We start from the raw sequence: 62,459 nt of genomic DNA on the forward strand, positions 1-62,459 counted from the left end.
CACACAGAGACACTCAGAGACACTCACACAGAGACACTCACACAGAGACACTCACACAGAGACACTCAGAGACACACAGAGACACACAGAGAGACACTCACACAGAGACACTCAGAGACACTCACAGAGACACTCACACAGAGACACTCAGAGACACACAGAGACACACAGAGACACTCACACAGAGACACTCAGAGACACACAGAGACACACAGAGAGACACTCACACAGAGACACTCAGAGACACTCACAGAGACACTCACACAGAGACACTCAGAGACACACAGAGACACACACAGACAGAGACACACACACACAGAGACACTCACACAGAGACACTGACACACAGAGACACACACAGACACACATACACAAAGGCAAACACACACAGAGACATAGACACACACACAGAGACACAGAGACACTCACATACAGACACTCTACACACAGACATATACACACACAGAGACAGAGACACACAGACACACACACAGACACACACACACAGACACACACACACACAGACACACATACACACAGACAGAGACACACAGAGACACTCACACAGAGACACTCACACAGAGACACACACACACATAGAGACACATAAAGAGACACTCACACACAGAGACACTCACAGACACACAGAGACACACAGAGACACACTCACACAGAGACACTCACACACAGACACATACACACAGAGACACACACAGAGAGACACACAAAGAGACACTCACACATAGAGACACACAGACACACAGAGACACACACAGACATACACACAAAGAGACTCTCCCACAGAGACAATACACAGAGACATTCACACACAGAGACACTCACACAGAGACACGCACAGAGACACTCACACAGAGACACTCACACACAGAGACACACTCACACAGAGACACTCACACACAGACACATACACACAGGCAGACACACACAGAGACATAGACACACACACAGAGACACAGAGACACTCACATACAGACACTCTACACACAGACATACACACACAGAGACACTCGCACAGAGAGACTCATACACACAGACATACAGAGACAGACACACAGACACACACACAGACACACCCACACACAGACACACACACACAGACACACACACACAGACACACACACACAGACACACAGACAGACACACACAGAGACACTCGCACAGAGAGACTCATACACACAGACATACAGAGACAGACACACAGACAAATACACAGACATACACACAGACACACACACAGAAACACACAGAGACACACACACACAGACACACATACACACAGACAGAGACACTCACACAGAGACACTCACACAGAGACACACACACACATAGAGACACACAAAGAGACACTCACACACAGAGACACTCACAGACACACAGAGACACACTCACACAGAGACACTCACACACAGACACATACACACAGAGACACACACAGAGAGACACACAAAGAGACACTCACACATAGAGACACACATAGACACACAGAGACACACACAGACACACACACAGAGACTCTCCCACAGAGACAATACACAGAGACATTCACACACAGAGACACTCACACAGAGACACGCACAGAGACACTCACACAGAGACACTCACACACAGAGACACACTCACACAGAGACACTCACACACAGACACATACACACATACACACAGGCAGACACACACAGAGACATAGACACACACACAGAGACACAGAGACACTCACATACAGACACTTTACACACAGACATACACACAGAGACACTCGCACAGAGAGACTCATACACACAGACATACAGAGACAGACACACAGACAAATACACAGACATACACACAGACAGAGACAGACACACAGACACACACAAACACACAGACACACACACACAGACACACACACACACACATAGACAAAGCCACTGACTTGTCTTCAAGGGTAAGACCTCAACCATGACCCAGGGCAAGGAGATTGGTGAGGCCACCGGTGATGACGATGAAACGGTGGCTCTGACGCGCAGGTGATAGCGGTCACCGGGATGCCGCAGAGCTGAGGAGACATCGCACCGAGTCTCTGTTGTGGCAGCGCAGACGGTCCGCCAGTGGGCTCGTCCATAGCTGCACAGACAGAGACACGGGGAGGAGGTAGTGAGGAGTGGGTGAGTGAGTGGGTGGGTGAGTGAGTGAGAGAGTGGGCGAGTGAGAGAGTGGGTGAGTAAGTGGATGCGTGAGTGGGTGAGTGGGCGAGTGAGTCAGTGAGTGAGTGGGTGGATGAGTGAGTGAGTTGGTGAGTGAGTGGCTGGGTGAGTGAGTGAGTCAGTGAGTGAGTGGGTGAGTGAGTAGGTGGGTGAGTGAGTGGGTGAGTCAGTGAGTGAGTGGGTGGTTGAGTGTGTGAGTGAGTGAGTGGGTGGTTGAGTGTGTGAGTGAGTGAGTGGGTGAGTGACTGAGTGAGTGGGTGAGTGGGTGAGTGAGTGGGTGAGTGAGTGAGCGAGCATCTCACCGTTTGCTCTCCACTCTGTAGGTGACGCTGCTGGTGGCGGGGTTCACGTTAGCTGGTTCCCAGCGGAGTTGTGTCAGCAGGTCTCGAGACTCCACGCGCACATTCAGTGGGGAAGCCGGGGCTGGGGAGATGGGCAAACGGCACTCAGTGTGCGCTAACCACTGCACCACCGCTCCCCACACTCACACACAGTGCGCTAACCACTGCACCACCGCTCCCCATACACTCACAGTGCGCTAACCACTGCACCACCGCTCCCCACACTCACATACAGTGCGCTAACCACTGCACCACCGCTCCCCACACAAACACAGTGCGCTAACCACTGCACCACCGCTCCCCACACTCACACACAGTGCGCTAACCACTGCACCACCGCTCCCCACACAAACACAGTGTGCTAACCACTGCACCACCGCTCCCCACACTCACACACAGTGCGCTAACCACTGTACCACCGCTCCCCACACTCACTCACACAGTGCGCTAACCACTGCACCACCGCTCCCCACACACACACAGCGCGTTAACCACTGCACCACCGCTCCCCACACACTCACACAGTGCGCTAACCACTGCACCACCGCTCCCCACACTCACTCACACAGTGCGCTAACCACTGCACCACCGCTCCCCACACACACAGTGCGCTAACCACTGCACCACCGCTCCCCACACACACACAGTGCACTAACCACTGCACCACCGCTCCCCACACACACAGTGCGCTAACCACTGCACCACCGCTTCCCACTCACTCACACAGTGCGCTAACCACTGCACCACCGCTCCCCACACACTCACTCACACAGTGCGCTAACCACTGCACCACCGCTCCCCACGTCCACCACAACCTGGCACCCGATGTATCGACCGGCCCGGCTCACCGTGGCTGCTGCACCACGTGACGAGGTGGAGGAGGAGCAGAAGGAAGAGGAAGAGTAGGCCAAGTCTAGAGACGAGTTGACGCATCGCCATGGAGCGATATTTAGTCACGTGCAGAGAAATTCGATTCCCGGTTCGATTAACTATACTCGCATCGATTCTTAATGGGATAACATTAGGAATCGATTATTGTAGAGTAATGGATGTATAGAGTCGATTTTTATTGGGATAACATGGGAATCGATATACAGTTGATTAAGCTAATTAAATCGATTTCCGTTCGGATAACATGAGAATTAAGTGGTCGAAAATGAATCTTAATGAATCGATTCCTACTTGTATTACATGAGAATTGAACATGATCGACTATCGTGTGTGGGTGTGATGCTCACCTGTATGTGTACGTGTGTGTGTACCTGTGTGTGTGTACCTGTTTGTGTGTGTACCTGTGTGTGTGTGCCTGTGTGTGTACCTGTGTGTGTACCTGTGTGTGTGTCTACCTGTGTGTGGGCCTGTGTGTGTGTGTACCTGTGTGTGTACCTGTGTGTGTGTACCTGTGTGTGTACCTGTGTGTGTACCTGTGTATGTGTGTACCTGTGTGTGTGTGTACCTGTGTGTGTGTACCTGTGTGTGTGTACCTGTGTGTGTACCTGTGTATGTGTGTACCTGTGTGTGTGTGTACCTGTGTGTGTGTACCTGTGTGTGTACACTATGTGTGTGTGTGTTGTGGGGGCTACCGTCCCCCGCTTTACCCACCGACTCCCCCGTTTCACTCACACCGCTACCCCCCCGGCTGCTGTCAGGTCCAGACTACCGACCCCTAATGCCTCGCCCCCCTGTACCTCTGCCTGGGATGTCGACCGCGTTTGCGTAGCTTAATTAGCGGCTCGTATGCTTTGCGCTCGCGATGCGCTACCCTGTTCAACGGCGGCGTGTCGCGGTGAGCGCGCTCGCAAAGTAAAACCCCGTCCTGCACGGGAATAAACAGGCGCGGCGCGCCCCCGTGGGATTCCCTCCCACCCACGCTCCACGCGCTTAAGCCAAAACAAACACGCCGCGATTACTTTGCTCCGATTTAACGGGCTGTTTACACAGCTGCGTATTCGCACACGCCAGGCGCTTAATTCGCTATTAGACAATTGCGCGAGTGCGCGCCCGCCACCCCGTCACACAGGCGCGCAAGCGTAAAGCGCTACTGTAGGCTATTGCGCAGGTACACGAGCGCTGGGCACCGCCGAAGATATTCGTGTAGGTACGCGCGCGCTGAACAATACTGTAAACGATCGTACAGGTACGGACACTAAGCACGTTCTACTCCCTTATTCGCTGCAAACAGCCGCGTATGCGCGCGAACACACAACACTCTGTACACACTCGTACCGATATGCGAACACCAAACACTTCGTCTCCCTCCTCGCACTCACAGTGACCACGAAACAGCTTTATCCTATTAGTGGTTTTATTCCCCACGAGTATCGAACTAGACTGTGTGTGTCAGTACGGACCAGCAGGACCGGTCTAACCTATTTCGCTACTCCCTGATACTTAATGGACCTGTCTGCCCTCTATTTTCTCTCCGAATTTCGTCCCTTTGTCTTACCTCTCTCCCTCGTACTTACGGTCCGACCTCGCAGCGATGGAGGTCGCGGATAGATGATGCTGTAAACAGAATCTGGCTGTTCTCTGCCCCGTCTCACGGACGTGCGAGTAACAGTCAGGTGACGGCTCCCCGATCCCTCCCTCCTGTTGATCTCCAGTCAAATAAAAATGGCCCCGTGCCTCCCCAAAGCGTCCCTTTTTATGCTCCTTTCAAAGCCCTCGCACCGTCCATCCGCGGTGCATCGCGGGTCAGGCCGTTAATCCGCGGTGCATCATGGGTAGGGCCATTATTCCGTGGTGCATCATGGGTAGGGCCGTTAATCCGCGGTGCATCATGGGTAGAGACGCTAGCCCGCGGTGCACCATGGGTAGAGACGCTTAACCCACGCTGCCCCGCTCCCCACCTGTCTGCTGGTCCGTGTGTGTCTTGGGCATCTCCTCACTGCAGTTCTCAGTGGGTTCGCCGTGGTCATTTAATTCTAAGTTAAGCCACGGCGCCAAGTGCCATTTGGCCTGGGGGGGGGGGGTGCCTGCCAATTCCCTGATCCTGAGAAACCGTGGAGCACCCCCACGAGGGGGCCTCTCGGGTAAAAACTCAGGGCAGGTGCCCCCCTCCCCTCCCCATGAGGCCCTACTTGAGTGTGTGTGTGTTTAGGTGGGGGGGGGGGGAGGGTGGCAGGGGAAGTGCTGTGATGGGAGCCGGGTGGCTTCTCGTCGCAGCAGCACAGCGACGGGCCCGGTTTCGACGGAGCGGCTTCGCTGTTGTGGCACCACATAGCCCCCCGAGGTGCCAGTCCCCGTCCCGGGTTGACTGGAGCACCTCGCCTGGGTTGCTCCCACGAGGTAGCGCCGCGGGGTCCGCGGGACTCGTCCAGTCCTCGTGGCCGGCCTCGGGGGTGGTGGCTCCGTCTCCCGGAGTTCGGGCGGCGGTCTCCTCCTCCGCTCCAGCGGTTTTCCTTGGTCCTTGGCACCTGCGGGCTGGGAGACAAACTCGGGGGCGGTAGGGTTTAGGGGCCGTCGTCCCCGTCCTCCCTGGCCCGGGTCAGGACCCCCCGGGGCCCGGGGCTCCGTGGGGCCCATATACCGTGCGAGGCCCCCGGGTATGGGGGGTGTGGGGACCCAGGGGTTTCGGGGTACTCGAGTGGCGGGGTTCTCCTTCGCAGGGGACGCCCTCCATGGTTTTAGTTGCCGGACGTTGACCACCATCTCCCGGCCTCTCTCCCCCCCCTGAATCAGTACCGTCCAGGGGGAGATCTGTCGTCCCACGGTCCAGGGTCCCCGCCAGTAGGTGGTTAGCTTCCCCGCCTGCCCGGCCCCGACGCGAGGGGTGTGCAGCCATACCTTAGAGCCCGCCGAGTAGAAAGGGGGCTCCATTCGGGGTCGGGTCCCCTGCTCCTGCCTCTGGTGTGCGGCCTCGCCTTGCGGGTAGGCCCGGCCCCTCGCTCCTCGTAGGGTCTCCATCAGATGCTCCACGGGGCGGCTCCCTTCCTCCCATTGCGGTGGAGGGACACCGAACAGCAGATCTGTGGGTAGGCGAGACTGACGACCAAACATCATTAGGAACGGGGTCTGTCCCGTAGATGTGTGTACCGTGGTGGTGTAGGCGAACAGAGCATAGGGGAGGTGTTCGTCCCAGTCCCGTTGATTCGCGGCCGCCATGCGTTTAAGCTTCCTGGCTAGAGTCTGGTTCATCCTCTCTACCATCCCATTTGCATGGGGGTGGTACGCCGTAGTTCGGTCCTTCTGGATCCCGAACTCCCGGCACAGCGCCTGGAATAGCTCTGCCTCGAACTCACTACCCTGGTCGGTAATGACTCGTTCGGGGATCCCGTGCTTCAGTACGCAGTGTTCCACGAACGCTCGGGCCACTACGAGGTCTGTCTCATCGGGGATGGCCACCGCTATGGGATAGCGTGTGAAGTACTCCACCGCTACGAGAATATATCGGTTGCCCCGGTGGGATCGCGGGAATGGCCCTTGCAGGTCAATCCCAACCAGTTGATCGTTCGACTGATGCGGAACGATCTCAGGGGTACCTGGTATCGCGCTGGTTTCGGCCCGCATTGCTGGCACGCGCGGCAGCCCTGTACCCAGGCGGCCACGTCTTGTGCTAACTTGGGCCAGAGATACTGGCGACGCAGGGTTTCACGAGTGCGCCGTTCCCCGTCATGGCCCCCGAGCGGGTGGTCGTGCACCAGTCTTAGCAGCTGGGGTCGCACCTGGGCGGAAACACAGTTGCACCCCGGCTGGCCGGCCTCGGTTAACTCCCGTACCACCCCGTTCTGCACACACAACCGGGCATACAAACCGCTCCAGGGCCCTGGTAGGGTGCTCTTCTCCTCCCGCAGGGCCGCTTCCACCGCCGCCAGATCCGGATCCGGCTGCTGGGTCTGCCTCAGCTGCTCGTCGTTCAGGCTCGGGAAGGCGCAGCCGACGTCCTCCTGGATCCGTCCGATCGGGGCGGATAGGTCCGCTGGGTCTTGAGTCGTGGGCCCTGCGCTTGCCGGGCGGTCGACTGGGTCCGCGCCTCCACCTGTGGGGGTCTGTGGCGCATACCGCACTCTCTCTCGCCGGGGGGGGGTTAGGCTCAGCGGGTTCCCGGGGGTCCGTTGCCTGTCGGCAACGTCCCCCCGTGAAGCACGGGCAGGCCTCCTCCGCCCTCGTCTCGGCACACACCGCGGGTCGCCGTGATAAGTCGTCCGCGTTTGCATGCATCCGTCCCGCCCGGTACTCGATTTGCAGGTTGTACTCCTGCAGCTGCGCCAGCCATCGGGCCATCTGCCCCCGCGGTTCCTTGAAGGTGAGGAGGAACTGCAGAGCATAATGGTCCGTGTGCACCCGACATTTCCTGCCGTACAAATACGGCCGAAACTGTTTACACGCGAAGATCACAGCGTACAATTCCTGACGGGTCACACAGTAGTTCAGCTCGGCCCCGCTCAGGGTCTGGCTGGCGTACGCAATAACCCATTCCATCCCTTCGTGCACCTGCGACAACACCGCACCCAGCCCGCTGCTGCAGGTGTCAGTGTCCAAAATAAAGTCGGTGGTAAAATCGGGGAAAGCCAGGGTGGGGGTGTGGGTGAGGTGGTCTTTGAGGGTGGTGAAGGCCGTCTGGCAGGCCTCCGTCCACTGATAGGGGTTCTTAGGGGAAGTGAGTTGGGTGAGGGGGCGTGCAATCTCGCTGAATCCCTTTACAAATCGACGATAATAGGTGGCGAGCCCCAAAAATGATCTTATCTCTGTCAGGTTCCTTGGCTGTGGCCAATCCACTACGGCGCGTACCTTGTCCGGATCGGTGCGCACCCCTGCCTCGCTGACGCGATGTCCGAGGTACCCCACCTCGCGCTGTGCGATGTAGCACTTACGGGGCTTGAGCTTGAGATGAGCCGCTCGCAGTCGCTGGAACACCTCCCGTAACCTGGACCAGTGCTCAGACAGAGATCTACTGAAAACGATCACATCATCCAGGTAAATCAGGCATTGTTCCCACTGCAAGCCCCGCATCACCAACTCCATCAGCTACTGGAACATCGCGGGCGCGTTGGTGAGCCCGAACAGGAGTACTCGAAACTCGAATAGTCCCATCGGGGTGGTGAATGCGGTTTTCGGCCGATCCTCCTCCGTCATCTCCACCTGCCAGTACCCGGACGCGAGATCGAGGGTGGAAAAATACCGCGCTCCGGCGAGGCTGTCAAAGGTGTCGTCGATGCGCGGTATGGGAAAGGCGTCGCCGAGGGTGACTGCGTTTAATTTGCGGTAATCGACGCAAAACCGGGTTGACCCGTCCTTTTTCATTACTAGTACCACCGGGGCAGACCAGGGGCTCGCCGAGGGCTGAATTATGTTATCGCGGAGCATGTCCCCGACCGCCTCTTTGATCTGGGTGCGTTCGGGTGCGCCCACGCGGTACGCGGGGAGTTTTATGGGTCGGGCGGCACCGGTGTCGATTTGGTGCTTAACGAGATCTGTGCGACCCACGTCCGAATCGTGTTCGCTGAACACGTCGGCGTACTCCCGCAGTAACCCGCGTAGCTGATCGGCCTCTCCCTTAGGTAAATCTGCCCAAGGTACGTGTAACGCGTCAAGCAGGGGAACGACCTCGGCGTGGGGAGTCGGGCCGACTCGCCAGGCCAGGTCCTGGTGGTCTTCGGGGCGACCGGGGTCCTCCGCCCAGAGTGCGAATACCGAGTCGCTGGAGTGGCGCGCGTGTAGGGGGTGCACGGTGGCTACTGTGGTGCGCCATCGCAGTATTGCCGGGGTGCCGTGGGGGTTAAACACACGCAATCGGCCCCCATCGGCGTTTACCAACGTGGCTGATCCCACAACCCCATATCGTTTTGCCAACTCCGGGTGAGGAGTTAGCATTACCTCCCCCGATGGTCGGTGCGCGGGGTCGGTGGAGGGTGTCGCCACAGGCACCAGCATCTCGGCGAGCGGCCCGATGGTGACGGCCGTCGTCAGGGTAGCGGCCACGGGTGTGAAGCGGGGGCGATTCGGCTCCCGTCCCAGGCATGGAATCTGTTCCCTGCTGCCTTCCACGGTGGCGCATCGCTGGCGGGGCTGCACGTTGAGCCCCAGCTTTTCCAGGAGGTCGGTACCTGCGATACACTTGTGCCACAGCACACTCGAGACGTAGAACTCCTGGGTGCACACCTGGTGGCCTATGCGGACCTCCAGGGTGGCCCTCCCCAGGAGCCCCATTCCGGCTCCGCTCGCCGTGTGCAGTGCGCGGTCCGGGGCCTGCAGGTGGCTCACGTCGACCCCGATCGCGCTGCAGTGTGCCGCGCTCACAAGCGAGGCCACCACCCCCGTGTCCAGCAGGATCCGGGTACACATTCCGTTGACCTGCCCTTCCACCAGCGACGTGGCCCCCGTGATTCCTGCCACCAGCTCCCGTAGCCAGTCGCCAGGAGTCACCGCGTCCACGGGCGTTGTCGCTGGAACCTGTGTGAAGATCACTCGCTCGCCATTATTCCCATTGTCGTCGATATGTGTTGGGACCGCGTCGATTGCACCCCTAGGTGGTCCATTCTCTAGGGGGGCGTTGGCGTTTAACCCTTCGGCATATCTAGCGCGGGCGATCTGAGGGCAGTCTCTCACGAGATGCCCCTGACGGCCGCACATATAACATGCCCGGGGGGGGGGGGGGTGGTGGCTCCGTAGTGGGCACCCTGCCCGCTCCCTCTACCCCCAGTGCGCCGCTGCCCAGACTCTGCTTCTAGTCGGGATACCCTCCCAGCTAGCCCCCCCACCGTGGAGCGCAGCTCCCCCATCTCGAACTGGATGGTCTCGACGGAGGCCTGCAGCTTGGTCTCAACGGAGGACTGCAGCTTGGTCATATCTCGGCCCATTTTGTGCTCCATCCCCCCGATGCTGGCCTGTATATCCCATCCGGGTACTGTCTCCCGGGGTCTCGGGGGCTCCCTTGCCCATCCCCTTGTCGCGATGGCGAGCTCCTCCTCCTCCTCGTCGGAGAGTAAGCTCGCCACGGCGCACTCCCGTCCCCGCCCTCGGGGCTGCGTGCGCTCACCGGAGAGCTTCTCACATTTACGCGTGCGCTCGACAAGGGTGTCGAAGGGGAGGTGCGCCCCGTCTACATTTGGTTTCCACCATGGGGTACGCACCAAATATCGCTGTACTTTCCCGGCGGCGAGGTCATCAATTATTTTCGCCTCATACTCCGGGTGCGCGATCTGGGTTAGCGCGCGCACGTCCTCGGCATAATCTCGCAAATCCTCACCGGGTTGGCGGCGGCGCGCCTCTAAGGCCGCCTGCGCCTCCTCCTCATCATACGTGCCGAAGCGTAGTTCAAGCCGGCGCATTAATTCCCCCCACTGGGTTTGTGCGCTTGCGGGCAAAGCCTCTACAAAGTCGGCTGCCAGCCCATCCAAGTGCATCTCCAGCTGCTGCAACGCCTCCGCGTCCGTCCAGCCATTAAAATTATTTGCACCTCTGATGCTGCGGGAAAACAATTTCCATGACGGAATCCCCTTGCCCGTGAACGTGCATTTTATCTTAGCCTGGGGTGGGGCGCCTCTCTCCCTTGGAGGTGCGGGGGATCGTATCACCTCTGACACCATAATGTGGGGGTCGTCGGCCCCCGGGATCTCCCCTGCCTGCGACCCTGCCCGCGAAGTACCGACGCCCCCAGACTCTCCACTAGTGTGGGAGCTGCCGCCGCTGCGCTCCTCACCGGGCGGGGAAGGGTCGCCGAGCTCCTGTTCCCCTCCCTGGGCTGTCCCCTCCCCGAGTCCGGGTTTCCTGCCGGTAAGGCATCACTCTTGACCGCCCTGAGACCTGCTAGCGCTTCGCCGGCACTCGACGCTCCCCACCCGCGCAGTCCCACGCACCAATCACACGTGGGTAACAGGGGGTTAGAGGTCGGAGGGCAAGTGACGTCACTCGTACCCACGCCGCCGATTGGGGGGATTGGATTAAATTGATTTAAAGGGGCTACGCGATGGGCACACGTGCGGGATGGGTATCCGCTCGCAACGTGGGAGTCCGCAGCCGAGGGTTTTTAGCGCACACACCCCACGCGGCGCCGCTCCACACACGCGGCGACCACCGCTAACAGCAAGCGCACCCACGCTTCCACTCTCTTTCCACACACTCGCGAGACCCATACTAGGCTCATATTCACTCGCGGGCCCCAACCATACACGACACTGCAAGCGGACACACGCTCCCACGCTCTTCCCACACACCCGCAAAAACCACACCAGTCCGTTATTGAATCGCCGACGATTTATTCCACCGGGTCAGCCAGCCCTTATTTAACTGAGTCAGTCGGGATTAGCGGGGCAGGACCAATCTATCTCTCGATAGTTGGCACTATACTCTACATATCCTTCTCCACTTAACCCTCTCAGGCTTTTTAAGCTAAGACCCAACTCCCTCTTTCTCTCTCACTCTTACTCACGGTTCGTCACTACTGTCGGCTGGTCCTCGCTGCACGTCGATACGTCTCACGGACGTTCGAGTGGCTGGACTGGGGAGTTGACGGGCCGGGAGTTGACTCGAGCAGCAAGAGACCTCTTTCCCTCGCCCTGACCCGCTTTATTCTTTCTACATCAAAGGGGCTACCTGGTGCCGACTCGCTGGCCAATCAGCTCGCTGGGATCCCTCGCCAATCGGTACGCCCACCTGTATTCCAGCATCCCCGGGCCGCTGCTTTCAGCGACGTCCGCATCTAAATTTACCTGCTCAGCGGCCATCCAACCAGAGGGCGACCCTGCTTTCCCGCCGCTCGTGGCTCCGCCCTCCAGCCCTCCCCCTACCTGCCCTGCCGACCCGTGTGCGTGAGGTGCGCACTAACCGCGGTGGCGGGGCAGCCCCGCCGTGAACATGTCATTTCCACTCAAGTCACGGCGCCACGGTGTGTGTTAGCGTCGGAGGAGACCGTCTAATTCCCTGGCCGCAGGAAACCGTGAAGATTATCCCTTTACGAGGGCTTCTGGGTGAAAACCTGTCAGCCAGGGTGTCTCCCCAAGCGCTCTAATTGTGGGGGGAATGCGTGCGTGTGTGTTCCGGTGGGGGGGGGGGGGTGAGGTGGAAGCAGCGTCGGCCTCGCTGCTGGGGGGCGGCGAGATCGCAGGTGGGCCACCCGCCGATCGGCTCCGTGGCGGCGGTATCACATACACACACAGAGACCCTACACACACTCAGTGTACACACACACAGTGTATACACACACAGTGTACACACACACAGTGTACACACACACATAGTGTACACACAGACACAGTGTACACACACAGTGTACACACAGTGTACACACACACACAGTGTACACACACACAGTGTACACACACACACAGTGTACACACACACACAGAGTGTACACACACACAGTGTATACACACACATTGTGTACACACACACAGTGTACACACACACACAGTGTACACACACACACAGTGTACACACACAGTGTACACACACACACATTGTGTACACACACACAGTGTACACACACACACAGTGTACACACACAAACACAGTGTACACACACACAGTCTACACACACACAGTGTACACACACAAACACACAGTGTACACACACAGTGTACACACACCCACACACAGTGTACACACACACAGTGTACACACACACAGTGTACACACAGTGTACACACACACAGTGTACACACACACAGTGTATACACACACAGTGTATACACAGTATACACAATAATGTCCACGTTGTTGTTGTAGCTGAGCCCACACACCCAAGGGAGGGAGCAATGGAAAATGAATCTAAATCAACTTAAACTCCAATCCCGCTCTGTGACGTCACCTCGCAGCAATACTTCATTGGGTGAAACACAAGGGGGAGGTGTACCTCGCTAGTGATGTCATGTCACCAAGGTATTCACCCGCCCACCGCGCTCTTGAGCGTGACGTCACCTCCGTTTGGGTCACTGCCGATATCGTTCCAGTGCCAATCCTTATTTGGGCAAAGCTACGCCCAGTGACTGGCGGCTCATTAACATAATGTATTCGTTAAAGCCGTCGCGAGTTTATTGCGACGGGTTCAGCACTCAGACGTAACGGACGGCACATTAACATAATTTATTCACTCTCTAGTTTATTTAGTTAAGGAGCCGCTCATTGTGGGAGGAGCGTGTCTCGTACCACGGAAGTGATGTCATGTCACCTGCTACCGCGTGACATCACGATGTAACAGGAAGTTATCGCTTCCTGCACTGAAATCCGAGGTGAGAAATTCTCATTGCGATTGTGGTTGTTGTGGTGGTGGTTGTGGTGGTTGTTGTTGTTGTTTACCAAGGTAGAGCCTCGCTCTCTCTCCCGTAGGGATGTCAGTTGAGTAGCAGCGAGCATGGGAATCGATGTCCAGGTTGGAACTTTACAACGCGGGGCCTAGCCACGCGGGGCCTTGCCTCCTGCCCTCGCCTGATTGCGTTTACTTTAATTATCTCGCTTAAGTTTAATTTGTCTTCACCCGACTCGCCACTTTGTAACTTTGTTTTATTGTAAATATTCACGCAGTTTTTATTATTTTCACCAGGCCAAGCCCGCTTGAGCTGCTATACCGCTCTTGTTATCAGAAGCGACCTGCCCACAACAACACAAGGTGAGGCTTTGTCAACGTGTGTGAATGTTTTGACTTAAAACTTTGGTGACTGCAGGAATTAATATTATTGGTTCTTTTGGTAAAGTCACGTAGATAGAAAATACAATTAAAATGAAAGTAAAATAAAAAATTGAAAATAAGCAAAAAACCCACGACGTTTCGATCGCAACACAAGTGGTCTTTATCTTATTGAATTTAATCTGTTGTTTTTATTTTCTATCTACGTGACTTTACCGAAAGAACCAACAATACGTGCGTCAATGTCTATCGGTCAAAGATGCTAAGCGCGTGCCGCTGTTGACTCTGAATGTGTGGAGGGGAACACCTTCACCACGGGGAGAGACAGAGACATGGATAGCCTCGGCTATGTTGATTGATCCTCGATTCACAAAACAGATAATACTTTGCAGCGGTTATCCGGAGCGAAACATTTCATTTTATTTTAGGCCACTGAATAGCAGTGGCAAGCTAGGGTGTACAACTCCTCTAGAGCAGTTTTGAGTGAAGATCTCATTGGTAGCGATTCAAGTTGCAGTTTATTGGCAGTAGCATTCCAGACCCTGGGGGCATCAATAGCAAAGGCCCTTCCTCCGGTTTTTGTACGGCAATAGGGAATGTGAAGCCGGTAGATGAGCAAAGACCCGAGGTCAAAATTTGTTCAAATGTGTTCTTTTAAACAGAGAGGAGATCCAGCAGCAGGTAGTCTGCGGATAGTTTTGGGTTCTCCAGCTCATGGTGCGAACCCCTCGCCCACAACAGGGGGGGAAGGGAGGGGAATGAGGAGGGAGGAGCCGGAAGTGAGGGGGGGCGGGGTCTGAAGTGAGGGGCGAGGGGGGGGGGCGGAGGTGAGGGAGGTGACGGGGGGGAGAGGAGGGCCGGAAGCGAGGGGGGAGGGGCATAAGTGAGGGGAGGGGCCGGGGGGAGGGTCCAAAGTGAGGACGAAGGAGGGGCCGGATGTGGAGGGGGGGGCCGGATGTGGGGGAGGGGCGGATGTGGAGGGGGTGAAGTGAGGTGGAGGGGCTAGAAGTGAGGGGGAGGGGCTGGAAGGTGACGTCCTAGCCAGGTGCTGCCCCTGTCTCTCATCTCTCTGCGTCATCTCCCAGCTGCTCGGGACGTCTCCTGCGCTCCCGGGCGCTCCAACAGTGGTCTGACTCCACCACCCTTCCCTCTCTCTCTGCGCTGTCTCCCACGCAGCCGCTGCCGTCTTTGTCTCCCCTTTGCTGCTGTGGCCCCGGCCCCGAGATCTGTGTTTGTGTGCGTGCGAGCGGACGCCTAAACAGCTAGAGAAGAGATGGAGCGCTGTAGATGTAGATGCCACTGGTTCTTCATATTCTACAGATCTGGATGCCACTGGCTCTACACGTTCTGTAGATGTAGACGCCACTGGTTCTTCGTGTTCTGCAGATGTAGATGCCACTGGTTCTTCACGTTGTACAGATGTAGATGCCACTAGTTCTTCACGTTCTACAGATGTAGATGCCACTGGTTCTTCATGTTCTGCAGATCTAGATGCCACTGGTTCTTCATGTTCTGCAGATGTAGATGCCACTGGTTCTTCATGTTCTGCACATGTAGATGTCACTAATTCTTCACGTTCTGCAGATGTAGATGCCACTGGTTCTTCACGTTCAGTAGACGTAGATGCCACTCGTTCTTCACGTTCTGTAGATGTAGATGCCACTGGTTGTTCACATTCTGTAGATGTAAATGCCACTGTTTCGTCATGTTCTGCAGATGTAGATGCAACTGGTTCGTCATGTTCTGCAGATGTAGATGCCACTGGTTCTTCACGTTCTGCAGATGTAGATTCCACTGGCTCTTCACGTTCTGTAGATGTAGATGCAACTGGTTCTTCACGTGCTGCAGATGTAGATGCAACTGGTTTTTCACGTTCTGCAGATCTAGATGCCACTGGTTCTTCATGTTCTGCAGATCTAGATGCCACTGGTTCTACAGGTTCTGCATATCTAGATGCCACTGGTTCTTCGTGTTCTGCAGATGTAGATGCCACTAGTTTCACGTTCTGCAGATGTAGATGCCACTGGTTCTTCATGTTCTACAGATGTAGATGCCACTGGTTCTTCATTTTCTGCAGATCTAAATGCTACTGGTTCTTCATGTTCTGCAGATCTAGATGCCACTGGTTCTTCATGTTCTGTAGATGTAGTTGCCACTGGTTCTTCACGTTCTGCAGATGTAGATGTCACTAGTTCTTCACGTTCTGCAGATGTAGATGCCACTGGTTCTTCACGTTCAGTAGACGTAGATGCCACTCGTTCTTCACGTTCTGTAGATGTAGATGCCACTAGTTGTTCACATTCTGTAGATGTAAATGCCACTGTTTCTTCATGTTCTGCAGATGTATATGCAACTGGTTCGTCATGTTCTGCAGATGTAGATTCCACTGGCTCTTCACGTCCTGTAGATGTAGATGCAACTGGTTCTTCACATGCTGCAGATGTAGATGCCACTGATTCTTCATGTTCTGCAGATCTAGATGCTACTGGTTCTTCATGTTCTGCAGATCTAGGTGCCACTGGTTCTACACGTTCTGCAGATGTAGATGCCACTAGTTCTTTACGTTCTGCAGATGTAGATGCCACTGGTTCTTCACGTTCTACAGATGTAGATGCCACTGGTTCTTCATTTTCTGCAAATCTAAATGCTACTGGTTCTTCATGTTCTGCAGTTCTAGAAGCCACTGGCTCTTCATGTTCTGTAGATGTAGATGCCACTGGTTCTTCACGTTCTGCAGATGTAGATGCCACTAGTTCTTCACGTTCTGCAGATGTAGATGCCACTGGTTCTTCACGTTCAGTAGATGTAGATGCCACTGGTTCTTCACGTTCTGCAGATGTAGATGCAACTGGTTCTTCACGTTCTGCAGATGTAGATTCCACTGGCTCTTCATGTTCTGTAGATGTAGATGCAACTGGTTCTTCACGTGCTGCAGATGTAGATGCCATTGATTCTTCATGTTCTGCAGATCTAGATGCTACTGGTTCTTCATGTTCTGCAGATCTAGATGCCACTGGTTCTACACGTTCTGCAGATGTAGATGCCACTAGTTCTTCACGTTCTGCAGATGTAGATGCCACTGGTTCTTCACGTTCTACAGATGTAGATGCAACTGGCTCTTCATGTTCTGTAGATGTAGATGCCACTGGTTCTTCACGTTCTGCAGATGTAGATGCAACTGGTTATTCACGTTCTGCAGATGTAGATGCCACTGGTTCTTCACGTTCAGTAGATGTAGATGCCACTGGTTCTTCACGTTCTGCAGATGTAGATGCAACTGGTTCTTCACGTTCTGCAGATGTAGATTCCACTGGCTCTTCATGTTCTGTAGATGTAGATGCAACTGGTTCTTCACGTGCTGCAGATGTAGATGCCATTGATTCTTCATGTTCTGCAGATCTAGATGCTACTGGTTCTTCATGTTCTGCAGATCTAGATGCCACTGGTTCTTCACGTTCTGCAGATGTAGATGCCGCTGATTACTCATGTTCTGCAGATCTAAATGCTGCTGGTTCTTCATGTTCTGCAGATCTAGATGTCACTGGTTCTTCACGTTCTGCAGATGTAGATGCAACTGGTTCTTCACGTTCTGCAGATGCAGATGCCACTGGTTCTTCACATTTTGTAGACGTAGATGCCACTGGTTCTTCACATTCAGTAGATGTAGATGCCACTGGTTCTTCGCGTTCTGTAGATGTAAATGTCACTGGTTCTTCACATTCTGCAGATGTAGATGCAACTGGTTCTTCACGTTCTGCAGATGTAGATGCCACTGGCTCTTCACGTTCTCTAGATATAGATGCAACTGGTTCTTTACGTTCTGCAGATGGAGATGCCACTGATTCTTCACGTTCTGTAGATGTAGATGCCACTGGTTCTTTACGTTCTGCAGATGTAGATGCCACTGGTTCTTCGCATTCTGCAGATGTAGATGCAACTGGTTCTTCACGTTCTGTAGATGTAGATGCCACTGGTTCTTCACATTCTGCAGATGTAGATGCCACTGGTTTTTCAAGTTCGCAGATGTAGATGCCACTGATTGATAATTGTTTTTTTACCCTTTTATCTGGCAACAAAACTGACACCTTTTTTACAAGGAGTCATGTTTACATTGACCACAATACCTGCCGTCGGAACGCAAACAAAAAACAACTCTGATAATGTATGCACTGTCCTTGAAATTGATTGGTCCACACCTGAGACAGCTTTCTTTAGAGCCTCGTCTCACATGGTGTTGGACCAGAAGACGCCAAAAGGCACACAACTCAAAGACAATGCACCATCAGAGTATTTGAGCTCGGGGTAAGCATTTACACCATTGGAAACCTCATTTGCCAGTAACAAAATATGATAATTGGTTTTTTACCCTTTATTCTGGCAACAAAACTGACACCTTTTTTACAAGGAGTCATGTTTACATTGACCACAATGCCTTGCGGTCGGAACGCAAACAAAAAACAACAACTCTGATAATGTATTGGTCCAACACCATGTGAGACGAGGCTATAAAGAAACCTGTCTCAGGTGTGGACCAATCAATTTCAAGGACAGTGCATAGATTATCAGAGTTGTTTTTTGTTTGCGTTCCGACCGCAGGCATTGTGGTCAATGTAAACATGACTGCTTGTAAAAAAGGTGTCAGTTTTGTTGTCAGATAAAAGGGTAAAAACACAATTATCATATTTTGTTACTGGCAAATGAGGTTTCCATTGATGCCACTGATTCTTCACGTTCTGTAGATGTAGATGCCACTGGTTCTCCACGTTCTGCAGATGTAGATGCCACTGGTTTTTCACGTTCTGCAGATGTAGATGCCACTGGTTCTTCACGTTCTTCAGATGTAGATGCCACTGGTTCTTCACGTTCTGCAGATGTATATGCAACTGGTTCTTTACGTTTTGCAGATGTAGATGCCACTAGTTCATCATGTTCTGCAGATGTAGATGCCACTGGTTCTTTGTGTTCTGCAGATGTAGATGTAACTGGTTCTTCACGTTCTGCAGATGTAGATGCCACTGGTTCTTCACGTTCAGTAGACGTAGATACCACTGGTTCTTTGCGTTCTGCAGATGTAGATGCCACTGGTTCTTCACGTTCTGCATATGTAGATGTCACTGGTTCTTCGCATTCTGCAGGCGATGATGCCACTGGTTCTTCACATTCTGCAGATGTAGATGCCATTGGTTCTTCACGTTCTACAGATGTAGATGCCACTGGTTCTTCACGTTCTGCAGATGTAGATGCCACTGGTTCTTCATGTTCTGTAGATGTAGATGCAACTGGTTCTTCACGTTCTGCAGGTGTAGATGCCACTGGTTCTTCACGTTCTGTAGATGTAGATGCAACTGGTTCTTCACGTTCTGCAGATGTAGATGCAACTGGTTCTTCACGTTCTGCAGATGTAGACGCCACTGGTTCATCATGTTCTGCAGATGTAGATGCCACTGGTTCTTCGTGTTCTGCAGATTTAGATGCCACTGGTTCTTCATGTTCTGCAGATGTAGATGCAACTGGTTCTTCACGTTCTGCAGATGCAGATGCAACTGGTTCTTCACGTTCTGCAGATGTAGATGCCACTGGTTCTACATGTTCTGTAGATGTAGATGCCACTGGTTCTTCACGTTCTGTAGATGTAGATGCAACAGGTTCTTTACGTTCTGTAGATGTAGATGCAACAGGTTCTTCACGTTCTGCAGATGTAGATGCCATTCTGCAGATGTAGATCCCACTGGTTCTTCGTGTTCTGTAGATGTAGATGCAACTGGTTATTCACGTTCTGCAGATGTCACTGATTCTTCGCGTTCTGCAGACGCAGATGCCACTGGTTCTTTGCGTTCTGTAGATGTAGATGCCAATGGTTATTCACTTTTTGTAGATGTAGATGCCACTGGTTCTTCACGTTCTGTAGATGTAGATGCCACTGGTTCTTCACATTCTGCAGATGTAGATGCCACTGGTTTTTCAAGTTCGCAGATGTAGATGCCACTGATTGATAATTGTTTTTTTACCCTTTTATCTGGCAACAAAACTGACACCTTTTTTACAAGGAGTCATGTTTACATTGACCACAATACCTGCCGTCGGAACGCAAACAAAAAACAACTCTGATAATGTATGCACTGTCCTTGAAATTGATTGGTCCACACCTGAGACAGCTTTCTTTAGAGCCTCGTCTCACATGGTGTTGGACCAGAAGACGCCAAAAGGCACACAACTCAAAGACAATGCACCATCAGAGTATTTGAGCTCGGGGTAAGCATTTACACCATTGGAAACCTCATTTGCCAGTAACAAAATATGATAATTGGTTTTTTACCCTTTATTCTGGCAACAAAACTGACACCTTTTTTACAAGGAGTCATGTTTACATTGACCACAATGCCTTGCGGTCGGAACGCAAACAAAAAACAACAACTCTGATAATGTATTGGTCCAACACCATGTGAGACGAGGCTATAAAGAAACCTGTCTCAGGTGTGGACCAATCAATTTCAAGGACAGTGCATAGATTATCAGAGTTGTTTTTTGTTTGCGTTCCGACCGCAGGCATTGTGGTCAATGTAAACATGACTGCTTGTAAAAAAGGTGTCAGTTTTGTTGTCAGATAAAAGGGTAAAAACACAATTATCATATTTTGTTACTGGCAAATGAGGTTTCCATTGATGCCACTGATTCTTCACGTTCTGTAGATGTAGATGCCACTGGTTCTCCACGTTCTGCAGATGTAGATGCCACTGGTTTTTCACGTTCTGCAGATGTAGATGCCACTGGTTCTTCACGTTCTTCAGATGTAGATGCCACTGGTTCTTCACGTTCTGCAGATGTATATGCAACTGGTTCTTTACGTTTTGCAGATGTAGATGCCACTAGTTCATCATGTTCTGCAGATGTAGATGCCACTGGTTCTTCGTGTTCTGCAGATGTAGATGTAACTGGTTCTTCACGTTCTGCAGATGTAGATGCCACTGGTTCTTCACGTTCAGTAGACGTAGATACCACTGGTTCTTTGCGTTCTGCAGATGTAGATGCCACTGGTTCTTCACGTTCTGCATATGTAGATGTCACTGGTTCTTCGCATTCTGCAGGCGATGATGCCACTGGTTCTTCACATTCTGCAGATGTAGATGCCATTGGTTCTTCACGTTCTACAGATGTAGATGCCACTGGTTCTTCACGTTCTGCAGATGTAGATGCCACTGGTTCTTCATGTTCTGTAGATGTAGATGCAACTGGTTCTTCACGTTCTGCAGGTGTAGATGCCACTGGTTCTTCACGTTCTGTAGATGTAGATGCAACTGGTTCTTCACGTTCTGCAGATGTAGATGCAACTGGTTCTTCACGTTCTGCAGATGTAGACGCCACTGGTTCATCATGTTCTGCAGATGTAGATGCCACTGGTTCTTCGTGTTCTGCAGATTTAGATGCCACTGGTTCTTCATGTTCTGCAGATGTAGATGCAACTGGTTCTTCACGTTCTGCAGATGCAGATGCAACTGGTTCTTCACGTTCTGCAGATGTAGATGCCACTGGTTCTACATGTTCTGTAGATGTAGATGCCACTGGTTCTTCACGTTCTGTAGATGTAGATGCAACAGGTTCTTTACGTTCTGTAGATGTAGATGCAACAGGTTCTTCACGTTCTGCAGATGTAGATGCCATTCTGCAGATGTAGATCCCACTGGTTCTTCGTGTTCTGTAGATGTAGATGCAACTGGTTATTCACGTTCTGCAGATGTCACTGATTCTTCGCGTTCTGCAGACGCAGATGCCACTGGTTCTTTGCGTTCTGTAGATGCCAATGGTTATTCACTTTTTGTAGATGTAGATGCCACTGGTTCTTCACATTCTGCAGATGTAGATGCCATTGGTTCTTCACGTTCTACAGATGTAGATGCCACGGGTTCTTCACGTTCTGCAGATGTAGATGCCACTGGTTCTTCACGTTCTGGAGATGTAGATGCCATTGGTGCTTCACGTTCTGCAGATGTTGATGCCACTGGTTCTTCACGTTCTGTTGATGTAGATGCCACTGGTTCTTCCCGTTCTGCAGATGTTGATGCCACTGGTTCTTCGCATTCTGCAGATGTAGATGCCACTGGTTCTACATGTTCTGTAGATGTAGATGCCACTGGTTCTTCACGTTCTATAGATGTAGATGCAACAGGTTCTTTACGTTCTGTAGATGTAGATGCAACAGGTTCTTCACGTTCTGCAGATGTAGATGCCATTCTGCAGATGTAGATCCCACTGGTTCTTCGTGTTCTGTAGATGTAGATGCAACTGGTTATTCACGTTCTGCAGATGTAGATGTCACTGGTTCTTCGCGTTCTGCAGACGCAGATGCTACTGGTTCTTTGCGTTCTGTAGATGTAGATGCCAATGGTTATTCACTTTTTGTAGATGTAGATGCCACTGGTTCTTCACATTCTGCAGATGTAGATGCCATTGGTTCTTCACGTTCTACAGATGTAGATGCCACTGGTTCTTCACGTTCTGCAGATGTAGATGCCACTGGTTCTTCACGTTCTGGAGATGTAGATGCCATTGGTGCTTCACGTTCTGCAGATGTTGATGCCTCTGGTTCTTCACGTTCTGTTGATGTAGATGCCACTGGTTCTTCCCGTTCTGCAGATGTAGATGCCACTGTTCATCACGTTCTGCAGATGTAGATGCCACTGGTTCTTCACGTTCTGCAGATGTAGATGCCATTGGTTCTTCACGTTCAGTAGACGTAGATGCCACTGGTTTTTCACGTTCTGCAGATGTACATGCCACTGGTTCTTTACGTTCTGTAGATGTAGATTCAACTGGTTCTTCACGTTCTGCAGATGTAGATGCCACTGGATCTTCACGTTCTGCAGATGTAGATGCCACTGGTTCTTCCCGATCTGCAGATGTAGATGCCACTGGTTCTTCACGTTCTGTAGATGTCGATGCAACTGGTTATTCACGTTCTGCAGATGTAGATGCAACTGGTTCTTCACGTTCTGCAGATGTAGATGCCACTGGTTCTTCATCTTCTGCAGATGTAGATGCCACTGCTTCTTCGTTTTCTGCAGGTGTATATGCCACTGGTTCTTTTCGTTCTGCAGATGTAGATGCCACTGGTTCTTCACGTTCTGTAGATGTAGATGCAACTGGTTCTTCACGTTCTGCAGATGTAGATGCAACTGGTTCTTCACGTTCTGCAGATGTAGATGCCACTGGTTCATCATGTTCTGCAGATGTAGATGCCACTGCTTCTTCGTGTTCTGCAGATTTAGATGCCATTGGTTCTTCATGTTCTGCAGATGTAGATGCAACTGGTTCTTCACGTTCTGCAGATGTAGATGAAACTGGTTCTTCACGTTCTGCAGATGTAGATGCCACTGGTTCTACATGTTCTGTAGATGTAGATGCAACTGTTTTTTCACGTTCTGTAGATATAGATGCCACTGGTTCTTCACGTTCTGTAGATGTAGATGCAACAGGTTCTTTACATTCTGTAGATGTAGATGCAACAGGTTCTTCACGTTCTGCAGATGAAGATGCCATTCTGCAGATGTAGATCCCACTGGTTCTTCGTGTTCTGTAGATGTAGATGCAACTGGTTATTCACGTTCTGCAGATGTAGATGCCACTGGTTCTTCACGTTCTGTAGATGTAGATGCCACTGGTTCTTCGCGTTCTGCAGATGTAGATGCCACTGGTTCATCGCGTTCTGCAGATTATTATGCCACTGGTTCTTCACGTTCTGCAGATGTACATGCCACTGGTTCTTCACATTCTGTAGATGTAGATGCCACTGGTTCTTCGCGTTCTGCAGATGTAGATGCCACTGGTTCTTCGCATTCTGCAGATTATGATGCCACTGGTTCTTCACGTTCTGTAGATGTAGATGCAACTGGTTCTTCACGTTCTGCAGATGTAGATGCCACTGGTTCTTCGCATTCTGCAGATGTAGATGCCACTGGTTCTTCACATTCTGTAGATGTAGATGCCACTGGTTCTTCACATTCTGTAGATGTAGATGCAACTGATTCTTCACGTTCTGTAGATGCCACTGGTTCTTCACGTTCTGTAGATGCCACTGGTTCTTCACGTTCTGTAGATGTAGATGCCACTGGTTCTTCATGTTCTGTAGATGTAAATGCAATTGGTTATTCACGTTCTGCAGATGTAGATGCCGTTGGTTCTTCGTGTTCTGTAGATGTAGATGCCACTGCTTCTTCACGTTCTGTAGATGTAGATGCCACTGGTTCTTCACGTTCTGTAGATGTAGATGGCACTGGTTCTTCACGTTCTGCAGATGTAGATGCCACTGGTTCTTCACGTTCTGCAGATGTAGATGCCACTGGTTCTTCGCGTTCTGCAGATGTAGATACCACTGGTTCTTCGCGTTCTGCAGTTGTAGATGCCACTGGTTCTTCGCGTTCTGCAGATTATGATGCCACTGGTTCTTCACGTTCTGTAGATGTAGATGCAACTGGTTCTTCACGTTCTGCAGATGTAGATGCCACTGGTTCTTCGCATTCTGCAGATGTAGATGCCACTGGTTCATCGCGTTCTGCAGATTATTATGCCACTGGTTCTTCACGTTCTGCAGATGTACATGCCACTGGTTCTTCACATTCTGTAGATGTAGATGCCACTGGTTCTTCGCGTTCTGCAGATGTAGATGCCACTGGTTCTTCGCATTCTGCAGATTATGATGCCACTGGTTCTTCACGTTCTGTAGATGTAGATGCAACTGGTTCTTCACGTTCTGCAGATGTAGATGCCACTGGTTCTTCGCATTCTGCAGATGTAGATGCCACTGGTTCTTCACATTCTGTAGATGTAGACGCCACTGGTTCTTCACATTCTGTAGATGTAGATGCAACTGATTCTTCACGTTCTGTAGATGCCACTGGTTCTTCACGTTCTGTAGATGCCACTGGTTCTTCACGTTCTGTAGATGTAGATGCCACTGGTTCTTCATGTTCTGTAGATGTAAATGCAATTGGTTATTCACGTTCTGCAGATGTAGATGCCGTTGGTTCTTCGTGTTCTGTAGATGTAGATGCCACTGCTTCTTCACGTTCTGTAGATGTAGATGCCACTGGTTCTTCACGTTCTGTAGATGTAGATGGCACTGGTTCTTCACGTTCTGCAGATGTAGATGCCACTGGTTCTTCACGTTCTGCAGATGTAGATGCCACTGGTTCTTCGCGTTCTGCAGATGTAGATACCACTGGTTCTTCGCGTTCTGCAGTTGTAGATGCCACTGGTTCTTCGCGTTCTGCAGATTATGATGCCACTGGTTCTTCACGTTCTGTAGATGTAGATGCAACTGGTTCTTCACGTTCTGCAGATGTAGATGCCACTGGTTCTTCGCATTCTGCAGATGTAGATGCCACTGGTTCTTCACATTCTGTAGATGCCACTGGTTCTTCACATTCTGTAGATGTAGATGCAACTGGTTCTTCATGTTTTGTAGATGTAGATGCCACTGGTTCTTCACGTTCTGTAGATGTAGATGCCACTGGTTCTTCACGTTCTGTCGATGTAGATGCCACTGGTTCTTCACGTTCTGTAGATGTAGATGCCACTGGTTCTTCATGTTCTGTAGATGTAGATGCCACTGGTTCTTCACATTCTGTAGATGTAGATGCAACTGGTTCTTCATGTTCTGCAGATGTAGATGCCACTGATTCTTCACGTTCTGTAGATGTAAATGCAACTGGTTCTTCACGTTCTGCAGATGTAGATGCAACTGGTTCTTCACGTTCTGCAGATGTAGATTCCACTGGTTCATCATGTTCTGCAGATGTAGATGCCACTGGTTCTTCATGTTTTGCAGATTTAAATGCCACTGGTTCTTCATGTTCTGCAGATGTAGATGTAACTGGTTCTTCACGTTCTGTAGATGTAGATGCAACAGGTTCTTCACGTTCTGCAGATGTAGATGCCATTGGTTCTTCGTGTTCTGTAGATTTAGATGCCACTGGTTCTTCACGTTCTGTAGATGTAGATGCAACTGCTTCATCACGTTCTGCAGATGTAGATGCCACTGGTTCATCATGTTCTGGTTCTTCATGTTCTGCAGATGTTGATCCCACTGGTTCTTCGTGTTCTGTAGATGTAGATGCAACTGGTTATTGACGTTCTGCAGATGTAGATGCCACTGGTTCTTCACGTTCTGTAGATGTAGATGCCACTGGTTCTTCGCGTTCTGCAGATGTAGATGCCACTGGTTCATCGCGTTCTGCAGATTGTTATGCCACTGGTTCTTCCCGTTCTGCAGATGTAGATGCCACTGGTTCTTCACGTTCTGCAGATGTAGATGCCACTGGTTCTTCGCATTCTCTAGATTTCACTGGTTCTTGACGTTCTGTAGATGTAGATGCCACTGGTTCTTCGCATTCTGCAGATGTAGATGCCACTGGTTCTTCACATTCTGTAGATGTAGATGCCACTGGTTCTTCGCGTTCTGCAGATGTAGATGCCACTGGTTCTTCGCGTTCTGCAGATGTAGATGCCACTGGTTCTTCGCATTCTGCAGATTATGATGCCACTGGTTCTTCACGTTCTGTAGATGTAGATGCAACTGGTTCTTCACGTTCTGCAGATGTTGATGCCACTGGTTCTTCGCATTCTGCAGATGTAGATGCCACTGGTTCTTCACATTCTGTAGATGTAGATGCCACTGGTTCTTCACATTCTGTAGATGTAGATGCAACTGGTTCTTCACGTTCTGCAGATGTAGATTCCACTGGTTCATCATGTTCTGCAGATGTAGATGCCACTGGTTCTTCATTTTTTGCAGATTTAAATGCCACTGGTTCTTCATGTTCTGCAGATGTAGATGCAACTGGTTCTTCACGTTCTTTAGATGTAGATGCAACAGGTTCTTCACGTTCTGCAGATGTAGATGCCACTGGTTCTTCGCGTTCTGCAGATGTAGATGCCACTGGTTCTTCGCATTCTGCAGATTATGATGCCACTGGTTCTTCACGTTCTGTAGATGTAGATGCAACTGGTTCTTCACGTTCTGCAGATGTTGATGCCACTGGTTCTTCGCATTCTGCAGATGTAGATGCCACTGGTTCTTCACATTCTGTAGATGTAGATGCCACTGGTTCTTCACATTCTGTAGATGTAGATGCAACTGGTTCTTCACGTTCTGCAGATGTAGATTCCACTGGTTCATCATGTTCTGCAGATGTAGATGCCACTGGTTCTTCATGTTTTGCAGATTTAAATGCCACTGGTTCTTCATGTTCTGCAGATGTAGATGCAACTGGTTCTTCACGTTCTGTAGATGTAGATGCAACAGGTTCTTCACGTTCTGCGGATGTAGATGCCATTGGTTCTTCGTGTTCTGTAGATTTAGATGCCACTGGTTCTTCACGTTCTGTAGATGTAGATGCAACTGCTTCATCACGTTCTGCAGATGTAGATGCCACTGGTTCATCATGTTCTGGTTCTTCATGTTCTGCAGATGTTGATCCCACTGGTTCTTCGTGTTCTGTAGATGTAGATGCAACTGGTTATTGACGTTCTGCAGATGTAGATGCCACTGGTTCTTCACGTTCTGTAGATGTAGATGCCACTGGTTCTTCGCGTTCTGCAGATGTAGATGCCACTGGTTCTTCGCATTCTGCAGATTATGATGCCACTGGTTCTTCACGTTCTGTAGATGTAGATGCAACTGGTTCTTCACGTTCTGCAGATGTTGATGCCACTGGTTCTTCGCATTCTGCAGATGTAGATGCCACTGGTTCTTCACATTCTGTAGATGTAGATGCCACTGGTTCTTCACATTCTGTAGATGTAGATGCAACTGGTTCTTCACGTTCTGCAGATGTAGATTCCACTGGTTCATCATGTTCTGCAGATGTAGATGCCACTGGTTCTTCATTTTTTGCAGATTTAAATGCCACTGGTTCTTCATGTTCTGCAGATGTAGATGCAACTGGTTCTTCACGTTCTTTAGATGTAGATGCAACAGGTTCTTCACGTTCTGCAGATGTAGATGCCACTGGTTCTTCGCGTTCTGCAGATGTAGATGCCACTGGTTCTTCGCATTCTGCAGATTATGATGCCACTGGTTCTTCACGTTCTGTAGATGTAGATGCAACTGGTTCTTCACGTTCTGCAGATGTTGATGCCACTGGTTCTTCGCATTCTGCAGATGTAGATGCCACTGGTTCTTCACATTCTGTAGATGTAGATGCCACTGGTTCTTCACATTCTGTAGATGTAGATGCAACTGGTTCTTCACGTTCTGCAGATGTAGATTCCACTGGTTCATCATGTTCTGCAGATGTAGATGCCACTGGTTCTTCATGTTTTGCAGATTTAAATGCCACTGGTTCTTCATGTTCTGCAGATGTAGATGCAACTGGTTCTTCACGTTCTGTAGATGTAGATGCAACAGGTTCTTCACGTTCTGCGGATGTAGATGCCATTGGTTCTTCGTGTTCTGTAGATTTAGATGCCACTGGTTCTTCACGTTCTGTAGATGTAGATGCAACTGCTTCATCACGTTCTGCAGATGTAGATGCCACTGGTTCATCATGTTCTGGTTCTTCATGTTCTGCAGATGTTGATCCCACTGGTTCTTCGTGTTCTGTAGATGTAGATGCAACTGGTTATTGACGTTCTGCAGATGTAGATGCCACTGGTTCTTCACGTTCTGTAGATGTAGATGCCACTGGTTCTTCGCGTTCTGCAGATGTAGATGCCACTGGTTCTTCACGTTCTGCAGATGTAGATGCCACTGGTTCTTCGCATTCTGCAGATGTAGATGCCACTGGTTCTTCACATTCTGTAGATGTAGATGCCACTGGTTCTTCACATTCTGTAGATGTAGATGCAACTGATTCTTCACGTTCTGTAGATGCCACTGGTTCTTCACGTTCTGTAGATGCCACTGGTTCTTCACGTTCTGTAGATGTAGATGCCACTGGTTCTTCATGTTCTGTAGATGTAAATGCAATTGGTTATTCACGTTCTGCAGATGTAGATGCCGTTGGTTCTTCGTGTTCTGTAGATGTAGATGCCACTGCTTCTTCACGTTCTGTAGATGTAGATGCCACTGGTTCTTCACGTTCTGTAGATGTAGATGGCACTGGTTCTTCACGTTCTGCAGATGTAGATGCCACTGGTTCTTCACGTTCTGCAGATGTAGATGCCACTGGTTCTTCGCGTTCTGCAGATGTAGATACCACTGGTTCTTCGCGTTCTGCAGTTGTAGATGCCACTGGTTCTTCGCGTTCTGCAGATTATGATGCCACTGGTTCTTCACGTTCTGTAGATGTAGATGCAACTGGTTCTTCACGTTCTGCAGATGTAGATGCCACTGGTTCTTCGCATTCTGCAGATGTAGATGCCACTGGTTCATCGCGTTCTGCAGATTATTATGCCACTGGTTCTTCACGTTCTGCAGATGTACATGCCACTGGTTCTTCACATTCTGTAGATGTAGATGCCACTGGTTCTTCGCGTTCTGCAGATGTAGATGCCACTGGTTCTTCGCATTCTGCAGATTATGATGCCACTGGTTCTTCACGTTCTGTAGATGTAGATGCAACTGGTTCTTCACGTTCTGCAGATGTAGATGCCACTGGTTCTTCGCATTCTGCAGATGTAGATGCCACTGGTTCTTCACATTCTGTAGATGTAGACGCCACTGGTTCTTCACATTCTGTAGATGTAGATGCAACTGATTCTTCACGTTCTGTAGATGCCACTGGTTCTTCACGTTCTGTAGATGCCACTGGTTCTTCACGTTCTGTAGATGTAGATGCCACTGGTTCTTCATGTTCTGTAGATGTAAATGCAATTGGTTATTCACGTTCTGCAGATGTAGATGCCGTTGGTTCTTCGTGTTCTGTAGATGTAGATGCCACTGCTTCTTCACGTTCTGTAGATGTAGATGCCACTGGTTCTTCACGTTCTGTAGATGTAGATGGCACTGGTTCTTCACGTTCTGCAGATGTAGATGCCACTGGTTCTTCACGTTCTGCAGATGTAGATGCCACTGGTTCTTCGCGTTCTGCAGATGTAGATACCACTGGTTCTTCGCGTTCTGCAGTTGTAGATGCCACTGGTTCTTCGCGTTCTGCAGATTATGATGCCACTGGTTCTTCACGTTCTGTAGATGTAGATGCAACTGGTTCTTCACGTTCTGCAGATGTAGATGCCACTGGTTCTTCGCATTCTGCAGATGTAGATGCCACTGGTTCTTCACATTCTGTAGATGCCACTGGTTCTTCACATTCTGTAGATGTAGATGCAACTGGTTCTTCATGTTTTGTAGATGTAGATGCCACTGGTTCTTCACGTTCTGTAGATGTAGATGCCACTGGTTCTTCACGTTCTGTCGATGTAGATGCCACTGGTTCTTCACGTTCTGTAGATGTAGATGCCACTGGTTCTTCATGTTCTGTAGATGTAGATGCCACTGGTTCTTCACATTCTGTAGATGTAGATGCAACTGGTTCTTCATGTTCTGCAGATGTAGATGCCACTGATTCTTCACGTTCTGTAGATGTAAATGCAACTGGTTCTTCACGTTCTGCAGATGTAGATGCAACTGGTTCTTCACGTTCTGCAGATGTAGATTCCACTGGTTCATCATGTTCTGCAGATGTAGATGCCACTGGTTCTTCATGTTTTGCAGATTTAAATGCCACTGGTTCTTCATGTTCTGCAGATGTAGATGTAACTGGTTCTTCACGTTCTGTAGATGTAGATGCAACAGGTTCTTCACGTTCTGCAGATGTAGATGCCATTGGTTCTTCGTGTTCTGTAGATTTAGATGCCACTGGTTCTTCACGTTCTGTAGATGTAGATGCAACTGCTTCATCACGTTCTGCAGATGTAGATGCCACTGGTTCATCATGTTCTGGTTCTTCATGTTCTGCAGATGTTGATCCCACTGGTTCTTCGTGTTCTGTAGATGTAGATGCAACTGGTTATTGACGTTCTGCAGATGTAGATGCCACTGGTTCTTCACGTTCTGTAGATGTAGATGCCACTGGTTCTTCGCGTTCTGCAGATGTAGATGCCACTGGTTCATCGCGTTCTGCAGATTGTTATGCCACTGGTTCTTCCCGTTCTGCAGATGTAGATGCCACTGGTTCTTCACGTTCTGCAGATGTAGATGCCACTGGTTCTTCGCATTCTCTAGATTTCACTGGTTCTTGACGTTCTGTAGATGTAGATGCCACTGGTTCTTCGCATTCTGCAGATGTAGATGCCACTGGTTCTTCACATTCTGTAGATGTAGATGCCACTGGTTCTTCGCGTTCTGCAGATGTAGATGCCACTGGTTCTTCGCGTTCTGCAGATGTAGATGCCACTGGTTCTTCGCATTCTGCAGATTATGATGCCACTGGTTCTTCACGTTCTGTAGATGTAGATGCAACTGGTTCTTCACGTTCTGCAGATGTTGATGCCACTGGTTCTTCGCATTCTGCAGATGTAGATGCCACTGGTTCTTCACATTCTGTAGATGTAGATGCCACTGGTTCTTCACATTCTGTAGATGTAGATGCAACTGGTTCTTCACGTTCTGCAGATGTAGATTCCACTGGTTCATCATGTTCTGCAGATGTAGATGCCACTGGTTCTTCATTTTTTGCAGATTTAAATGCCACTGGTTCTTCATGTTCTGCAGATGTAGATGCAACTGGTTCTTCACGTTCTTTAGATGTAGATGCAACAGGTTCTTCACGTTCTGCAGATGTAGATGCCACTGGTTCTTCGCGTTCTGCAGATGTAGATGCCACTGGTTCTTCGCATTCTGCAGATTATGATGCCACTGGTTCTTCACGTTCTGTAGATGTAGATGCAACTGGTTCTTCACGTTCTGCAGATGTTGATGCCACTGGTTCTTCGCATTCTGCAGATGTAGATGCCACTGGTTCTTCACATTCTGTAGATGTAGATGCCACTGGTTCTTCACATTCTGTAGATGTAGATGCAACTGGTTCTTCACGTTCTGCAGATGTAGATTCCACTGGTTCATCATGTTCTGCAGATGTAGATGCCACTGGTTCTTCATGTTTTGCAGATTTAAATGCCACTGGTTCTTCATGTTCTGCAGATGTAGATGCAACTGGTTCTTCACGTTCTGTAGATGTAGATGCAACAGGTTCTTCACGTTCTGCGGATGTAGATGCCATTGGTTCTTCGTGTTCTGTAGATTTAGATGCCACTGGTTCTTCACGTTCTGTAGATGTAGATGCAACTGCTTCATCACGTTCTGCAGATGTAGATGCCACTGGTTCATCATGTTCTGGTTCTTCATGTTCTGCAGATGTTGATCCCACTGGTTCTTCGTGTTCTGTAGATGTAGATGCAACTGGTTATTGACGTTCTGCAGATGTAGATGCCACTGGTTCTTCACGTTCTGTAGATGTAGATGCCACTGGTTCTTCGCGTTCTGCAGATGTAGATGCCACTGGTTCTTCACGTTCTGCAGATGTAGATGCCACTGGTTCTTCGCATTCTCTAGATTTCACTGGTTCTTGACGTTCTGTAGATGTAGATGCCACTGGTTCTTCGCATTCTGCAGATGTAGATGCCACTGGTTCTTCACATTCTGTAGATGTAGATGCCACTGGTTCTTCGCGTTCTGCAGATGTAGATGCCACTGGTTCTTCGCGTTCTGCAGATGTAGATGCCACTGGTTCTTCGCATTCTGCAGATTATGATGCCACTGGTTCTTCACGTTCTGTAGATGTAGATGCAACTGGTTCTTCACGTTCTGCAGATGTTGATGCCACTGGTTCTTCGCATTCTGCAGATGTAGATGCCACTGGTTCTTCACATTCTGTAGATGTAGATGCCACTGGTTCTTCACATTCTGTAGATGTAGATGCAACTGGTTCTTCACGTTCTGCAGATGTAGATTCCACTGGTTCATCATGTTCTGCAGATGTAGATGCCACTGGTTCTTCATTTTTTGCAGATTTAAATGCCACTGGTTCTTCATGTTCTGCAGATGTAGATGCAACTGGTTCTTCACGTTCTTTAGATGTAGATGCAACAGGTTCTTCACGTTCTGCAGATGTAGATGCCACTGGTTCTTCGCGTTCTGCAGATGTAGATGCCACTGGTTCTTCGCATTCTGCAGATTATGATGCCACTGGTTCTTCACGTTCTGTAGATGTAGATGCAACTGGTTCTTCACGTTCTGCAGATGTTGATGCCACTGGTTCTTCGCATTCTGCAGATGTAGATGCCACTGGTTCTTCACATTCTGTAGATGTAGATGCCACTGGTTCTTCACATTCTGTAGATGTAGATGCAACTGGTTCTTCACGTTCTGCAGATGTAGATTCCACTGGTTCATCATGTTCTGCAGATGTAGATGCCACTGGTTCTTCATGTTTTGCAGATTTAAATGCCACTGGTTCTTCATGTTCTGCAGATGTAGATGCAACTGGTTCTTCACGTTCTGTAGATGTAGATGCAACAGGTTCTTCACGTTCTGCGGATGTAGATGCCATTGGTTCTTCGTGTTCTGTAGATTTAGATGCCACTGGTTCTTCACGTTCTGTAGATGTAGATGCAACTGCTTCATCACGTTCTGCAGATGTAGATGCCACTGGTTCATCATGTTCTGGTTCTTCATGTTCTGCAGATGTTGATCCCACTGGTTCTTCGTGTTCTGTAGATGTAGATGCAACTGGTTATTGACGTTCTGCAGATGTAGATGCCACTGGTTCTTCACGTTCTGTAGATGTAGATGCCACTGGTTCTTCGCGTTCTGCAGATGTAGATGCCACTGGTTCATCGCGTTCTGCAGATTGTTATGCCACTCGTTCTTCCCGTTCTGCAGATGTAGATGCCACTGGTTCTTCACGTTCTGCAGATGTAGATGCCACTGGTTCTTCGCATTCTCTAGATTTCACTGGTTCTTGACGTTCTGTAGATGTAGATGCCACTGGTTCTTCGCATTCTGCAGATGTAGATGCCACTGGTTCTTCACATTCTGTAGATGTAGATGCCACTGGTTCTTCGCGTTCTGCAGATGTAGATGCCACTGGTTCTTCGCGTTCTGCAGATGTAGATGCCACTGGTTCTTCGCATTCTGCAGATTATGATGCCACTGGTTCTTCACGTTCTGTAGATGTAGATGCAACTGGTTCTTCACGTTCTGCAGATGTTGATGCCACTGGTTCTTCGCATTCTGCAGATGTAGATGCCACTGGTTCTTCACATTCTGTAGATGTAGATGCCACTGGTTCTTCACATTCTGTAGATGTAGATGCAACTGGTTCTTCATGTTCTGCAGATGTAGATGCCACTGGTTCTTCGCATTCTGCAGATTATGATGCCACTGGTTCTTCACGTTCTGTAGATGTAGATGCAACTGGTTCTTTACGTTCTGCAGATGTTGATGCCACTGGTTCTTCGCATTCTGCAGATGTAGATGCCACTGGTTCTTCACATTCTGTAGATGTAGATGCCACTGGTTCTTCAGATTCTGTAGATGTAGATGCAACTGGTTCTTCATGTTCTGCAGATGTAGATGCCACTGATTCTTCACGTTCTGTAGATGTAGATGCCACTGGTTCTTCACGTTCTGTAGATGTAGATGCCACTGGTTCTTCACGTTCTGTAGATGTAGATACCACTGGTTCCTCATGTTCTGTCGATGTAGATACCACTGGTTCTTCACGTTCTGCAGATGTAGATGCAACTGGTTCTTCACGTTCTGCAGATGTAGATGTAACTGGTTCTTCACGTTCTGCAGATGTAGATGCCACTGGTTCTTCACGTTCAGTAGACGTAGATACCACTGGTTCTTTGCGTTCTGCAGATGTAGATGCCACTGGTTCTTCACGTTCTGCATATGTAGATGTCACTGGTTCTTCGCATTCTGCAGGCGATGATGCCACTGGTTCTTCACATTCTGCAGATGTAGATGCCATTGGTTCTTCACGTTCTACAGATGTAGATGCCACTGGTTCTTCACGTTCTGCAGATGTAGATGCCACTGGTTCTTCATGTTCTGTAGATGTAGATGCAACTGGTTCTTCACGTTCTGCCGGTGTAGATGCCACTGGTTCTTCACGTTCTGTAGATGTAGATGCAACTGGTTCTTCACGTTCTGCAGATGTAGATGCAACTGGTTCTTCACGTTCTGCAGATGTAGACGCCACTGGTTCATCATGTTCTGCAGATGTAGATGCCACTGGTTCTTCGTGTTCTGCAGATTTAGATGCCACTGGTTCTTCATGTTCTGCAGATGTAGATGCAACTGGTTCTTCACGTTCTGCAGATGCAGATGCAACTGGTTCTTCACGTTCTGCAGATGTAGATGCCACTGGTTCTACATGTTCTGTAGATGTAGATGCCACTGGTTCTTCACGTTCTGTAGATGTAGATGCAACAGGTTCTTTACGTTCTGTAGATGTAGATGCAACAGGTTCTTCACGTTCTGCAGATGTAGATGCCATTCTGCAGATGTAGATCCCACTGGTTCTTCGTGTTCTGTAGATGTAGATGCAACTGGTTATTCACGTTCTGCAGATGTCACTGATTCTTCGCGTTCTGCAGACGCAGATGCCACTGGTTCTTTGCGTTCTGTAGATGCCAATGGTTATTCACTTTTTGTAGATGTAGATGCCACTGGTTTTTCACATTCTGCAGATGTAGATGCCATTGGTTCTTCACGTTCTACAGATGTAGATGCCACGGGTTCTTCACGTTCTGCAGATGTAGATGCCACTGGTTCTTCACGTTCTGGAGATGTAGATGCCATTGGTGCTTCACGTTCTGCAGATGTTGATGCCACTGGTTCTTCACGTTCTGTTGATGTAGATGCCACTGGTTCTTCCCGTTCTGCAGATGTTGATGCCACTGGTTCTTCGCATTCTGCAGATGTAGATGCCACTGGTTCTACATGTTCTGTAGATGTAGATGCCACTGGTTCTTCACGTTCTATAGATGTAGATGCAACAGGTTCTTTACGTTCTGTAGATGTAGATGCAACAGGTTCTTCACGTTCTGCAGATGTAGATGCCATTCTGCAGATGTAGATCCCACTGGTTCTTCGTGTTCTGTAGATGTAGATGCAACTGGTTATTCACGTTCTGCAGATGTAGATGTCACTGGTTCTTCGCGTTCTGCAGACGCAGATGCTACTGGTTCTTTGCGTTCTGTAGATGTAGATGCCAATGGTTATTCACTTTTTGTAGATGTAGATGCCACTGGTTCTTCACATTCTGCAGATGTAGATGCCATTGGTTCTTCACGTTCTACAGATGTAGATGCCACTGGTTCTTCACGTTCTGCAGATGTAGATGCCACTGGTTCTTCACGTTCTGGAGATGTAGATGCCATTGGTGCTTCACGTTCTGCAGATGTTGATGCCTCTGGTTCTTCACGTTCTGTTGATGTAGATGCCACTGGTTCTTCCCGTTCTGCAGATGTAGATGCCACTGTTCATCACGTTCTGCAGATGTAGATGCCACTGGTTCTTCACGTTCTGCAGATGTAGATGCCATTGGTTCTTCACGTTCAGTAGACGTAGATGCCACTGGTTTTTCACGTTCTGCAGATGTACATGCCACTGGTTCTTTACGTTCTGTAGATGTAGATTCAACTGGTTCTTCACGTTCTGCAGATGTAGATGCCACTGGATCTTCACGTTCTGCAGATGTAGATGCCACTGGTTCTTCCCGATCTGCAGATGTAGATGCCACTGGTTCTTCACGTTCTGTAGATGTCGATGCAACTGGTTCTTCACGTTCTGCAGATGTAGATGCAACTGGTTCTTCACGTTCTGCAGATGTAGATGCCACTGGTTCTTCATCTTCTGCAGATGTAGATGCCACTGCTTCTTCGTTTTCTGCAGGTGTATATGCCACTGGTTCTTTTCGTTCTGCAGATGTAGATGCCACTGGTTCTTCACGTTCTGTAGATGTAGATGCAACTGGTTCTTCACGTTCTGCAGATGTAGATGCAACTGGTTCTTCACGTTCTGCAGATGTAGATGCCACTGGTTCATCATGTTCTGCAGATGTAGATGCCACTGCTTCTTCGTGTTCTGCAGATTTAGATGCCATTGGTTCTTCATGTTCTGCAGATGTAGATGCAACTGGTTCTTCACGTTCTGCAGATGTAGATGAAACTGGTTCTTCACGTTCTGCAGATGTAGATGCCACTGGTTCTACATGTTCTGTAGATGTAGATGCAACTGTTTTTTCACGTTCTGTAGATATAGATGCCACTGGTTCTTCACGTTCTGTAGATGTAGATGCAACAGGTTCTTTACATTCTGTAGATGTAGATGCAACAGGTTCTTCACGTTCTGCAGATGAAGATGCCATTCTGCAGATGTAGATCCCACTGGTTCTTCGTGTTCTGTAGATGTAGATGCAACTGGTTATTCACGTTCTGCAGATGTAGATGCCACTGGTTCTTCACGTTCTGTAGATGTAGATGCCACTGGTTCTTCGCGTTCTGCAGATGTAGATGCCACTGGTTCATCGCGTTCTGCAGATTATTATGCCACTGGTTCTTCACGTTCTGCAGATGTACATGCCACTGGTTCTTCACATTCTGTAGATGTAGATGCCACTGGTTCTTCGCGTTCTGCAGATGTAGATGCCACTGGTTCTTCGCATTCTGCAGATTATGATGCCACTGGTTCTTCACGTTCTGTAGATGTAGATGCAACTGGTTCTTCACGTTCTGCAGATGTAGATGCCACTGGTTCTTCGCATTCTGCAGATGTAGATGCCACTGGTTCTTCACATTATGTAGATGTTGACGCCACTGGTTCTTCACATTCTGTAGATGTAGATGCAACTGATTCTTCACGTTCTGTAGATGCCACTGGTTCTTCACGTTCTGTAGATGCCACTGGTTCTTCACGTTCTGTAGATGTAGATGCCACTGGTTCTTCATGTTCTGTAGATGTAAATGCAATTGGTTATTCACGTTCTGCAGATGTAGATGCCGTTGGTTCTTCGTGTTCTGTAGATGTAGATGCCACTGCTTCTTCACGTTCTGTAGATGTAGATGCCACTGGTTCTTCACGTTCTGTAGATGTAGATGGCACTGGTTCTTCACGTTCTGCAGATGTAGATGCCACTGGTTCTTCACGTTCTGCAGATGTAGATGCCACTGGTTCTTCGCGTTCTGCAGATGTAGATACCACTGGTTCTTCGCGTTCTGCAGTTGTAGATGCCACTGGTTCTTCGCGTTCTGCAGATTATGATGCCACTGGTTCTTCACGTTCTGTAGATGTAGATGCAACTGGTTCTTCACGTTCTGCAGATGTAGATGCCACTGGTTCTTCGCATTCTGCAGATGTAGATGCCACTGGTTCTTCACATTCTGTAGATGCCACTGGTTCTTCACATTCTGTAGATGTAGATGCAACTGGTTCTTCATGTTTTGTAGATGTAGATGCCACTGGTTCTTCACGTTCTGTAGATGTAGATGCCACTGGTTCTTCACGTTCTGTCGATGTAGATGCCACTGGTTCTTCACGTTCTGTAGATGTAGATGCCACTGGTTCTTCATGTTCTGTAGATGTAGATGCCACTGGTTCTTCACATTCTGTAGATGTAGATGCAACTGGTTCTTCATGTTCTGCAGATGTAGATGCCACTGATTCTTCACGTTCTGTAGATGTAAATGCAACTGGTTCTTCACGTTCTGCAGATGTAGATGCAACTGGTTCTTCACGTTCTGCAGATGTAGATTCCACTGGTTCATCATGTTCTGCAGATGTAGATGCCACTGGTTCTTCATGTTTTGCAGATTTAAATGCCACTGGTTCTTCATGTTCTGCAGATGTAGATGTAACTGGTTCTTCACGTTCTGTAGATGTAGATGCAACAGGTTCTTCACGTTCTGCAGATGTAGATGCCATTGGTTCTTCGTGTTCTGTAGATTTAGATGCCACTGGTTCTTCACGTTCTGTAGATGTAGATGCAACTGCTTCATCACGTTCTGCAGATGTAGATGCCACTGGTTCATCATGTTCTGGTTCTTCATGTTCTGCAGATGTTGATCCCACTGGTTCTTCGTGTTCTGTAGATGTAGATGCAACTGGTTATTGACGTTCTGCAGATGTAGATGCCACTGGTTCTTCACGTTCTGTAGATGTAGATGCCACTGGTTCTTCGCGTTCTGCAGATGTAGATGCCACTGGTTCATCGCGTTCTGCAGATTGTTATGCCACTGGTTCTTCCCGTTCTGCAGATGTAGATGCCACTGGTTCTTCACGTTCTGCAGATGTAGATGCCACTGGTTCTTCGCATTCTCTAGATTTCACTGGTTCTTGACGTTCTGTAGATGTAGATGCCACTGGTTCTTCGCATTCTGCAGATGTAGATGCCACTGGTTCTTCACATTCTGTAGATGTAGATGCCACTGGTTCTTCGCGTTCTGCAGATGTAGATGCCACTGGTTCTTCGCGTTGTGCAGATGTAGATGCCACTGGTTCTTCGCATTCTGCAGATTATGATGCCACTGGTTCTTCACGTTCTGTAGATGTAGATGCAACTGGTTCTTCACGTTCTGCAGATGTTGATGCCACTGGTTCTTCGCATTCTGCAGATGTAGATGCCACTGGTTCTTCACATTCTGTAGATGTAGATGCCACTGGTTCTTCACATTCTGTAGATGTAGATGCAACTGGTTCTTCACGTTCTGCAGATGTAGATTCCACTGGTTCATCATGTTCTGCAGATGTAGATGCCACTGGTTCTTCATTTTTTGCAGATTTAAATGCCACTGGTTCTTCATGTTCTGCAGATGTAGATGCAACTGGTTCTTCACGTTCTGTAGATGTAGATGCAACAGGTTCTTCACGTTCTGCAGATGTAGATGCCACTGGTTCTTCGCGTTCTGCAGATGTAGATGCCACTGGTTCTTCGCATTCTGCAGATTATGATGCCACTGGTTCTTCACGTTCTGTAGATGTAGATGCAACTGGTTCTTCACGTTCTGCAGATGTTGATGCCACTGGTTCTTCGCATTCTGCAGATGTAGATGCCACTGGTTCTTCACATTCTGTAGATGTAGATGCCACTGGTTCTTCACATTCTGTAGATGTAGATGCAACTGGTTCTTCACGTTCTGCAGATGTAGATTCCACTGGTTCATCATGTTCTGCAGATGTAGATGCCACTGGTTCTTCATGTTTTGCAGATTTAAATGCCACTGGTTCTTCATGTTCTGCAGATGTAGATGCAACTGGTTCTTCACGTTCTGTAGATGTAGATGCAACAGGTTCTTCACGTTCTGCAGATGTAGATGCCATTGGTTCTTCGTGTTCTGTAGATTTAGATGCCACTGGTTCTTCACGTTCTGTAGATGTAGATGCAACTGCTTCATCACGTTCTGCAGATGTAGATGCCACTGGTTCATCATGTTCTGGTTCTTCATGTTCTGCAGATGTTGATCCCACTGGTTCTTCGTGTTCTGTAGATGTAGATGCAACTGGTTATTGACGTTCTGCAGATGTAGATGCCACTGGTTCTTCACGTTCTGTAGATGTAGATGCCACTGGTTCTTCGCGTTCTGCAGATGTAGATGCCACTGGTTCATCGCGTTCTGCAGATTGTTATGCCACTCGTTCTTCCCGTTCTGCAGATGTAGATGCCACTGGTTCTTCACGTTCTGCAGATGTAGATGCCACTGGTTCTTCGCATTCTCTAGATTTCACTGGTTCTTGACGTTCTGTAGATGTAGATGCCACTGGTTCTTCGCATTCTGCAGATGTAGATGCCACTGGTTCTTCACATTCTGTAGATGTAGATGCCACTGGTTCTTCGCGTTCTGCAGATGTAGATGCCACTGGTTCTTCGCGTTCTGCAGATGTAGATGCCACTGGTTCTTCGCATTCTGCAGATTATGATGCCACTGGTTCTTCACGTTCTGTAGATGTAGATGCAACTGGTTCTTCACGTTCTGCAGATGTTGATGCCACTGGTTCTTCGCATTCTGCAGATGTAGATGCCACTGGTTCTTCACATTCTGTAGATGTAGATGCCACTGGTTCTTCACATTCTGTAGATGTAGATGCAACTGGTTCTTCATGTTCTGCAGATGTAGATGCCACTGGTTCTTCGCATTCTGCAGATTATGATGCCACTGGTTCTTCACGTTCTGTAGATGTAGATGCAACTGGTTCTTTACGTTCTGCAGATGTTGATGCCACTGGTTCTTCGCATTCTGCAGATGTAGATGCCACTGGTTCTTCACATTCTGTAGATGTAGATGCCACTGGTTCTTCAGATTCTGTAGATGTAGATGCAACTGGTTCTTCATGTTCTGCAGATGTAGATGCCACTGATTCTTCACGTTCTGTAGATGTAGATGCCACTGGTTCTTCACGTTCTGTAGATGTAGATGCCACTGGTTCTTCACGTTCTGTAGATGTAGATACCACTGGTTCCTCATGTTCTGTCGATGTAGATACCACTGGTTCTTCACGTTCTGCAGATGTAGATGCAACTGGTTCTTCACGTTCTGCAGATGTAGATGCCACTGGTTCATCATGTTCTGCAGATGTAGATGCCACTGCTTCTTCGTGTTCTGCAGATTTAGATGGCATTGGTTCTTCATGTTCTGCAGATGTAGATGCAACTGGTTCTTCACGTTCTGCAGATGTAGATGAAACTGGTTCTTCACGTTCTGCAGATGTAGATGCCACTGGTTCTACATGTTCTGTAGATGTAGATGCAACTTTTTCTTCACGTTCTGTAGATATAGATGCCACTGGTTCTTCACGTTCTGTAGATGTAGATGCAACAGGTTCTTTACATTCTGTAGATGTAGATGCAACAGGTTCTTCACGTTCTGCAGATGAAGATGCCATTCTGCAGATGTAGATCCCACTGGTTCTTCGTGTTCTGTAGATGTAGATGCAACTGGTTATTCACGTTCTGCAGATGTAGATGCCACTGGTTCTTCACGTTCTGTAGATGTAGATGCCACTGGTTTTTCGCGTTCTGCAGATGTAGATGCCACTGGTTCATGGCGTTCTGCAGATTATTATGCCACTGGTTCTTCCCGTTCTGCAGATGTAGACGCCACTGGTTCTTCACGTTCTGCAGATGTACATGTCACTGGTTCTTCACATTCTGTAGATGTAGATGCCACTGGTTCTTCGCGTTCTGCAGATGTAGATGCCACTGGTTCTTCGCATTCTGCAGATTATGATGCCACTGGTTCTTCACGTTCTGTAGATGTAGATGCAACTGGTTCTTCACGTTCTGCAGATGTAGATGCCACTGGTTCTTCGCATTCTGCAGATGTAGATGCCACTGGTTCTTCACATTCTGTAGATGTAGACGCCACTGGTTCTTCACATTCTGTAGATGTAGATGCAACTGATTCTTCACGTTCTGTAGATGTAGATGCCACTGGTTCTTCACGTTCTGTAGATGTAGATGCCACTGGTTCTTCACGTTCTGTAGATGTAGATGCCACTGGTTCTTCATGTTCTGTAGATGTAAATGCAATTGGTTATTCACGTTCTGCAGATGTAGATGCCGTTGGTTCTTCGTGTTCTGTAGATGTAGATGCCACTGCTTCTTCACGTTCTGTAGATGTAGATGCCACTGGTTCTTCACATTCTGTAGATGTAGATGCCACTGGTTCTTCACATTCTGTAGATGTAGATGCAACTGGTTCTTCATGTTCTGCAGATGTAGATGCCACTGGTTCTTCGCATTCTGCAGATTATGATGCCACTGGTTCTTCACGTTCTGTAGATGTAGATGCAACTGGTTCTTTACGTTCTGCAGATGTTGATGCCACTGGTTCTTCGCATTCTGCAGATGTAGATGCCACTGGTTCTTCACATTCTGTAGATGTAGATGCCACTGGTTCTTCAGATTCTGTAGATGTAGATGCAACTGGTTCTTCATGTTCTGCAGATGTAGATGCCACTGATTCTTCACGTTCTGTAGATGTAGATGCCACTGGTTCTTCACGTTCTGTAGATGTAGATGCCACTGGTTCTTCACGTTCTGTAGATGTAGATACCACTGGTTCCTCATGTTCTGTCGATGTAGATACCACTGGTTCTTCACGTTCTGCAGATGTAGATGCAACTGGTTCTTCACGTTCTGCAGATGTAGATGCCACTGGTTCATCATGTTCTGCAGATGTAGATGCCACTGCTTCTTCGTGTTCTGCAGATTTAGATGGCATTGGTTCTTCATGTTCTGCAGATGTAGATGCAACTGGTTCTTCACGTTCTGCAGATGTAGATGAAACTGGTTCTTCACGTTCTGCAGATGTAGATGCCACTGGTTCTACATGTTCTGTAGATGTAGATGCAACTTTTTCTTCACGTTCTGTAGATATAGATGCCACTGGTTCTTCACGTTCTGTAGATGTAGATGCAACAGGTTCTTTACATTCTGTAGATGTAGATGCAACAGGTTCTTCACGTTCTGCAGATGAAGATGCCATTCTGCAGATGTAGATCCCACTGGTTCTTCGTGTTCTGTAGATGTAGATGCAACTGGTTATTCACGTTCTGCAGATGTAGATGCCACTGGTTCTTCACGTTCTGTAGATGTAGATGCCACTGGTTTTTCGCGTTCTGCAGATGTAGATGCCACTGGTTCATGGCGTTCTGCAGATTATTATGCCACTGGTTCTTCCCGTTCTGCAGATGTAGACGCCACTGGTTCTTCACGTTCTGCAGATGTACATGTCACTGGTTCTTCACATTCTGTAGATGTAGATGCCACTGGTTCTTCGCGTTCTGCAGATGTAGATGCCACTGGTTCTTCGCATTCTGCAGATTATGATGCCACTGGTTCTTCACGTTCTGTAGATGTAGATGCAACTGGTTTTTCACGTTCTGCAGATGTAGATGCCACTGGTTCTTCGCATTCTGCAGATGTAGATGCCACTGGTTCTTCACATTCTGTAGATGTAGACGCCACTGGTTCTTCACATTCTGTAGATGTAGATGCAACTGATTCTTCACGTTCTGTAGATGTAGATGCCACTGGTTCTTCACGTTCTGTAGATGTAGATGCCACTGGTTCTTCACGTTCTGTAGATGTAGATGCCACTGGTTCTTCATGTTCTGTAGATGTAAATGCAATTGGTTATTCACGTTCTGCAGATGTAGATGCCGTTGGTTCTTCGTGTTCTGTAGATGTAGATGCCACTGCTTCTTCACGTTCTGTAGATGTAGATGCCACTGGTTCTTCACGTTCTGTAGATGTAGATGGCACTGGTTCTTCACTTTCTGCAGATGTAGATGCCACTGGTTCTTCACGTTCTGCAGATGTAGATGCCACTGGTTCTTCGCGTTCTGCAGATGTAGATACCACTGGTTCTTCGCGTTCTGCAGTTGTAGATGCCACTGGTTCTTCGCGTTCTGCAGATTATGATGCCACTGGTTCTTCACGTTCTGTAGATGTAGATGCAACTGGTTCTTCACGTTCTGCAGATGTAGATGCCACTGGTTCTTCGCATTCTGCAGATGTAGATGCCACTGGTTCTTCACATTCTGTAGATGCCACTGGTTCTTCACATTCTGTAGATGTAGATGCAACTGGTTCTTCATGTTTTGTAGATGTAGATGCCACTGGTTCTTCACGTTCTGTAGATGTAGATGCCACTGGTTCTTCACGTTCTGTCGATGTAGATGCCACTGGTTCTTCACGTTCTGTAGATGTAGATGCCACTGGTTCTTCATGTTCTGTAGATGTAGATGCCACTGGTTCTTCACATTCTGTAGATGTAGATGCAACTGGTTCTTCATGTTCTGCAGATGTAGATGCCACTGATTCTTCACGTTCTGTAGATGTAAATGCAACTGGTTCTTCACGTTCTGCAGATGTAGATGCAACTGGTTCTTCACGTTCTGCAGATGTAGATTCCACTGGTTCATCATGTTCTGCAGATGTAAATGCCACTGGTTCTTCATGTTTTGCAGATTTAAATGCCACTGGTTCTTCATGTTCTGCAGATGTAGATGTAACTGGTTCTTCACGTTCTGTAGATGTAGATGCAACAGGTTCTTCACGTTCTGCAGATGTAGATGCCATTGGTTCTTCGTGTTCTGTAGATTTAGATGCACTGGTTCTTCACGTTCTGTAGATGTAGATGCAACTGCTTCATCACGTTCTGCAGATGTAGATGCCACTGGTTCATCATGTTCTGGTTCTTCATGTTCTGCAGATGTTGATCCCACTGGTTCTTCGTGTTCTGTAGATGTAGATGCAACTGGTTATTGACGTTCTGCAGATGTAGATGCCACTGGTTCTTCACGTTCTGTAGATGTAGATGCCACTGGTTCTTCGCGTTCTGCAGATGTAGATGCCACTGGTTCATCGCGTTCTGCAGATTGTTATGCCACTGGTTCTTCCCGTTCTGCAGATGTAGATGCCACTGGTTCTTCACGTTCTGCAGATGTAGATGCCACTGGTTCTTCGCATTCTCTAGATTTCACTGGTTCTTGACGTTCTGTAGATGTAGATGCCACTGGTTCTTCGCATTCTGCAGATGTAGATGCCACTGGTTCTTCACATTCTGTAGATGTAGATGCCACTGGTTCTTCGCGTTCTGCAGATGTAGATGCCACTGGTTCTTCGCGTTCTGCAGATGTAGATGCCACTGGTTCTTCGCATTCTGCAGATTATGATGCCACTGGTTCTTCCCGTTCTGCAGATGTAGATGCCACTGGTTCTTCACGTTCTGCAGATGTACATGTCACTGGTTCTTCACATTCTGTAGATGTAGATGCCACTGGTTCTTCGCGTTCTGCAGATGTAGATGCCACTGGTTCTTCGCATTCTGCAGATTATGATGCCACTGGTTCTTCACGTTCTGTAGATGTAGATGCAACTGGTTCTTCACGTTCTGCAGATGTAGATGCCACTGGTTCTTCGCATTCTGCAGATGTAGATGCCACTGGTTCTTCACATTCTGTAGATGTAGACGCCACTGGTTCTTCACATTCTGTAGATGTAGATGCAACTGATTCTTCACGTTCTGTAGATGTAGATGCCACTGGTTCTTCACGTTCTGTAGATGTAGATGCCACTGGTTTTTCACGTTCTGTAGATGTAGATGCCACTGGTTCTTCATGTTCTGTAGATGTAAATGCAATTGGTTATTCACGTTCTGCAGATGTAGATGCCGTTGGTTCTTCGTGTTCTGTAGATGTAGATGCCACTGCTTCTTCACGTTCTGTAGATGTAGATGCCACTGGTTCTTCACGTTCTGTAGATGTAGATGGCACTGGTTCTTCACGTTCTGCAGATGTAGATGCCACTGGTTCTTCACGTTCTGCAGATGTAGATGCCACTGGTTCTTCGCGTTCTGCAGATGTAGATACCACTGGTTCTTCGCGTTCTGCAGTTGTAGATGCCACTGGTTCTTCGCGTTCTGCAGATTATGATGCCACTGGTTCTTCACGTTCTGTAGATGTAGATGCAACTGGTTCTTCACGTTCTGCAGATGTAGATGCCACTGGTTCTTCGCATTCTGCAGATGTAGATGCCACTGGTTCTTCACATTCTGTAGATGCCACTGGTTCTTCACATTCTGTAGATGTAGATGCAACTGGTTCTTCATGTTTTGTAGATGTAGATGCCACTGGTTCTTCACGTTCTGTAGATGTAGATGCCACTGGTTCTTCACGTTCTGTCGATGTAGATGCCACTGGTTTTTCACGTTCTGTAGATGTAGATGCCACTGGTTCTTCATGTTCTGTAGATGTAGATGACACTGGTTCTTCACATTCTGTAGATGTAGATGCAACTGGTTCTTCATGTTCTGCAGATGTAGATGCCACTGATTCTTCACGTTCTGTAGATGTAAATGCAACTGGTTCTTCACGTTCTGCAGATGTAGATGCAACTGGTTCTTCACGTTCTGCAGATGTAGATTCCACTGGTTCATCATGTTCTGCAGATGTAAATGCCACTGGTTCTTCATGTTTTGCAGATTTAAATGCCACTGGTTCTTCATGTTCTGCAGATGTAGATGTAACTGGTTCTTCACGTTCTGTAGATGTAGATGCAACAGGTTCTTCACGTTCTGCAGATGTAGATGCCATTGGTTCTTCGTGTTCTGTAGATTTAGATGCACTGGTTCTTCACGTTCTGTAGATGTAGATGCAACTGCTTCATCACGTTCTGCAGATGTAGATGCCACTGGTTCATCATGTTCTGGTTCTTCATGTTCTGCAGATGTTGATCCCACTGGTTCTTCGTGTTCTGTAGATGTAGATGCAACTGGTTATTGACGTTCTGCAGATGTAGATGCCACTGGTTCTTCACGTTCTGTAGATGTAGATGCCACTGGTTCTTCGCGTTCTGCAGATGTAGATGCCACTGGTTCATCGCGTTCTGCAGATTGTTATGCCACTGGTTCTTCCCGTTCTGCAGATGTAGATGCCACTGGTTCTTCACGTTCTGCAGATGTAGATGCCACTGGTTCTTCGCATTCTCTAGATTTCACTGGTTCTTGACGTTCTGTAGATGTAGATGCCACTGGTTCTTCGCATTCTGCAGATGTAGATGCCACTGGTTCTTCACATTCTGTAGATGTAGATGCCACTGGTTCTTCGCGTTCTGCAGATGTAGATGCCACTGGTTCTTCGCGTTCTGCAGATGTAGATGCCACTGGTTCTTCGCATTCTGCAGATTATGATGCCACTGGTTCTTCACGTTCTGTAGATGTAGATGCAACTGGTTCTTCACGTTCTGCAGATGTTGATGCCACTGGTTCTTCGCATTCTGCAGATGTAGATGCCACTGGTTCTTCACATTCTGTAGATGTAGATGCCACTGGTTCTTCACATTCTGTAGATGTAGATGCAACTGGTTCTTCACGTTCTGCAGATGTAGATTCCACTGGTTCATCATGTTCTGCAGATGTAGATGCCACTGGTTCTTCATTTTTTGCAGATTTAAATGCCACTGGTTCTTCATGTTCTGCAGATGTAGATGCAACTGGTTCTTCACGTTCTGTAGATGTAGATGCAACAGGTTCTTCACGTTCTGCAGATGTAGATGCCACTGGTTCTTCGCGTTCTGCAGATGTAGATGCCACTGGTTCTTCGCATTCTGCAGATTATGATGCCACTGGTTCTTCACGTTCTGTAGATGTAGATGCAACTGGTTCTTCACGTTCTGCAGATGTTGATGCCACTGGTTCTTCGCATTCTGCAGATGTAGATGCCACTGGTTCTTCACATTCTGTAGATGTAGATGCCACTGGTTCTTCACATTCTGTAGATGTAGATGCAACTGGTTCTTCACGTTCTGCAGATGTAGATTCCACTGGTTCATCATGTTCTGCAGATGTAGATGCCACTGGTTCTTCATGTTTTGCAGATTTAAATGCCACTGGTTCTTCATGTTCTGCAAATGTAGATGCAACTGGTTCTTCACGTTCTGTAGATGTAGATGCAACAGGTCCTTCACGTTCTGCAGATGTAGATGCCATTGGTTCTTCGTGTTCTGTAGATTTAGATGCCACTGGTTCTTCACGTTCTGTAGATGTAGATGCAACTGCTTCATCACGTTCTGCAGATGTAGATGCCACTGGTTCATCATGTTCTGGTTCTTCATGTTCTGCAGATGTTGATCCCACTGGTTCTTCGTGTTCTGTAGATGTAGATGCAACTGGTTATTGACGTTCTGCAGATGTAGATGCCACTGGTTCTTCACGTTCTGTAGATGTAGATGCCACTGGTTCTTCGCGTTCTGCAGATGTAGATGCCACTGGTTCATCGCGTTCTGCAGATTGTTATGCCACTCGTTCTTCCCGTTCTGCAGATGTAGATGCCACTGGTTCTTCACGTTCTGCAGATGTAGATGCCACTGGTTCTTCGCATTCTCTAGATTTCACTGGTTCTTGACGTTCTGTAGATGTAGATGCCACTGGTTCTTCGCATTCTGCAGATGTAGATGCCACTGGTTCTTCACATTCTGTAGATGTAGATGCCACTGGTTCTTCGCGTTCTGCAGATGTAGATGCCACTGGTTCTTCGCGTTCTGCAGATGTAGATGCCACTGGTTCTTCGCATTCTGCAGATTATGATGCCACTGGTTCTTCACGTTCTGTAGATGTAGATGCAACTGGTTCTTCACGTTCTGCAGATGTTGATGCCACTGGTTCTTCGCATTCTGCAGATGTAGATGCCACTGGTTCTTCACATTCTGTAGATGTAGATGCCACTGGTTCTTCACATTCTGTAGATGTAGATGCAACTGGTTCTTCATGTTCTGCAGATGTAGATGCCACTGGTTCTTCACATTCTGCAGATTATGATGCCACTGGTTCTTCACGTTCTGTAGATGTAGATGCAACTGGTTCTTTACGTTCTGCAGATGTTGATGCCACTGGTTCTTCGCATTCTGCAGATGTAGATGCCACTGGTTCTTCACATTCTGTAGATGTAGATGCCACTGGTTCTTCACATTCTGTAGATGTAGATGCAACTGGTTCTTCATGTTCTGCAGATGTAGATGCCACTGATTCTTCACGTTCTGTAGATGTAGATGCCACTGGTTCTTCACGTTCTGTAGATGTAGATGCCACTGGTTCTTCACGTTCTGTAGATGTAGATACCACTGGTTCCTCATGTTCTGTCGATGTAGATGCAACTGGTTATTCACGTTCTGCAGATGTAGATGCCGTTGGTTCTTCGTGTTCTGTAGATGTAGATGCCACTGGTTCTTCACGTTCTGTAGATGTAGATGCCACTGGTTCTTCACGTTCTGTAGATGTAGATGGGACTGGTTCTTCACGTTCTGCAGATGTAAATGCCACTGGTTCTTCACGTTCTGCAGATGTAGATGCCACTGGTTCTTCGCGTTCTGCAGATGTAGATACCACTGGTTTTTCGCGTTCTGCAGATGTAGATGCCACTGGTTCTTCGTGTTCTGCAGATTATGATGCCACTGGTTCTTCACGTTCTGTAGATGTAGATGCAACTGGTTCTTCACGTTCTGCAGATGTAGATGCCACTGGTTCTTCGTATTCTGCAGATGTTGAAGCCACTGGTTCCTCACATTCTGTATATGTAGATGCCACTGGTTCTTCACATTCTGTAGATGTAGATGCAACTGGTTCTTCATGTTCTGCAGATGTAGATGCCACTGATTCTTCACGTTCTGTAGATGTAGATGCCACTGGTTCTTCACGTTCTGTAGATGTAGATGCCACTGGTTCTTCACGTTCTGTAGATGTAGATGCTACTGGTTTTTCATGTTCTGTAGATGTAGATGCCACTGGTTCTTCACATTCTGTAGATGTAGATGCAACTGGTTCTTCATGATCTGCAGATGTAGATGCCACTGATTTTTCACGTTCTGTAGATGTAGATGCAACTGGTTCTTCACGTTCTGCAGATGTAGATGCCACTGGTTCTTCACTTTCTGTAGATGTAGATGCCACTGGTTAATCATGTTCTGTAGATGTAGATGCAACTGGTTCTTCGTGTTCTGCAGATTTAAATGCCACTGGTTCTTCATGTTCTGCAGATGTAGATGCAACTGGTTCTTCACGTTCTGCAGATGTAGATGCCACTGGTTCTTCATGTTCTGTAGATGTAGATGCAACTTGTTCTTCACGTTCTGTAGATGTAGATGCTACTGGTTCTTCACATTCTGTAGATGTAGATGCAACTGGTTCTTCATGATCTGCAGATGTAGATGCCACTGATTCTTCACGTTCTGTAGATGTAGATGCAACTGGTTCTTCACGTTCTGCAGATGTAGATGCCACTGGTTCTTCACGTTCTGTAGATGTAGATGCCACTGGTTAATGATGTTCTGCAGATGTAGATGCCACTGGTTCTTCGTGTTCTGCAGATTTAAATGCCACTGGTTCTTCATGTTCTGCAGATGTAGATGCAACTGGTTCTTCACGTTCTGCAGATGTAGATGCCACTGGTTCTTCATGTTCTGTAGATGTAGATGCAACTGGTTCTTCACATTCTGTAGATGTAGATGCCACTGGTTTCTTCACGTTCTGTAGATGTAGATGCAACAGGTTCTTCACGTTCTGTAGATGTAGATGCCACTGGTTCTTCACGTTCTGTAGATGTAGATGCCACTGGTTAATCATGTTCTGCAGATGTAGATGCCACTGGTTCTTCGTGTTCTGCAGATTTAAATGCCACTGGTTCTTCATGTTCTACAGATGTAGATGCAACTGGTTCTTCACGTTCTGCAGGTGTAGATGCCACTGGTTCTTCATGTTCTGTAGATGTAGATGCAACTGGTTCTTCACGTTCTGTAGATGTAGATGCCACTGGTTTCTTCACGTTCTGTAGATGTAGATGCAACAGGTTCTTCATGTTCTGTAGATGTAGATGCAACAGGTTCTTCACGTTCTGCAGATGTAGATGCCATTGGTTCTTCGTGTTCTGTAGATTTAGATGCCACTGGTTCTTCACGTTCTGTAGATGTAGATGCAACTGATTCATCACGTTCTGCAGATGTAGATGCCACTGGTTCTTCATGTTCTGTAAATGTAGATGCAACTGGTTATTCACGTTTTGCAGATGTAGTTGCCACTGGTTCTTCACGTTCTGTAGATATAGATTCAACAGGTTCTTCACGTTCTGTAGATGTAGATGCAACTGCTTCATCACGTTCTGCAGATGTAGATGCCTCTGGTTCATCATGTTCTGGTTCTTCATGTTCTGCAGATGTAGATCCCACTGGTTCTTCGTGTTCTGTAGATGTAGATGCCACTGGTTCTTCACGTTCTGCAGATGTAGATGCCACTGGTTCATCGCGTTCTGCAGATTACGATGCCACTCGTTCTTCCCGTTCTGCAGATGTAGATGCCACTGGTTCTTCACGTTCTGCAGATGTAGATGCCACTGGTTCTTCGCGTTCTCTAGATTTCACTGGTTCTTGACGTTCTGTAGATGTAGATGCCACTGGTTCTTCGCATTCGGCAGATGTAGATGCCACTGGTTCTTCACATTCTGTAGATGTAGATGCCACTGGTTCTTCGCTTTCTGCAGATGTAGATGCCACTGGTTCTTCGCGTTCTGCAGATGTTGATGCCACTGGTTCTTCGCATTCTGCAGATTATGATGCCACTGGTTCTTCACGTTCTGTAGATGTAGATGCAACTGGTTCTTCACGTTCTGCAGATGTAGATGCCACTGGTTCTTCGCATTCTGCAGATGTAGATGCCACTGGTTCTTCACATTATGTAGATGCCACTGGTTCTTCACATTCTGTAGATGTAGATGCAACTGGTTCTTCATGTTCTGCAGATGTAGATGCCACTGATTCTTCACGTTCTGTAGATGTAGATGCCACTGGTTCTTCACGTTCTGTAGATTTAGATGCCACTGGTTCTTCACGTTCTGTAGATGTAGATGCCACTGGTTCTTGATGTTCTGTAGATGTAGATGCAACTGGTTATTCACGTTCTGCAGATGTAGATGCGGTTGGTTCTTCGTGTTCTGTAGATGTAGATGCCACTGGTTCTTCACGTTCTGTAGATGTAGATGCCACCGGTTCTTCACATTCTGTAGATGTAGATGGCACTGGTTCTTCACGTTCTGCAGATGTATATGCCACTGGTTCTTCACGTTCTGCAGATGTAGATGCCACTGGTTCTTCACGTTCTGCAGATGTAGATGCCACTGGTTCTTCAAGTTCTTCAGATCTAGATGCCACTGGTTCTACACGTTCTGCAGATCTAGACGCCACTGGTTCTTCGTGTTCTGCAGATGTAGATGCCACTGGTTCATCACGTTCTACAGATGTAGTTGCCAATGGTTCTTCACCTTCTGTCGATGTAGAGGCCACCACTGCCATTTATTGTGCATGGAGGTTGAACTTACGACTCTCATTCCAAACGGGCAACTGGACAAACGGGATAGATTTTTTTATTATCTCTAAAAGTCTTTAAGTTGAAGGTTTGTAAGTAGAGTAGTGCATGTACAAACTCGTGTGAACATTTCCCCGCAGCGGCGTCGCTGCATCTGACCGGCGGCCACGATGAGCTGGGTCTACCTCACGCAGCTGCTGGAGAAGGTTGATCGGCACTCCACCTTCCTGAGCAAGCTGTGGATCACCACCTTCCTCATCTTTCGCATCATTCTCACGACGGTCGCCGGCGAGTCCATCTACTACGACGAGCAGGGCAGCTTCGCGTGCAACACGGCGCAGCCCGGCTGCGAGAACGTCTGCTACGACAGCTTCGCACCGCTCTCCCACGTCCGCTTCTGGGTGTTCCAGAGCATCGCGGTCGCCACGCCCACCATCCTGTACCTCGGCTTTGCAGTGCATCGCATCACCAGGTACGGAGGTCCCCGGAGGGAGTTTTCACAGCGGGGGGGCTACGGTGGAAATTTGAATGGCTGCCCGCAGTTGGAAATATTTTAATTTGTTTTTTAATTAGGCTGCGCCGTCGATTTGGTCACGAGTTTGAACGGTGAAAGGGCCGGCAAGGTTTCCCCTTGACTTAGGAATGGAGTTCCGTTCCCGAGCCCCCCCGTCGGTACGTCCGAACGGCTAGTTTACTTCAGGAGAGCGAATCTGCGCTGTGTTTAAACACGCACCCGGTCAGCGTCGTGAAATACGCTGCGGTTCAACAGCAAAAAGGGAAGCATTGTTAAACTCTTCAACAGTAAGAAATATAATACATCTGCATGCGATATTATAATTGCGTAGTGTATCTATATTTATTATAGGGAATTTTGTGAATATGTGTGTCTGTTCGAAATGTTTAGCGTACTTCCCGACATGCAACACACTTGAAATTTGCCATGTGGGTACTTTCCATACTGTACACCATGCAAACATAAAAATACACTTTTTTGGGGGGGGGGGATGACGATGAAGTGTGACGAGAATCTATATCTGGTGAGCTTTTGTGGTATCGAGTAATTGGGAATAGGCCGATTCTAAAGAAATCTACAACCTTCGATTCCTTTGCGCGATCTAAAGAATCGAATCTTGGCGCGCGAGCGTACGTTTTTTTTCCGCCGCGCGTTGGGTTTTATTTAAATTTTTATGAATGAGGCAATGATCATCGTTTATTTTTTTATTTGTATATGTTATGTTTTTAAGTTTTGAGAAGTTTTTCAATATTTTTTTCCCCCGGGCAACGCCGGGTGCTTCCCGCTAGTAGTAAATAAAGCGTAAAATAAAGGAAGGTAAATATTTTCACTTACCTCGAGTCCCGATGCTGGCTTGCTTGTAGCGCACAGACATCCACAACAACAACCGCCATTTGCCACTAATCGGTGGTGACGTCACCGCGGTGCTTGTGCCAGGCTACGTGCACGGTAAGGCCACGCACACACAGACACACGCGGACGCGCACGGGGCCACACGCGCACAAAGACAAAATTCCCCCGTGTAGTCTGCACAGGCTGTCGGGATAAGCGCTGCTCATGAGCGCTGCCTCAAAGCACACGAGGGGGGTCTATGGCCAAAGCCACGCCGGGCTGCATTTTTCTCCCCAGTTGGCAAAGTTTTTACAAATCTCAACAGGTACTCATTCGAGGCTTAGTCGACCTAGGGTAGGCCCAGAACTGATTCGGATCATTGTCACCGGCACGGACACTTTAAGTGGTCTCTCAGAGGCGACGATCAGAAGTGAAAGTGGAATCCCGGACAGCCTCGTAGCTGTTGCTGTTCGTCGTAATGTCACGTTTCATAGCGAGCGCATATTTCCATTTGCTCGCGACGTTTCACACCGAGGGGTGAAACTTCAACGCCGCCGCTCTCTGTCGTGGTAGGATCGAGTACAAGCGAGACGAACAAACCAAGCGAGCCAAGCGAGCCGGCGGCCCCGACCGCGTGGTTGAATGCACGGAGAAAGAGGAGGAGGTGGTGGAGGAGGTGGAGGTGGAAGAGGAGCTGGAGGGTGAAGAAGACGGCAAGGGGAAGCAGCACAACGAGCGGTGGAGGATCAAGACGGACGGCCTGATGGTGGCCTACACCCTCCAGCTGCTGGCCCGCACGCTGGCCGAGGTCGGCTTCCTGGTGGGGCAGTACCTGATGTATGGCTTGGAGGTGGCACCGCGCTTCCAGTGCGTCCGTGACCCCTGCCTGAATAGCGTCGACTGCTTTGTGTCGCGCCCCACAGAGAAGACCGTATTCCTTCTGGTCATGTACGCAGTCGCCGGTCTCAGCCTCCTGCTCCAACTGTCCGAGATTGCCTACCTGGGGCTGGGCGCCATCCACGACTCGCTGAGCGGGAGGCACCGGCCACGGAGCAGGTGTGGGGCCTCGCCGGCGCGGTTGGCATTGCGTCACGTAAACTAAACGTGCCGGGTCGCTACCGGCTCGACACTCGCCGGCTGTGTGTCAGAGAGCGACCCCCAACTACGCCGACAATTCGAGTTTCCGTGACGTTTCGCCGATGATGACAACAGCAAAAACATCATGGGACCTCCCTTGCCAGTAACAAAATATAAGAATTGGTTTTACCCTTTTCTAGAAATAAAACAGCTGTGTGAACATGATAACACCAAACGTAAACCTCTTGCAAGGAATCATCTCACTGCATTGGCCACGCACACGGTACTTGTAATGAACATGCAAAAAGAAACACGCTCTGGTAGTCTATGATGATGCATTGTCTTTGAAACTGATTGGTCCACACCAGAGACAGCTTTCTTTAGAGCCTCGTGTGTCTCACCCCGAGCTGTCAATGTCTTCATAGTGGCATTGTCCTCTCATCTAACACTGTTTGAGACTAGGCTCTAAACAAAGCTGTCTCTTATTCTTGGTTCTTTCGGTAAAGTCACGTGGAAGGGAAATAATAACGGTTCCGTCAGCTTCCCAACCGCTATATATATAGATGTTGTATATAGTTTATAGTGTAGTGTATAATGTAGTGTATGTGTTGATAGCTATGTATATAGATGTTGTGTATAGTTTATAGTGTAGTGTATAATGTAGTGTATGTGTTGATAGCTATGTATATAGATGTTGTGTGTAGTGTATAGTGTATAATGTAGTGTATGTGTTGATAGCTATGTATATAGATGTTGTGTGTATTGTATAGTGTAGTGTATAATGTAGTGTATGTGTTGATAGCTATGTATATAGATGTTGTGTATAGTTTATAGTGTAGTGTATAATGTAGTGTATGTGTTGATAGCTATGTATATAGATGTTGTGTATAGTTTATAGTGTAGTGTATAATGTAGTGTATGTGTTGATAGCTATATATATGTTGTGTGTAGTGTATAGTGTATGTGTTGATAGCTATGTATATAGATGTTGTGTGTGTAGTGTATACTGTATAGCGTAGTGTATGTTTTGATAGCTATATATATAGCTGTTGTGGGTAGTTTATAGTGTAGTGTACAATGTAGTGTATGTGTTAATAGTATGTATATAGATGTTGTGTTTGTAGTGTATAGTGTAGTGTATGTGTTGATAGCTATGTATATAGATGTTGTGTTTGTAATGTATAGTGTAGTGTATGTGTTGATAGCGATGTATATAGATGTGTGTAGTTTATAGTGTAGTGTATGTGTTGATAGCTATGTATATAGATGTTTGTAGTTTATAGTGTAGTGTATAGTGTAGTGTATGTGTTGATAGCTATGTATAGATGTTGTGTGTAGTGTATAGTGTAGTGTATGTGTTGATAGCTATGTATATAGATGTTGTGTATAGTTTATAGTATAGTGTATAATGTAGTGTATGTGTTGATAGTTATATATATAGATGTTGTGTATAGTGTAGTGTATGTGTTGATAGCTATGTATATAGATGTGTGTGTAGTGTAGTGTATGTGTTGATAGCTATGTATATAGCTGTTGTGTGTGTAGTGTATACTGTATAGTGTAGTGTATGTGTTGATAGCTATGTATATAGATGTTGTGTGTAGTTTATAGTGTAGTGTACAATGTAGTGTATGTGTTGATAGCTATGGATATAGATGTTGTGTTTGTAGTGTATAGTGTAGTGTACGTGTTGATAGCTATATATATGTTGTGTATATTTTATAGTGTAGTATATGTGTTGATAGCTATGTATATCGATGTTGTGTGTGTAGTGTATAGTGTAGTGTATGTGTTGATAGCTATGTATATAGATTTTGATTTAAAGCTTTCGTGACTGCAGTAATTAATATTCTTAGCTCTTTCGGTAAAGTCACGTTGAAGGGAAACAATAAAATAATAAAAAATATATATAAAACAATAAAAATTCTCACGACGTTTCGACCATAACACAAACGGTCGTCATCAGGTGTGTCGGTTTGCATCAATTTATTTATTTTTAAACGGTGTCTTTATTTATTTTTAAAAAACGTCAGCGCCACGCGCAGCGATTTGGCAGTTTATTTAGAAGGACGAGTCCATCTATGTTCTGAAAAGAGGAGGGGGGAGACGAAAAATTAATGTATGCTGTCTGAAAGCCACTGTAAGCGTGAACAATCAATTAAGACCTGAAATGGTTAATCAAATCTTTCCAATGATTGCTAAGCCAGAATCCATCTTCTCGGTTGGAATTGTCTCTGTGCTTGTATATGTGGATAGCCTCATGAACGAATCTCTCATGGTAGCCAGATGGCTTACAAAGAACCTCTGTCTTGGAAAAGTCAATGTCATGTGAGCCTACTGAATTATAACAATGATCTGCCACGGCCGAGGTGTTGGTCCTACCGTGTTTAAGGTCTGCTTTGTGTTCACGGATGCGGTCCGAGACGTGGCGTTTGGTTTCTCCAATGTACTGTATGTCCGGAATCACTTCTTTTACAGACGGAACCAGATCACGGATTTTATGTAATGTGTTGAAACGGACCTGGATCTTGTGTTTATTCAAGATTTTAGAGATCTTTTTTGTGATCCCCGCAATGTAGAGTAAAGTGATGGTTTTGAAAGGCTCCTCAAGAGGGTCCTTCATGGTTTGAGTGATAGCTTTGCGGATTGTATAGTTGGAGTAACCATTAGCCTTAAGAACTTGGTGTACGTGCTTGAGTTCACTGACTATGTGTTCCTGGTCGGATATGCATTGGGCTGTATGGTACAGAGTCTTGATGAGAGAATTCTTCTGTGATGGATGGTGGTGGGAATCCGGTTTTATTGTTTTATATATATTTTATTATGTTATTGTTTCCCTGCAACGTGACTTTACCGAAAGAGCTAAGAATATGTATATAGATGTTGTGTGCACTATACACTGCACTATACACTGCACTATACACTACACTATACACTGCACTATACACTGCACTATACACTACACTATACACTACAATACACTGCACTATACACTGCACTATACACTGCACTATCCACTGCACTATGCACTGCACTATACACTACACTATACACTGCACTATACACTACACTATACACTGCACTATTCACTACACTATACACTGCACTATACACTGCGCTATACACTACACTATACACTACACTATACACTACACTACACACTACAGTACACTATAAACTACACTATACACTACTATCCACTGCATTATACACTACACTATGCACTGCACTATACATTACACTATACACTACACTATACACTACACTATACACTACACTACACACTACAGTAAACTATACACTACACTATACACTACTATCCACTGCACTATACACTACATTATGCACTGCACTATACACTACACTATACACTACACTATACACTGCACTATACACTACACTATACACTACACTATACACTGCACTATACACTACTATACACTACGCTATACACTACACTATACACTACACTATACACTACTATACACTACACTATACACTGCACTTTATACTACTATACATTACACTATACACTGCACTTTATACTACACTATACACTGCACTATACATGCGATATAACCAAAAAACCCTCTATCATGGAGAGTGTATATATATATTTTGTTAATGAAAATACTCTTATTGAAATTCGACTCGTTTCTAGGGTGGCAGATGCTGTCGAGCCGGAGTCCACGGCGGGTCCCAGAGCGATGTCACCATCGGAATTGTGGCAGCTCCGTGACGAGGTGCAGGAGCTTCAGACGGAGCTGGGGGCGACGCCGAGGGCCCACCAGGAGCCCCCCGAGCAGGCCGCTGGCGGCGCCTCCCACGGCGTGGACGCGCCCCACGACCTGCACGTCTTGATTTAGCGGGATGGTTTTACTCTCGGGCGTCGTTATCGCTCAAATCGCTTTTTGCCATCCCACGTTCCATTTACTCGGCCCCCCAATGCCCCGCCGCCGTTTTGATCGTCTCGACTTTGGAGGTTTTCTTGACATTCTTCCGTCAAGATTTAATCGGAGGCGACCGTTTGCGCTTTTAAGATTCGAGCGGCAGAGCACGGGTACCCCGCTAACGCGCTCGCGACGGCACGGGGGGCACGCCAGCACCCAGCCTCGTGGCTCGGGGGATTCGGCGCTGGGTTTGTAACCCAGAGCATTGAGAGTTCAAATCTCCTTAGAACGCGTTTTGTGTGACATCGTGGCTTTCGCATTCGGCCAACGTATAAACGCATGAGTCGGGGGGAATGTTTGCGTGAGGGTTTGTAATCAATATGGAGGTGTGTTTTGATTAAAGAAACCCAAATATTTTTGTTACTTTAGCTTACTTCTTAATTTGCGTGAGTTTCTGTTGTCATTTTTTGTTAAATTTCCTCGTTCATCAGTGGACAAGAGGGCCCGAGTTTAGCGGGCACGTCGTTATTATACCGTAACAGCCTGCTCCGATTTATATTGACAAAACAAAAGGCGTTTAAGGTGTTGGCTATGCCAACAGCGGATAACCACGTGCAGTGTTTGAAAGCTATTATTCATCATTAGACCTCCTTTGCCAGTACCAAAATGTAATGATAGGGTTTTTCCCCTTTTTTCTGGCAACAAAACTGAAACCTTTTTAGGAGGATTCATGTTACTGCATTAACCACAATACCTGCAGTCAAAATGCAAACAAAAAACCTACTATGATAATATATGCATTGTCCTTGAAACTGATTGGTCCACACCAAGGGACGGCTTTCTTTTGAGCCTCGACCCAATTGGTGCTCGACCAGATGATGCCAAAAGGCGTACAGCTCAAAGACAATGCACTCATTATTTTGATAGTGCATTGTCTTTAGCAATCAGGTTAACTTTACATTTGGTTGACATTGTCGCGGCAGAAAAAAAAAACAGTCATGTTATCTACAAGGTCCCAATCAGATGTGGACATTTTATCTGTTAATGCTAAGTGTGGACATTTTCGGAAAGGCGATGACAGTTTGAATCAATCTCTGTCCAATTTGCCGGTAATGGCACATGCTGCTAATCGTTTGCCCAGACAATTCTGTTGTGGGAGAACAGATGCAATATTAGATTCACGGTGACAAAAAAAGACGCACACATCGCCTATGTTTTGAAAACTAAGAAGTTAAACTTTTTTCAGTGCAAGCAAAAGTCATATTAAGACTTGCCATCATACTTATTGACAGCGACCAAGTCAACACTGGTGTCAGGGCAATGGTCTGATGAACCTGAATGCTTTTGGCAGCAGCTCACTGCGCAGCTCCTGTTGACTGAATAAATAGCCTTGGTGTGTGGACTCAAAAATAAAATTGGCATATTTCACCAAATCTGGATGTCGCCTGATGAAGCTAATTGTAATTACTGGCGAAACGTCACGGTACTCAGACTGTAAATGTTGTGGCTTGGCTCTCCAACACGCCGGTGTGCTGTACTAGTATGCTACACTATACACTGCACTATACACTACATTATACACTATACATTACTATACACTACTATACACTACACTATGCACTATACTACTATGCATTACATTATACACTACTATGCAATACACTATACACTACACTATACACTACTATACACTACACTATACACTACTCTATACACTACTATACACTACACTATACACTACACTATACACTACTACACACTACACACTAGTGCTGTACTATACACGAATTGGCCACGTTCTGTTTACGTGACCACCCTTACTGGTTGGCTGTGTTGGGTGGTGGCGGGTTTAACGACACATTTGTATATTTACGCGTTCTAACCCCCAAAAACACCTCTGTTGTGGATGATATTGGTCGTGAAAGCCTCCTAAGCGTTAATTCAACTACATTCTTATTATTTGGTTCTTTCGGTAAAGTCACGTAGATAGAAAAAAAAATAAAGTGAAGAAAAAAAACTTTAATAGTTTCTATCTACGTGACTTTACCGAAAGAAACCAAAGAATGTGAATGTTTCTGCGGTCACAAAAGTTTCGAGTCAAAGGTTTACATTCTGTGTATATCATTGCAACGGACTGCTCTGTTCTGCAGGTAAATTGCCCGGCTGCGTTGAGGGCTCCGACAACATCGCCCAGAATGCAGCTTGAGCGCTGCTCTGCTCAGAGTGACCTCAGCACGCGGCTCGTGGCTGTTGGGGAAGCTGCCGCCGGGGACTGCCGGTGCGAGGGGCGAGGGAATTCACGCGCGATACTCAGGCCGTCCACGAGGCGGCAGCCACGTAGCCCTGCGTCGGGATTCCCTCGTTCAGTTTCAGTTCCATTAATTTGGTGTATAGCCCCCTGTGAGCCATTCAGATCTTGAATCGGGTGCAACCGCAACAAACTAAAAAAACAAAAACACGAACGAGAAAAACATCTTAAAGTGACTTTGTGTGACTGTGCAAACAGAAAATCCAGGAAAAAAAAACCATCAAAATTTTCCTTGAAAAAACACCGTACACCAACGCTGTGTGCAAAAATCCCAGTGGGATGCAAGTCACACTCGTCAAAATAAAGATCCCCCCCCTGTATAGCCTTATAGGGATGTTGGAGAAAATGCCCTTAGCTATAGCCGCATTGTTAACATACATTTCAATTGGCCTCACTTCTCAAAAAAATGTTGATCAGTGCCCATCTCTGTCACCAGCCCTGAGCTCGTGATGGAAATTCAACATTCACATTGTGTGAACAAGTCCGCCCGTAGGACAGACATTTAAAATAAATTTGGTTGAATGCAGATCTTGTACAGACAATATAACGTAGTGCCTTCTTACTCTGCCAGTTATTTAACACTACATACGATAACTTTTTCGGTTTCTTTAATTTTTTTGGCAATTATTTTTTTCTTTTCATTTGTATGGGCTTCAGAGTTCTACTGTCAACAACTTGTTTCTTGTGATTTTCTGTTTGTACTGGGGAATTTGTCATTTTATAGGAGCATTTAATTGGAAGTTACACTGGTACACACAGGCACATTGCGGGTTGATAGAGAGGAGCCTGTATCGGTTCAGATGTCACTCGCCACTGACGTTAAGCCGTCGCCGGGAATCGAGCTCATGTCCTCTGGAGTCGTAGCCACAGCTCTACTCAAAGCAGTGTAGTATACAGAAATCAACATTGTCACAATTCTAAATGGACTAATTGAGAGAAAT

At 47.6% G+C, this 62,459-nt stretch overlaps 2 protein-coding genes across 5 annotated transcripts in view; one reads left to right on the forward strand and one right to left on the reverse strand.

Annotated features, from left to right (window-relative positions):
• LOC142915538 (uncharacterized) overlaps positions 1 to 3,539 on the reverse strand; it is a 13,207-nt gene extending 9,668 nt beyond the window's left edge. Inside the window, exons 1-3 of one of the 4 annotated variants that reach the window (XM_076061303.1) lie at positions 3,391 to 3,539; positions 2,504 to 2,624; positions 2,039 to 2,121 (exon numbers count right to left, since the gene is read on the reverse strand). In XM_076061303.1, the coding sequence (XP_075917418.1) occupies positions 2,039 to 2,121; positions 2,504 to 2,624; positions 3,391 to 3,481 (295 nt within the window). In that variant the 5' untranslated portion in view covers positions 3,482 to 3,539. Of the gene's footprint in view, positions 1 to 1,930; positions 2,122 to 2,503; positions 2,625 to 3,390 lie in introns of all 4 variants that reach the window. The other 3 variants (XM_076061301.1, XM_076061302.1, XM_076061304.1) reach the window with 3 other exon arrangements.
• A 10,441-nt stretch (positions 3,540 to 13,980) lies between these two features.
• LOC142915539 (gap junction gamma-1 protein-like) lies at positions 13,981 to 59,638 on the forward strand. The gene is made up of 4 exons (XM_076061305.1): positions 13,981 to 14,087; positions 53,039 to 53,370; positions 54,817 to 55,299; positions 58,982 to 59,638. The coding sequence occupies exons 2-4, from the start codon at positions 53,069 to 53,071 to the stop codon at positions 59,184 to 59,186; spliced, it is 990 nt and encodes a 329-aa protein (XP_075917420.1). The 5' UTR covers positions 13,981 to 14,087; positions 53,039 to 53,068; the 3' UTR covers positions 59,187 to 59,638.
• The last annotated feature ends 2,821 nt before the right edge of the window (positions 59,639 to 62,459 follow it).

This window comes from Petromyzon marinus, unplaced genomic scaffold (assembly GCF_048934315.1).
Source record: "Petromyzon marinus isolate PM22_M1 ecotype Great Lakes invasive population unplaced genomic scaffold, UKy_Petmar_22M1.pri1.0 PM_G_Scaffold_32, whole genome shotgun sequence".
Taxonomy (NCBI): domain Eukaryota; kingdom Metazoa; phylum Chordata; class Hyperoartia; order Petromyzontiformes; family Petromyzontidae; genus Petromyzon; species Petromyzon marinus.

Excerpts from the sequence above, each read along its gene's own strand:
- LOC142915539 (XM_076061305.1), top strand. The coding sequence starts at position 53,069 with ATGAGCTGGGTCTACCTCACGCAGCTGCTGGAGAAGGTTGATCGGCAC. Across the intron at positions 53,371-54,816 it reads GCAGTGCATCGCATCACCAG|GATCGAGTACAAGCGAGACG; the intron begins GTACGGAGGTCC and ends CTGTCGTGGTAG. Across the intron at positions 55,300-58,981 it reads AGGCACCGGCCACGGAGCAG|GGTGGCAGATGCTGTCGAGC; the intron begins GTGTGGGGCCTC and ends ACTCGTTTCTAG.